Below are 72,089 nucleotides of genomic sequence, written 5' to 3' on the forward strand. Positions count from 1 at the left end.
ATGATGATAAAGGCAGGGGGTGAACAGGGGACGCAGCAGCGGCGGTCTTTTGGAGAGCAGAAGCAGCGTTGTTGTGAGGAAGATGGTGGTGTACGCAGACGTCGGAGTGAAGTTTGCACGGTGAAGATGGGTAGTAGCGACGCTGCTGTTCCATGATGACGAAGGTGATACGATGGGGATGTTTGCGCGAGAAGATGGCAGGCGGCGTTGTGTTGAAGCATGAACGAGAGAGACGATGATGACGAGGCTGCTGTTGACGGCGGGTGGCAGCGATGAAGGACGTACAGAAGCGGTGTCCCTGTTATGATGAGAGGAACGGACTGTGATGATGAAAAACAGCGGGGTGATGCGATGGAGAAAATGGCAAGCGCCCGAATTGAAGAGTGCTAGCGGCAGTCGTTTGTGATGATTGTCGATGATGATGATGCTAAAGGCAAGGGATGAACAGGGGTATGCAGCGGCGGCGTTCTTGTTGGACATGAGAGAAACGAGTTCGGCGATGATTTTGTGAGGAAGATGGCGGTGTGAAGCTGGGACAAAGGTTGTTGATGATGGTGAAGGTGGCCGCTGTTTTGGAGACGAGGGAGAAAAGAAAAAAAAAACGACGCAAGAGAAAAGAGAGGAACAGAAACGAAAAAGGAGGCGGCGGCCCTGTAGAGAAAAAAAAAGGATTAACCCTTATTGATTATTATTATTAACGTAATTAATATAAAAAAAACTAAAATAAATTTCTAACTCTTTTTAAAACAGAAAATAATATTTATAGAAATTTATTTTCTGAAAATTTTAAACTTCTAAGGAAGAAAAATTGATTTTTTTGTACAAAAAAAAGAGTTTTCATAGGGCGTGGGCACGCCTTGTAAAAAATTATTTTCTGAATTTTTTTTTCAAAAGTAAGCATAAAAAAACTAATAATAATAAATACAAAAACGCTGGGTTGCCTCCCAAAAGCGCAATTTTTTAGCATCGTTATGCTCGACGTTACCAATCTCCTCAAGTTGTGGAATAATCAGGATATGTTAACTCGATCTCCATGTACGACACACTCTCATCTGCAAGAAACACCTTCAGTCGATGTCCATTCATTTTGAAAATTTTCTATGTATCCAAACTCTTAATTTCTACTGCACCATAAGGGAACACGTGAGTAACAACAAATGGACTAATCCATTGAGAACGAAGCTTACCTGACATGAATTTCAACCGAGAATTAAAGAGCAGTATTTTTTGGCCAACATTAAATTGCTTTCTCAAGATGGAGTTATCATGAAACAACTTCTTTTTCTCTTTATAAATCATTGAGTTCTCATAAGCCTCCAAACGTAGTTCCTCTAACTCTTGCAGGTGCAGCTTCCTAGTCTTTCCTGCCTCATCCAAATCCATGTTACAGCGTCTCACCACCCAATATGCTTTATGCTCAATCTCAACTGGCAGATGACACGTGTGACGACCCGGTTCTTAATCTCTCAAATCACAAAATTAATCCAAAATCATGAATTAAATCTAACTTTAAGCTATAAAGAAAAGGAAAAGAAAATAAAAAAAAAATTTAAATGAGCTGCGCTCGCGCGGCTAAAAAGTGTCGCGCGAGCGCACCCTGTTTTACTCAAAACAGAGGTGCAGCTCGGGGCTGCGCGCGAGCTGCTCTTTTCTACAGCTCGGGCACGGTCCTGGGCAGAAAAATATTCAGAAATTCTCAACATTTTCTCATCTTAGAAAACATCCTCAATCATCTGTACCAAATCTAAGAAATCTCATACAAATTCCAAAACATGAATAAGTATGTGGATTTTGCGGGCCAACTCAAGATTAGTCGTTCTTGAGTTTCAAAGTCCCTACTTCGCGATGTCGTCATTATACCTTCGTTTATCTCGGTTCTGAACTCTTCAAATCTGAAAGATACAACCAAAATACATATATCAAACTTTATTTCAATCTATCATTTTAGAAACGAGTCAAAACCATCAAGAATTCATCAATCAATCGCATTTCAAACCTCCACTCTTTCTTCGTTCGTTCAAGTCGACGTCTTGTGTCGTTTAGCCTTCAAACTCGACTGAAACGGAAGAATAAAATTCCATAACATTCACATCATCAAGATAAGTATTTCAGCTTAGCTATCGAATAACAAAACAGTCCAAAAACTCGATTAAACGGCGTAGCGATTGAAAATCGGTAACCGACGCAATCCCGAAACCATTTCTTTTATTCAAACCATATGTACGTGCTCTCAATCAAGAAAACCAGCTGATATATCATTCAAAACTTCATCTCAATAGCTATAAAAATCGATTAACATGCTGAAATCAAGATTGGATACAAATAACACAAACTCATCAATCCGGTTTCGATATAGAATCACATAAACGTCGATAAACATAATCGAAAACTCAACATCTGATATATATCAACTTTCGAGCTTCAAACCATACTGAAAGATATGTACACTTAAACTAAATCGAAGCCCTCGTCGTAAGGATTTCAGAACAATTTACGGAATCGAAATCGGACAACCGGTTCAAAAGTTATAAGGATTTGAAGATTGCAAATCCAAAAGAAACGAAAGGATCTCAGTTTTTCTGTTCTTCTTTTTCTGAATAGAGCCTAAAGTTACACGTGCACATGTTGAATCATATATTTCAAATCTGATAACTTTCAATCAAAATTGCACTTTAGTCCCTCAACTCTTCAATAATTGCAATTCGGTCCTCGGGCCTTATTTTAATTCAATTTCAATCCTAAATAATTTAAGAATATTAGAATTTAAATCGAAACTCTAAATATTCCCAAATTAAATATACTCGGATTAAAATTTAATAAATTCGGATTAATATTAATTAATCCGGGGCCTTACATTTCTCCCCCACTAAGACATGAGTTCGTCCTCGAATTCATAAACAGTATAGATATACAGTCCGCATGCTCATAAGAATAAAGAATAACTGAAAACTGAATCAGAACTCACATCAGTGGAATAGATAAGGAAATCGTTGCTTCATATCTTCTTCGACTTCCCAAGTTGCTTCTTCAACTCCGTGTCTACTCCATTGAATCTTCACCAATGGAATTGTCTTCATTCGGAGTTGCTTCGTCTTCCTATCAAGAATCTGAATAGGTCGTTCGAAATAGCAAAGAGTATCATCCAACTCAGCTTCATCAGATCGAATCACATGAGACGCATCAGATATATACTTCCTCAACATCGATACATGAAAGACATCATGTATCCCAGATAAAGACATAGGAAGAGCGAGTCGATAAGCTAGATTGCCTATCTTCTCGAGAATCTCATACGGCCCAATATACCTCGGAGATAATTTTTATCGTTTGCCAAATCGAACTGTGCCCCTGAATGGTGAAATTTTCAGAAACACCCTATCTCCCTGATCAAAAGATAACGGCCGTCGTCGTACATTTGCATATCTCGTATGTCTGTGTTGTGCTGTTCTCATTCTTTGCTGTATCAGTTTCACCTTCTCAGTCATCTGTCTGATCATATCTGGCCCTAACTCAGGTATCTCAGAAACATCATCCCAATACAAAGGCGATCGACACTTCTTTCCATATAATGCTTCGAATGGTGTCATCTCTATACTCGTCTGATAACTGTTGTTATAAGAAAATTCCACGAGTGGTATAGAATCTTGCCATGTAACACCAAAATCAAGTACTACAGCTCTAAGCATATCCTCAAGCGTCTGAATAGTTCGTTCGGATTGACCGTCAGTTTGAGGATGATAAGCAGTACTCAAATGTAAACGCGTACCTAGAGCTTCCTGTAGGCTATGCCAAAAGTGTGAAGTGAACCTCGGATCTCGGTCAGATACAATCGACTTCGGCACACCGTGTAGTCTTACCACTTCTCGAATATAGAGATCCGCCATTTGATCATGACGATAAGTCATTCGGTAAGGAATAAAGCATGCAGATTTCGTCAATCTGTCGATGATCACCCAAACAGCATCGCATCCTCGAGATGATCGTGGTAACTTCGTTACAAAGTTCATAAAAATGTGGTCCCATTTCCATTCAGGAATCGATAAACTCTGTAATAAGCCACCTGGTTTCTTTCTTTCAGCTTTCACCTGTTGGCAATTCAAACATTTAGATACAAATTCAGTCACATCAGACTTCATTTGTTTCCACCAGTACTGACTCTTCAAATCGTTGCACATCTTTCTGCCTCCAGGGTGAACACTGAAGCGACTACAATGGGCTTCTTTCAAAATATTCTGTCTCAAGTCTGCAATATCGGAAACAACTATTCGGTCATTCACATATAAGATATCATCGTCACTAACCTTGTACTCAGACTGATGTCCTGATCGAATCATTTCAATCGACTTCTGCACATTCTGATCGGCTTTTTGTGCTTCTTTGATACGAATCAATAACTCTGGCTCAGCACTGATTGCATACACTATCATCGGTCTTCTATCTGTCTCAAATACATACGCAGAAACACAACAATTCTCAATCAAATTAGATACACCTATAGTAGATAAAGATAGAGCACATACTTTTCTACTCAGGGCATCTGCTGCTGCATTAGATCTTCCCGGATAGTATTTGATTTCACAATCGAAATCCTTCAACAAATCAAGCCATCGTCGTTGTCTCATATTCAACTCAGATTGTGAGAACAGATACTTCAGACTTTTGTGATCAAAAAAGATTTCAAACTTCTCGCCATATAAATAATGTCTCCAGATTTTCAAGGCAAAGACGATTGCAGCCAATTCAAGATCATGAATCGGATACCTGACTTCATGTGGTTTCAGTTGTCGAGAAGCATAAGCGACAACATGTCATTTCTGCATTAAAATACATCCCAAACCCTGGTGAGAAGCATCACAATAAACAACAAAATCACCAGTACCTGTAGGGATTATTAAAATTGGCGCTGTAGTCAATCTCTTTTTGAGTTCGATAAAACTTCTTTCACACGCCTCAGACCATACAAATGGTGCATTCTTCTGTGTAAGCTGTGTAATAGGCTTCGCTATAGATGAAAAATCTCGAATGAATCGACGATAATAACCTGCCAAGCCCATAAAACTTCGAATTTCTGGCACAGATGTCGGTCTCTGCCAACTGATCACAGCTTCAACCTTACTCGGATCCACTGAAATACCATCTCCTGAAATTACATGACCAAGAAAAACAACTCGCTGCAACCAAAACTCACATTTGGATAACTTGGCATACAATTTCTCTTCTCTTAATATTCTCAATACAGTTCGGAGATGATCAGCATGTTCACACAGATTCTTAGAGTATATCAAAATATCATCGATAAAGATAATCACAAAGTCATCTAAATATCTTTGAAATACTCTATTCATCAATCCCATAAAAACTGCCGGTGCATTCGTTAGACCAAAAGGCATGACTATGAATTCATAATGGCCATATCTGGTTCTAAACGCAGTCTTAAGAATGTCTTCGTCTCTAACCCTCAGTTGATGATATCCGGATCGTAAGTCAATCTTCGAATATACTGATGATCCCTGCAATTGATCAAATAAATAATCGATACGAGGTAAAGGATAGCGATTCTTTACCGTTGCTTTGTTCAATTGCCGGTAGTCAATACACAATCTCATCGATCCGTCTTTCTTTCGAACAAATAATACCGGAGCACCCCATGGGGATACACTCGGTCTGATATATCATTTGGCCAACAAATCTTCAAGTTGGTCCTTCAGTTCTTTCAATTCAATTGGTGCCATTCGGTACGGTGCTTTCGATATCGGTTGTGTACCTGGCATCAATTCAATACCGAAATCTACCTCTCTGTACGGTGGCAATCCTGGAATCTCGTCAGGGAATACATCTGCAAACTCACTCACCACCGGTATATCAGTCAATTTCGGACTAGTCTTCAGTATATCGACTGCATAAATAAGGAATCCTTCTGCCCCTTTCTGTAACAAGTCAGTCATAGAAAGAACAGATATCAAAGGAATTTTGGCTCGTGATACCTTACCATAGAATTTCCATTCATCAGTCATATCAGGTCTGAACTTTACAATCTTCTGAAAACAATCCACTGTAGCTCTGTACTTGGTTAGCATATCGATACCGATTATGCAATCAAAATCAGATAACCCAAAAACGATACAGTCAAGCTCAACTTCATTACCTTCGTACTGTAGTACACAGTTTCTAACAGATTTCACTGATACTATACCTTTTTCCAATGGTGAAGATATAGACACTACAGTAGCTAATGACTCAACAGGCAATGAATACATCGTAACAAATTGTTCAGATATGCGACGCACCAGTATCAAATAAGACATAGGCAGGATAACCAGAAAGAAAACTGTTACCTGCAATCACATCGTCCGGTGCTGCTTGTGCTTGCTCTTCTATCAATGCAAACACTCGTGCTTGTTGCCTGGGAGGTTGATTCACTGTCTGACCTCCTCCTCTACTCGGTGCTACAGGCTGTGGTTGAAAAGATTGAACAGAAGATGTAGGTTGACCTACCGGTCTCGATGATCCTGTACCCTGTGCACCTTTAGAACCTCGTTGTGGACACACCCTCGCAAAGTGTCCCATCTTATTGCAAATGTGGCAGCTTCCAAATACACCTCGGCATTGTTCATTGGTATGGCGTCCACCACACTTGGTGCAATACACATTAGGCTTCTGTCCGGCCCTAGACTGTCGGGAACTACCTGAACTCGAAGAGCTACTACCACCAGATCTCTTGAACTGTTTACTCTTGCCCTTAAAAAAATTCTTCTTTCCACTACTGCTACCTCCAACTTCAAATCGACGTGGCGGTGGAATCTGTGACTGTTCTTGAGACTGTCTCACTGGCTGTGGCACAAACTGTGCTCCTCGTTGTTTCAATATCCCTGCTTTTGCACCCTTTGCTCGATTCAGAGCATCAGCAAAGGTATTCGGTCTTTCCGAATTCACAAGTGTAAATACATCAGGATTCAAGCCATTGATGAATTGATCGGCTTGAGCTTCATCATTAACAACGATATGTGGAGTAAACTTCAACAAGCTAGTAAACTTGGCAACATATTCCTCGATATTTTACAGTCCCTGTTGCAAACTCGCAAACTCTGCTCCTTTGTCCTTGCGATAAGACACAGGAAAGAAACGCTGATAGAAAGCAGTTCGAAATACAGACCAGGTAATAACAGTACCTTGGTTCTCCAATGCTTTCTTCGTCGCTATCCACCAACTCTTGGCAAGGCCATGCAGTTGATGAATAACCAGTCTCACACGATGATCATATGAATAGTCAATAGACTCATATAACTGCTCAATATCTTCCAGCCAATTCTCACATTCCACAGCATTCTCAGTTCCTTGCAACTTCGGGGGTTGGAATGACTGGAATCGTTTCAGAAGTTTCTCCATCGGATTAGCATCACTAAACTCATCAGTAGAAGTACTACCCTGTCCATGTTCAGTTGCTGTCACTGGGACCTGTGCAGCATTTGTCTGTTCAGGCTCATTCACAGCCAATGTCTGTCTAACCCTCGGTGCTGGTCGGGGAGGCATATCTGATAATCAAACAGATTAGTGTACAGTTCAATCTCAGATAAAACCATTCTGTTTCAACTCACAATGCCTTCTCAAATGATCGAATCTGATTCAGTCGTAATCATACATGCTTCCAATCATATCAGATAACAGATAACATGCAATTCTTAAAGCTATAAATCAAGTCAAATAATAAACATGCTTCAAGAATAACTAAATCAGAATAAAAGACTCGATCTAACCCTGCTCATCTATTCTCAGTCCGAGAAACTTATGCTCTGATACCACCTGTTGTGACGACCCGGTTCTTAATCTCTCAAATCACAAAATTAATCAAAAATCATGAATTAAATCTAACTTTAAGCTATAAAGAAAAGGAAAAGAAAATAAAAAAAAATTTAAAATAAGCTGCGCTCGCGCGGCTAAAAAGTGCCGCGCGAGCGCACCCTGTTTTACTCAAAACAGAGGTGCAGCTCGGGGCTGCGCGCGAGCTGCTCTTTTCTACAGCTCTGGCACGGTCCTGGGCAGAAAAATATTCAGAAATTCTCAGCCTTTTTTCAGCTTAGAAAACATCCTCAATCATCTGTACCAAGTCTAAGAAATCTCATACAAATTCCAAAACATGAATAAGTATGTGGTTTTTGCGGGCCAACTCAAGATTAGTCGTTCTTGAGTTTCAAAGTCCCTACTTCACGATGTCGTCATTATACCTTTGTTTATCTCGGTTCTGAACTCTTCAAATCTGAAAGATACAACCAAAATACATATATCAAACTTCATTTCAATCTATCATTTCAGAAACGAGTCAAAACCATTAAGAATTCATCAATCAATTGCATTTCAAACCTCCACTCTTTCTTCGTTCGTTCAAGTCGACGTCTTGTGTTGTTTAGCATTCAAACTCGACTGAAACGGAAGAATAAAATTCCATAACATTCACACCATCAAGATAAGTGTTTCAGCTTAGCTATCGAATAACAAAACAGTCCAAAAACTCGATTAAACGGCGTAGCGATTGAAAATCGGTAACCGACGTAATCCAGAAACCATTTCTTTTATTCAAACCATATGTACGTGATCTCAATCAAGAAAACCAGCTGATATATCATTCAAAACTTCATCTCAATAGCTATAAAAATCGATTAACATGCTGGAATCAAGATTGGATACAAATAACACAAACTCATCAATCCGGTTTTGATATAGAATCGCATAAACGTCGATAAACATAATCGAAAACTCAACATCTGATATCTACCAACTTTCGAGCTTCAAACCATACTGAAAGATATGAACACTTACACTAAATCGAAGCCCTCGTCGTAAGGATTCCAGAACAATTTACGGAATCGAAATCGGACAACCGGTTCAAAAGTTATAAGGATTTGAAGATTGCAAATCCAAAAGAAACGAAAGGATCTCAGTTTTTCTGTTCTTCTTTTTCTGAATAGAGCCTAAAGTTACACGTGCACATGCTGAATCATATATTTCAAATCTGATAACTTTCAATCAAAATTGCACTTTAGTCCCTCAACTCTTCAATAATTTCAATTCGGTCCTCGGCCCTTATTTTAATTCAATTTCAATCCTAAATAATTTAAGAATATTAGAATTTAAATCGAAACTCTAAATATTCCCAAATTAAATATACTCGGATTAAAATTTAATAAATTTGGATTAATATTAATTAATCCGGGGCCTTACAACACGCCTTCCCAAACACTAATCTGTAAGGGGACATCCCAATAGGAGTTTTGTATGTTGTTCGGTAGGCCCAAAGTGCATCATCTAGATGAATACTACAATCTTTCCTCCCTGGATTTACCGTTTTCGCAAGAATAGACTTGATCTCCCTATTGGAAACTTCTGCATGACCATTTGTTTGCGGATGGTAAGCGGTGGCTACCCTGTGATGCACTCCATATTTTTTCAGTAAAGCCTCAACAGTTCTATTGCAAAAATGAGTCCCTTGGTCGCTGATTAGCGCTCTAGGGATTCCAAATCTGCTAAAAATGTTAGACTTGAGGAAACCTACAACAACCTGCAAATCGTTAGTCCTGGTGGGTTTTGCTTCCACCCACTTCGATACATAATCAACCGCCAAAAGGATATAAACATAACAACATGATGAAGGAAACGGACCCATGAAATCTATACCTCAGATATCAAAAATTTCACAAACAAGAATGGGAGTTTGGGGCATTTGATTTCTATGAGATAAAGAACCCGTTCTTTGGCACTTTTCACAGTTTTTACAAAATAGATAAGCATCTTTAAATAGAGTTTCCCAGTACAAACCACTATCCAATATTTTTCTAGCAGTTATTTTCGGTCCAAAATGACCACCACATGCATAATTATGACAGAAAATTAAAACTGACTTATACTCATTTTCAGGCACACATCTCCTAATGACTTGATCAGCACAAAATTTCCATAAATCAGGTTCCTCCCACGCATAATACTTTGCCTCACATCGAATCTTATTCTTACGGGATTTACTAAGCGAAGAGGGAAAAATTCCACTAACCAAATAGTTTACTATATCCGCATACCAAGGAACCATACATTTAACTTGGAATAACTGTTCATCAGGAAAGAATTCAGAAATAGGCATGGATTCCTCTTCTTTCACCAATCTGCTCAGGTGATCGGCCACTGGATTTTCGGTTCCCTTTCGATCCTTGATTTTAAAGTCAAACTCTTGGAGCAGAAGTATCCACCGTATCAACCTCGGTTTCGACTCCTTTTTTGTCAATAGATCCGAATACACCAACACTTTATAACCAAGTAAATATGATCTGAATTTATTTAAAGCAAAAACAATTGCTAAAAGCTCCTTTTCAGTAGTTGTGTAGTTGCATTGTGCAGGGTCCAACGTCTTTGATTCATAATATATGACATGACTCTTCTTATCAATCTGTTGGCCTAAAAAAGCTCCCACAGCATAGTTACTAGCATCACACATGATTTCGAATGGCAAGGTCCAGTCAGGAGGCTTGATTATTGGTGCCATAGTCAGCATGTTCTTGAGTTTGTCAAAAGCCTCCTTGCATTTCTCTCCAAACTCGAAGGGCACATCCTTTTGCAATAACTTGTACATTGGAAAAAGCGATCTTTGAAAAATCCTTAATAAACCTGCGATAAAAACCTGCATGCCCAAGAAAAACTCGAATTTCCTTAACGTTAGTGGGGAATCGCAAGTGTGTGATCAAATCAATCTTTGCTTTATCAACCTCTATACCTCTTGAATAAACAACATGTCCCAACACAATACCTTCATTCACCATAAAATGACACTTTTCATAATTCAGAACCAAGTTGGTTTCCATACATCTTTTCAAAATCTTGGCTAAGTGATCCAGGCAAACCTCAAATGAGTTTCCATATACAGTGAAATTGTCCATGAATACTTCAATGCAATTCTCAATATATTCAGAAAATATACTTAGCATGCACCTTTGGAACGTACCTGGGGCATTACAAAGTCTGAATGGCATGCATCTATGGGCGAATGTTCCAAAAGGGCATGTGAAAGTTGTTTTCTCCTGATCTTCCTGAGCAATGACTATCTGGTAGTAACCTGAAAATCCATCAAGAAAACAAAATTAAGTTTTTCTCGCTAGCCTTTCCAATGTCTGATCAATAAAAGGTAAGGGAAAGTGATCTTTTATGGTGGCTAAATTCAGCCTTCGAAAATCAATAACCATTCTTCAACCATTATGCACCCGTGTTGGTACCAACTCATCATTTTGATTTCTTACCACAGTAATGCCTGTTTTTTTTGGTACAACATGGATCGGGCTCACCAATTTGCTATCCGAGATAGGATAGATTATTCCTTCATCTAAGAGCTTGATGATTTCTTTCATTACCACTTCCTTCATTACTGGATTCAGTTTTCTTTGGAACTCTCTTACCGGTTTGGCATCATACTCCAAAAGAATCCTATGCATGCAAATCAACGGACTTATGCCTTTGATATAGCTAAAGTCCACCCGATTGCAGTTTTGTGCTCCTTGAGTACTGTGACCAACCTCTCTTCCTGGTCCTCCGTCAATTTCTTTGAGATGATCACTGGTAAAGTCTCTTCATCACCCATATATATATATTTCAAATGATCTGGCAAACTCTTCAACTCTATTTTGGGTGCCTGCAAAACGGAAGGTAGTAATTTTTTATGAAAGAATGGAATTTCAATCTTTGAATTTGTTACCCTCGTTTGATCAATTTCGTGTTCTGAAATTTCATAAGCTTCAGCGAATTCTTCTTCAAATCCAATTGTGCATACATCTGAAAATTTTCATTCTCACGTTCTTCCTCAAAAACTTCCTGCACAATTGAATCAACAACATCAATAGAGCATATAGAATGATTTTCACTTGGGTACTTCATAGCATCAAAAATATTAAATTTTACAATCTCTCCGTCAAATTCGACGGAGAGGGTACCATCATCGACATCAATCTTTGTCCTAGTTGTCTTCATGAATGGCCTTACCAACAGAATTGGAGGTGAATTCGACATGGAATCCTCTTCCATTCGCAAGATATAGAAATCTGCGGGAAATATAAATTCCTTAACCTGCACCAAGACATCTTCAACAACCCCTTCCGGGTAAGCATTAGAACGATCAGCTAGTTGAATCACCACTCTAGTTTCTTTCAAAGGACCCAGATTTAGAGCACAATAAATCGAATATGACATGACATTTATGGATGCACCTAAATCTAACATGGCACGCTCAATCTTCAAATTCCCAATAACACAAGGCATAGTAAACATACCTGGATCCTTGCACTTATTTGGTAAGGTGGAAATTAACATACCCTTGATTGATGCAATTAAGCAAATTCCAAGGTATGCTAAATTTTTGAAGGATTTGTGCACTAACAAGAGGAGGCTGAGAGGTGATGAGAAAGTGAGTGTGGGAGAAAATGTATTTGGTAATGATTTTTTTATCACAGCCGATACATTTTCTCCCACACTCACTTTCTCATCACCTCTCAGCCTCATCTTGTTAGTGCACAAATCCTTCAAAAATTTAGCATACCTTGGAATTTGCTTAATTGCATCAATCAAGGGTATGTTAATTTCCACCTTCCTAAACATCTCCAACACTTCATTCTCATAGTCAGTCTTCTTAGATTTTTCCAACCTAGAGGGAAAAGGAGGAACAACCACATTAGATATATCAGATGAAGGGGATGTGGGTTTTACCTTTGTTTGCTACTCGGATGTGTTTTCAACCTCCTTATCCATGTCCTTTCCTTCACTAGTCTTCATAGGGGAGGTAGACTCAATTTCTATCTTCTTTCCACTTCTCAACACCATTGCACTTGCATTTTCTCTTGGATTTACTACCGTTTGTGATGGTAGTTTTCCATAATTTTGAGCCTCTAAATTGGTTACCGCCGTAGCTAATTGGGTTATCTGATTTCCTAGGTTCTGAATGCTGACCCTCGTTTCCTCTTTGAATTTTTGAGTGTTAGTTGCAAGGGCCTTAACAATTTCATCTAGAGACATATCTGAGTCAGAGGATTGTGCAGGTGCTGGTTGTTTGTTGTAATTCTGTTGTGGAAATCCTTGTTGCCCTACTTGGTTCTTGTAGCTGAAATTCGGGTGATCTCTCCATCCCGGATTGTAGGTATTGGAATATGGGTCATATCGACGTTGTGGTTGTCCAGGAAAACCACCAATTGCATTGGCTTGCTGCGTTGGATCTTCTTGTAATGTTGGACACATATCCGTCGGATGTCCAACAACCGAACATATCCCACAAGATTTGACCTGTTGTGCTTGTCCTACAACCAATTTTTCCAAAAGAGATGTTAAAGAATCTAATTTTTTATCAATGGGACTAACACTTACCTCTTTAACCTGTCGTGGAGCATTGTCTTCTCTTGTTCCGAACTGTTGAGCATTAGCTGCCATGTTGGCGATCAGATCACTTGCTTCTTGAGGTGTTTTATTCACTAATGCTCCTCCACTTGCAGCATCAATCATGTTCCTATAAAAAACTGAGAGTCCCTCATAAAAATACTGAACCAAAAGTAGTTCAGAAATTTGATGTTGCGGGCAACTCGCACACAGTTTCTTGAATCTTTCCCAGTACTCATACAAAGTCTCTCCTTGTAATTGTCGGATCCCACAAATCTTCTTCCTAATGTTTGCTGCTCTCGAAGCTGGGAATAACTTTTTTCAGAAATTGCTGCTTCATTCCATTCCAAGTTGTTATTGTTCCAGATGGCAAATAGTAGAGCCAATCCTTAGCCTTGTCAGCCAGAGAGAATGGAAAAGCTCGCAGTTAAATTTGTTCCTCTGTAATCCCTTGAGGTTTCATGGCACTGCAAACAATATGAAACTCCTTTAAATGCTTATGCGGGTCTTCACCTACAAGACCACGAAAAGTTGGCAATAAATGAATCAAACCAGACTTTAATTCAAAATTGGCTTCAGTAGTAGGAAATTGAATGCATAATGGTTGTTCAGTAACATTAGGATTAGCCAACTCCCTGAGGGTTCTCTGTGTTGGTTCTGCCATTGTTTCTTCTTTCTCACTTTCTTCAGTTTCAAACTCGAGGTCAGATTCCCTTTCAGATTCGCTCGAGTTCAATTCTGCGTTCAAACTAGGAGATGGAATTGATGCTTGGTTACGTCGCAGCCTCGCCTCTTTTCTCAATCTCTTAGTTGTCTTCTCGATTTCTGGAACATATTCTAATTCACCTGTACGAGAAGAATGAGGAATAAAAAAAATAATAATTAAATAACAAGAACTCGAAAGAAATAATTATAAACACCGTTCCCCGGCAACGACGCCAAAATTTGATGGGTTTGTCGTCAGCCAACAAACTTAAAATTCCTACTCCCTAACAAAACGAGTATAGTAATGAGCAGGGTCGAATCCACATGAAACAAAAATTTATCTCTTTCGAGGAATAACAAATAAAAAGGAGGGATTTTTGGTTTTCAGTAATAAAATAAAAAATTAAGACTATTGCAAAAATTAACTAATAAATGGGATGAACAAATAATTAAATGAGAAATTCAATATTTTATCAAACTCTGATTCAAGGAATTTCCGTATTTCAATTATATCACTGATCATCGGCTAAAAAATAATTTATTCATGCAATTCTAGCAATTAACCTTAAAATCATAGGGATAACCACTAAGATTTTTGTGTTCTCATATTTTAATTGACCAAACCCAGCATCCAGTCAAAACTTATCAATAACCAACTGGGCACGATAGCGTTCCATGTTGATTAAAAATAGCTTTTCGATTTGTGAAAACAGTTAATCCTAAAATCTAACAATCGAGATAGTTGCAATTGTTAAACCTAGTTTCGTTAATTTATTTAGATCAAACATGTCATGATAGCACAACACACCTAATCAATCGCTACTCAAGTACCAATCATTCATGACAATTACGGATAACTGAATTCCTGGATAGCAATAGAAAATCATAAATCGATTTATTTGTCAGATTAATCGACTCACAACTTTCATGAAATAAATCATAATCATAAATTAACAAATACTAGAAAAAAGCAAGAACTTCAATTCAAACTCAAAACCTCACAGTGATAAATTGAAATACAAGAAATATCCCTTGAATCATAAATAAAAAACTTAGCCAAGCATAGCTGGCTTCATAATTCTCTAGAAATATAAAAGATTAAACCTAGAAATTATGAAGAGAAAAAGAAGAAAATATTCATTGTCTTGGCCGTGCAGAGCTTGTAGAACGCAGGAACAGAACTCTGGAATTTTCCCAATCCCTAAACTAACGTGTAAAACTAACAAAAAATAAAATAAATAAAATCCCAAAAATTCAGAAAGAGATAAAGTCTAACTAAAAAGATAATGTAGAGATATTATTTTTTAAATAGAAATCTCCAACTATCTTTATTTATCTAGAAAAAAATATTTTCTTCAAAAGTCTTCCATAAATTAAATACCATATTTAAAATTCCTAAAATATGGTATTTTCTTCTCAAATTCTGAAATCTTCAATTTTCCACCCGACAGTAAAAGTGTAGTAACACAGCGCGCCCACGCCTTGCTCCAGATCCTTTTCTAGTTTGCTCAATTCCTCAAAATTTTTCTTGGCAACTCCAAATGTGATAAAATTAAACTCTTTTAGCCCAAATTTTGTCCAAGATCATCAAAATTTCTCCAACTACAAAACACAACAAAAAATGCATCAATTAACATATGCAAAATACAAAAACCCGAGGAATATGATATTGAAAATATAAATATTATGAGCCTATCAGTCATTCTTCACATTTACAATAATAATTTTTTAAAATAATTTATCCTCGTCGCCACTCTCTCTTCTTATAAAAATTCAATTTCATATATTTAGTTGAATTTTCTGACTTTATTCAAGCCGTGATGATTCATCCCTCATTCCCTTGACTCAACTCATCGTTCCAAAATGAACTTTTTAGAATTCAAAATTAATTGGTAGAACGGAATAATGTGACCAACTGGTCCCACTTCCAACATTGAAGTCGTCCCTAATAAGGCACTTTTTCTATTAGTTATTAATTATGACTAAGTACTAAGAAGGGTTTTAACGAATAATCTTACGAACTCAACAGTTATTAAATGATGTTTAACTAACTTTATTAAAAAAAACTTATAATATTCTAATTGTTCTAAACGTTAATAAGTTCTTAGATCTTATTTTAAAAATAAATTGTTAAAATATTTGTATAAACTTATTTTAAAAAATTTAAAGATATTAATGTGTTAGTATTATAAGATCGTTTTATTGTTAAAATTATCAAAACAATATAATACTATAAAAGTAATATAAATAGTAATATACATAAAAAAATAAGTTTAAATTTATCATAAATGTTTACCATATATTAAAAAATACAACTATTTTTATTTTTTACATAGAAAAAATTTGATAAATTATGTCAATATGAGCAGAGGCGTGTCGAAAATTTAATAAAATATATGAAAATAATATGGAGAAATAAAATAGCATAAGATTTTTTCTAAAAAAAATAAAGGTGACATAATTTTTAAAAACAACTTATAAGCTCTCAAATAATTTATTTCGACAGCTTATAAATTGTTTTCAAGAGCTTATAAGCTTTGTCAAACACCATAATCTGAAATATTAGAGACTTTGTTATTTCAAATCAACATTTCAAACAAATTCTCAAATCAAATCTCTCATTTCAAATTAAATATTCATCCAAGCACAACTAAAGTTGAATTGTTCAAGATTAGGGAAATTTGCTTTTTTGCTCCTGTATGTTTATTATTTTGCGATTTTAGTCCTTTATATTTTCATATTTCAGTTTTAGTCCGTTAATTTTATTTTTTGGCAATTTAAGTTCTTTTTTCCGACGTGGCGCAGACGTGGCACCAATTCAGTGCTGATGTGGAGATGATGTGTACAGTTTCACGTAAACATTTTCGAATAAAAAAGGACCGATATTATCAAAAATCGGAGCATGCAGGACTAAAACTAAAATATGAAAACATAGAGGACCAAAAGCGCAAAGTGACAAACATACAAGATCAAATTTGCAGTTTTTCCTTCAAAATTAATTTAACTTTCGATCGGATCGCTATTGAAAAATCGCAAAACATGCTTAAACTAATCGATTTGGAATAACCAAAATAATTCTAGTGATAGAGCTAACCAAACCAAAATATTTACTTTATCAACCTTTATACATATATAATTTCGTGAATCCTGTTTTCGAATTAAGCAAGTTAGATATTCTCATTTCTAAAGGGGCAAAAAACGACATTTTAATTTTGCAAAAAATAAATAAATTAATTAATAAATAAATATTCACCTGATCCCCCTTCGATAGAATAAATAATTAGTTGAGAGGGTAATTTGTGTAAATATTGTTATGAAAAACAGAAAAAGAAAAAAAGAACGTTTAATCTGTAGTAATTATAAAAAAAGAAAAACATTTCGAACCCGTCTGGCTCGAAAAGTGGAAAACGTACATGTTATTATTATTTTTAATTTTATAATAAATTAAGATGAAAATTTTATAATAATAATAATAATAATAATAATAATAATAATAATAAAAGCTTTGTACGAAAATGGCCAAATGGGAACCACTCGTTTGCGTCTCTGCTTTTTGGCGGCGGCCCATGCTGGCCCCGAATGGTCGGTTTTATTACGTTTTGTTTGTCTGCCTATTAAATTGTTTGTAGGGGCCCTAAATATATATTTATTTAATTATTATAGTGGACAAATAAAATATTAAATTGAGTGTCAAGTGAATTTTAATACGACGCAAGTGATGAATACGATGTCGTATTCACTTGGATTTCGAATCAAAATTCAATATAATCCTCAAAACAAAATGTTTTTTTAATTATAAAAAAATCAAAAAAATAAAATGTTTTTTCGAGTTAATAATGGATATGTTTTTTATCACCAATCAAATATTAATGATTATTTTTTTTCGGAAAACCCTCATTAATTATTATTATTTTTCAAAAAGAAACACTCGAACGAATTTCTAGCCTAGCTAACTCTATCCCAAGTTCACAACGGATACTTACAATTAAACGGTGTCCGATCATACAAAACAAACTTGATTTTACTATACGAAATCTTTTCCTTTATTTTTGAAATAAAAAGATCCAATGGAAATTTATATATACAGGACCACATGACGTGACAACAATTGGTCACACACCCATAATTACTTTCTTTCTTATAATTTCTTGTAGTGATTTTATGATAAACACGATATCTCTCTCGGTGCTTATTAATTTTCTGAGTTAAAATCGATTTAGGAGCTTATATAAAATTATATAGAGTAGAAGATAAACTTAAATTGCCGACAATAGACTCGATTATGAACGAAAGATGCATAGATTGTCTCAACTTTAGATTTTTGAGGCGCACATGTTCATCTCTTTTTGACATTAAATTCTTTCGTCGAATCCCGATCTTACTGAGTTTGAAGCGCACGGACCATAGGAATAATATAACCGGGATCGAACAGCCCCATGTTACCGATGTGGGGTGCACGTCGTTTAGTCGTGTTGGGCTGCGGCTTGTTTGATTAGCAACATGTGCAATTGCTGTGGGATCGGAGCATGTAGCGTGGAAATGTATATATATAGTTTCATTTCACTTTGGATCCTTTAATTTTGTTCGTTTTCTACTTTTAGGTGGGCATTTTTGTAGATCACGGATCTGCTTTTTCATAGAATAATCTTTATTTATTTATTTATTTATCTTTTGCCGAGCTATAATTTTTTTTTTTTTTTTTTTGCCATTTGAAAGATTTTGGAAAAAAATGAGGTTCATGTGATTCTCATACCTCACCCATGAAATCGATACATTTGTATGATCTGAATTAAAGATACTAAAATAGTCATATTTTTCTGATCAAAGAATTGGGTGCGCTATACATGTTTCATGTGATATTCGAAAATAGCTAAAAACTTCAATAAGTAAGATAGACACAAAATCTAGATAAATACAATACTAAGAACTAATTATGTCTCTCTCAAAAAAAAAAAGAACTAATTATGTCTTCCAAGAAAACTTCATCACGCTAGACACGTTGGCATTTGTGATATCACATTAATATTTTTAGTGTTATATGAGCACTTTCATAAAAAATTATCTAATCCAGAACGCAAAACCAAAACCCTAAATTCAAGTACTTACATGACCAAAACACAAAAATAAACATGTTATAAAGGCCACTTTCACTTATGGTTTTTGTGTGAAAGAAAAGAAAGGGTGTGAGCACAAGTTACACCTGAAGTATTAATCTTCATATGATGCTCTTAGATCATCAACACATACATGCCATCTTTCATAAAAATATAAAACATACACATAATCTAATAATATTGAAATAGAGAAGAAAATACTATCAATTTAGCATAAACTGCCGTCTTCTTCAATTTCATGTTTATTATTTACATAAATAAATAGGTGTATTTGAGACTGCTGACTCGCTAGAAGTGAGTAAAATAACAAAAAACGAAAGCATAAAAATGTGCACACGATATACCATTTCGTGTAGATAGTTTCTAGCTAGCGATATCTATATTCTATACATTCAATCGCTAGAAATTTTATTTAAAATTTCCCATTTGAAAAAATTATAATTAACTATCTCTAAATTATACACGGGCGTTACTAGAAAATGGCCGCTGCAGGAAAAGTTTTCACCTCCAAAATGCCAAGTGTTGCTATATAATAGTCTTATATATAACAATCGTTTATTTTGATAAAATAAACTATATTTGAAAATGACATGATTTCTCTTCATCATGAATGACGCGCGGCCAAATTACTGAATTAGTATACATATTATGAAGTCATGATCTCTGATTAGAGACTAACCATCTTTCTGTCAATTATGAAAATTTATTTCATGAAAAATAAATGTAAGTTTTTAGGAGATATTCAACTTTTAGTAATTTAAATTAAATATAAAAATTGTCCATTACTAAAAATTAATTTAAATTAAATAAAAAAGTGTCCATTTAAAAAATATATATGTCTCTTGTGAGACGATCTCGCAACGGGTCGACTTGACCTAGATTTATAATAAAAATTAATATTTTTAACATAAAAAATAATATTTTTCATTGAATTAAATAAAATAAGAGATCGTATAAAAAAATTGATTTTTGAAACGACCGTTTCATTAGAGTTTATGTGATTAAGGGAGTGTTTGCAATCACTAAAAAAAAGTGATTGTTAGCTTTTTGCTTAAAAAAATCATTTTTGTGTGTTTTTTAAACCTAGATTATGTGTTAGCTTATGCTTAACTTAATTGAAATCCAAAAGCTAGTCATGTGATGATTATGAATCTCCAAAAGTGATTCTAATAAGAAGGTCATTGTTAAAATCATTATAATCACTTATTTATCAAACATACCCAACTTTGATTTTTAGATTCTCACATTTGTTTCCAAACACTACCAACTTTTGATTTTTCTTAATTTTTTTATAATTTATAAATTAATCACTTCTACAAAAGTACAATCTATTCCAAACACTTTCAGATTATTTTTAGATGCATTATATCATATAAAACTCGGTGGTGTCCATAAATGTGTTGGGCCGAGCCCACCTCCAAACCGGTCCGTTTGCCCCAGGATTACGGAAGCTTTCGAGATATTTTGATTTAAAATGAAATATATACAAATTTTATTTATGATTAATAATGAGTTTAATACATTATTAGATCATATCTAGAATGCTTAATAATTAAAATCACACAAAAATGAAATATTTCTTTTCTCCTAGTTCTCAAAATCTTCGAGTTCTTCGTGATATATTTTTGTCGGACTTAATAATAATATTATTTTTTAAAGATAGAACTCGCAGTTACTAACTTTCGGTAAATGTTGCACACTTATTATTAGAGTCGTCAATTTGGGTTAAGCCCGCCGGGTCGGCCCGGCCCGCCACACAATTTAAGTGGGTTGGTTTGAAATTTTTTCAACCCAACAAAAGGTAGGCCTAGATGGGCCAACACGCCTAGGCCCACGACCCACGCGGGTTGGCCCGCCACGGGCCTGGGTTGGCCCGCGGGCCCGAAGAATTAATAATTTATTTTTATTTTTATTGTGATATATGTATTTTTTAATTAAAGTTGTGAATTTTTTTTGTATTAATTACTTTATATAAAATTCACACACATAAAATCAATAATTAAAATTTTTATTAATATGTTTCTATTAATATTTATTTATGAAATGATATTTATAATTAATTATAATATTATTTATTTATTTTTATTTGTCGTGAGTCAATCCGCGGGCCGGCCCGCTTAACCCGCAACCCACCTTGGGTTGGGGATTTCCAGCCCGCCAGGATGGTGGGTTGACCCGCCATAGACCCGCTAAAAGGTGGGTTTTTGATGGTTCGACCCGCCCTGCCATGGGTTGACCCATTTGACAACTCTAATTTTATTTACTTGTAGTGTCGAAAATGATAAGATAAGGAAACAAATGGAACCACACGGCCCAAAAATTGATGGATCGTATTTCTGGTGTGGTAATTGCAATAAGCCCAAGCCCACTTACGAAAGAAATGTCTTTAAAGCATGTCACCGATATAAGATTTTACACTTTCCCCTAAACGGTTTAATGTAAAAAAACATAAAAAAGAAAAAAAGAGAGATTAATTTGTGTAAAGGTATATTATCCGTCGACAAATGTCGAAAGCGATTATCGAGTAATGAATAATTTGTTTATCGTTAATTATTACATGCTGAAATTAATCCTCCAAATTGGGTTTATTTTCTTAAAAATGCGTGAGTAACATAACATCATCAAAAGGAGGAAGATGTTCAATTTCTGGAATATCAAAGTAACCATCAAGGTTTTATTGGGCCATTGAGCCAAATTGTAATTATTACATGTGATTTGTTAAAATCGTCAATCTTAGTGACGTTAATCTCAACAGAATACATTAATTAAGGAAGAATTTTAACGGGAATTAAGATTTGATTAAGAATATCTAATCAAAATGGGTTATTTATGTAATGCTTCTTACGTTACAAATTTAAATAAAATGCTTTATTACTTTCAACTATACCTAACATTAATGATACTTTTCCCCCCAAGGTAAGGCTTTTTTTATATTAAACATAAAACTAGAAACGTGATATTAACCAATTATACCAATTAGCGCAATATAAAAAATTTGTTACGACACTTAATAAAATACTTATTGAAATTAAAGTCTAAAGTTTGGTCAAGATTATGTCTCATTTGTAATTAAATAATAAGGTGACTTTTGTGCTTGTGGCACCGATTAGGCACGTAACTCTACAATTGCACATTTCCGAAAATGCAGTCAACGGTATTGAAATAGACAAATCAAAGCTCTCACGACTGTGTTGTAATTAGAATACAAAATAACCCATCACGACTATTAATTAATTATTAATATTAGTATAACTTGTTTTTTCATATTTTTAAATAGAAAAACGCATGCATATTTTTAGTAATCTATTCGAGTACAAATAATTGAAATTTGAACTCGGTCATATCGAATGCATAGAACTGAACGTTTGCAGTTTTCTTAAAAGCTATATGTGGTGGTAATTGTGCAAGTCAAATCATGTAATTGCACAATAGTCGAAGCATCATTGTTTGAATATTTTACTCAGCAGAGACGATTATTGCATCCAATAGAGTACGAGTCAAATTTTGATCATGTTGCTCACGCGAGTAGCTTGCTTGACTCAAAATAAAGACTTTTTGGGATATTGTACCGAAATTTTTTTTCGATATATAGACATTTTTTTGGTACATCGAATTTTTTTTGGTATCTATATGGTATCAGTATGGATTTTTTTCATACCAAAATTTTAAAATTTTTATATCAATATTTTGATACGATATATCGAAAACCTACCCCTGCTTACACCCCGTTTGACTCAAAAGAATCCTTCCAATATCACATTTGTTTCAGAGATGTTTGGTTGATGCATGTTATTAGTTTGTTATTGAATAAAGGGATGCATACCAAAAATGTTTATTTAATGCAAAAAAATCGAAATCAGGCGTGGGATTGATCACTAATTAAGTAGACAAATCTCGAAGCTTGTGCATGATCCAAGTTTTGGTTAGGTTAGGTGGTCCAATGTTTGAACACAAACAATTTCATTTAATTTGCTAAACTATTATAACAAAGCAAGTTCTAAATAAATGAAAGGGAAAATTGATCAAGAAATTTTGAATTCTAACTTCTCATTTCACACATAATTTTGAATTCTAACTTCTCATTTCGTAACATGACTAGTCGTCTATTGCTACTACTACTATTTTTATTAACTTAATTAAGAGAAAATAAGTTAACTAAAAAGAGAAAACAATTAAAATAACAATCTCAGTTTTTTTTATTATTAAAAAAACTGTATTTTTGGTCATGTTGTTTTTGTTTTACAATTTTGGTATTTTATATTATTAATATTATATACATTTGAGGATATATACAACACATGGAGAAACCCAAAATATGTAAATTTCAAGAAAGTTCTTAATTTGATTGTTGAAAGCGAACATGTCGTTGGACATAAATGCATGTAATAATCAAAAGGGGTATTAATTTTCTTGAAGGTGGACTTAATGCATAAATATGATCAATCAGTGTATTCCACATGAATCTTTTTTGAGGATTAGACGCAACAAATTTGAGACGACGAAGTCATTCACAAAATCTATAAAATATAATCTTGACAGTGTTGTTAATAAGGACAGATGATTGCATGGCCACTTTTACATGGAGACACAACAAACTCGAGATGTTGATTGAAGATTATAATTTCATCAATATTTGAATAACTAAATCGAATCTAGCTAATTTGATTATGATTACACATCGATACCATTTATTGTTTGATATGAAAATTGCATTAATTATATGTTTGGCACAGATCAGTTTGATACATGCATGTGAAATAATACATAGCTTCTCAAGAGTTTCTTATAACATGATAAAATTTCAATTTCGATCATCTATATTTGTTTTTTCTATGATTTTGATCATATATGTTATTGCGTTTCAGTCTTAGTCTACAACCATTGTTTTATATGTTTATATTTTCTTTTATATAGTGATTTACAATTCTTTTTCTGACATAGACTAACATGACACTGTTTTTTATAATGTAAAATCAGCGGTACTCTTGAAAAAAAGCTTAAAATTTCTAAAAGTTGAAAGATACAATATTGAAAGTGAAATTTAACTCATTAAATAAATAAACAAAATAACAACGAAGTAAACAACACAACCAAAATCACGATATCCCTTTATTTCGAGCATGATTGCGGATTCACATTGTTCCCGATAGAAAGTTGGTCCTCAAGCCCAAGCCATGTATTTTATCAATTATATTCAGGTTTTCTATATATTATTATTTTCTGATTTTTCTTGATTAAAAAAATAGCAATTTATAGAAAAGTTAAAAAAAAACATATTAGCACATATTTTGAAAAAAAGCATATTATATAAATATAAAATATAGATTAAATTTAAACATTTTATGTCCTTTTAGGTATTGAAGTCTGAATATACACAGCTTCACATGCATTCAGCTCACAGGGTGCTTTCTTTTACAAAATTCTTCCTCATTTTTTTTTATAGAATTCCTCTAAATCAAAAATTATGTCATGATATCTCCTTTTTTAAAAATCAGAGACGTTTATTTTTCTCAAATTGATGTTAGTCGATCATAAAATACGAGTAATATATTAAATGATTTGATGATATTGACGGAAATGAGAGTTTTTTTCTCGATATAACATAGAACATGCCCGAGTAGTCGGATTCTTATGATATTCAGATTCGTTTACAAATATCTCAGACAAATAATACTATGATAAATATTACAAGTTAATGGAAGAGAATGTTCTTGGAATGATTAATTGGTAGAATCTTGCGAAGGCCAAACACTTGACGGCTGACATTCAGCCTCTATCCTTGACCACTTTCTAATACACAAAACTATACACTAAATACTCATAATTCAATATTATATATATCTCACTTAAATTATTTCTTCTTGACAATCATATCATATGTATATCATATAAATGTGTCTATATATATATATATATATATATATATAGATATCATATCATAAAAAAAGATTACTTTGAAGTCTTCAAAATTTGACCCTCTCACTAAATTTACATAGTAATTAATGTGATTTATGGTGTGTGTGAAGCCGACCATGGTGGCTACACCACAAATACTTGTTGTTGGTTGACTTGTGGGTCAAAAACTAATCAAAAACCCACTCGTTTTTTTTTTTGTAAATATAAATATTATTCGGATTAATTAAATTATCTTATACTTCAAATGCATTGTATTTGTACCCGAAAGTTCAGCTACACGAGACCATATCATCAAAAATTACCATCTCAGCACGTGCCGCTTGTGTGCACGTGGGAATTGCAGCTCGTGTGATTTCTTGTTCGCCGACAACAAATCACGACTCATATTATATATATTAATTTAATTTGAAATTTTATCGATTTGTTTGTTATTTCATCATTATTCCTACGGTATAATAAGCATTTTTAAGAAGTAATTAAGTAAATATTTATAATTAGTAATAGTTGGGTTCAATTTATTATTGGGACTCCTGCCCATTTCATGTATGTTACAAAATATAATACAATCATTCAAAGTGGTCAAATATATAGAAGGTTCTTAAATTTTTCGGCAAGTGCCCACGAAAAATGTACACAAATAATTTTTCTATAATATAACATTCAATAAAAAATAAACGTTAATTTATTTTTAATTACGTCAGAAAATTTAAAACTCACTCTCTCTATCTCCTATTGTGTTACTCCATAGAGTGGTGGCTTTTGTCTACAGTGGCATAGGCGAGTTGATAAGCCCTGAGGTGACGTGGGAAGAAACTCTTCAGCGTTGCGGGTTCGATCTTTTGTGGAGCATATTCCTTGCTGAAATATTGTGGGGGTATGCTCCGGGGATTGGGTCATGTGCTCCCTTCTTCAGGTCTCTGCCGCTCGTGCACATCCCTCGATTTACCCTTCGCATGAGTCAATGGGTCTCTAACTCATGTGGAATGGAGTCCCCTTCGGGGTCAACCCTTTAAAAAAAAAAACATAGAGTGGTGGCTTTTACACGTAGGCCTTTTGTAAACGTGAGACATGGTAGATGCCACGCTAGATAAAGATATGTATTATGGGACATAAAGTTTGAATCTTCTGGAAAAATCATATATATATAATATTATAAACTTTATTGTGACGAAATTTTCTGTATTTATGTTCATTTATTAGATTAAATCACTTATCCCGTTGTAATTATTTAGCAATATATATGAGATATCTATATTTTTTACTTGAATTTTACAGAAATATTCTCTTTATAACATTATCTTAAAGATATCATGATTTTTTTTTTATAACGCATTTACAATTTATTAATATCCTCCTCGATTGAATCCCAAACTAAGATGCCCTAATAATAATAATAATTATAATTCCTTTGCTTGTGGCATGTCTCCTTCTAGAAAGCATGCAATTAAGATAATTAGGTTTCCTCCACAAATAAGATGGGACTAGGTTTAGTTTTTACTAGCACTCATCAATGTGTAATCTAAGCTACTGAGTGCAAAATCTATTCCAAATCATTCCACTTTCTTACTTTTTTTCATATAATTTTTTAGGGGATATGAGAGTGTTATACTTAATGATCTTCAATTTGAGATCCCGTATCAAATTATAGACTTTTTTTTTTATATCAGATAAACTACAAGATATTTTTTCTCACTTTATATATATATATTAGAAAACATACATTTATGCATGTAGGAATCAATATTTCTCTCTCTCTCTCTCTAAAAAAAACTATTTTTTGCTCAATAAAAATGTATGATATTTTAACAAAAAAATAAATTTTATTTTACAAAATTACATAATGACCTACTAAAATTTTAACTCTCTACATAAATTTTTTTAAAGAAGAAAAATCATGAATTGAGACATGGATGGGGATGCCTATCAGGTAACCATACTCTATTGTCTTTTGCTTTTAAAATTTGTGGTCCCAAAAATGTGATTGGTTCCCTTAAAAAACAATTATAAAAATTAAGGCTGTCACGAATTGGTAGGAGATTTTATAAATGATATATATTATAGTTTGAGGATACAATTATTTCCCCCACTTTTGTTGAGTAGAAAATAAAAGGAAAAGAAAATAGTTATAATTGATTTATTGTCATTTAATAACCTTTCCACCTGAACTCCACTAGAGGACACACGAAGTTCACACTTTTCCTAACCAAAAATATTATACTTTCTCTTTGGACATCATTTTTATTGTTTTTTTCCTTCTTGGATTCTTCCAATTTGATTGTTTTTTAAACTTAAATTGTTGACAACATCATTAACACCACATTAACCAGTTTATTTAATAAATATTAAAGTTCACGGAGATTAACTCTCTCGCTTCCTTTAAAAGATACAAAACGTGAGAACATGAATGATAATACGAAAACTCATATGAGACAAACTCATTGATCTTTTATTAAATTCGATCCATGAAAATGTATTATTTTTACGTCAAAATTATTATCTTTTATTATAAATAAGAGACGAATCAATCCGTCTCATGGATATAAATTAATTCATGAGATCGTCTTATCAACAATATATATTTCGAAAAATAATTTGAATAAAATAATCCCAACATATACAATGATTTTAGAACCAATATATAAGTAAAATGTAGTGTGCTATCCGGGAAAAAAATTAATGTAGTATATATGTACTACCCCCGTTCTCAAAAGCAAAATGGAGACAAACATCCATTTCCTTTGCAAACAATTAACTATTTGTTTGCACACAATCTACGACATTATGTTTATGTTTCCTTTTCACGACACATTGTTTAATAAGAGACTAATTTAAGGTGCCTAAAGTAGATATCCATTGCGCGACTTTTATCAAACTTTTATTGGTGAATTACATGTATTTGCAATCTACTTTTTTCAATTTAAAAAAAAAAAAACAAATTGCACATATTTTCACATCTGAATAAATAAAAAGACCCCAGGGATGAAGGACACGTAGGTTATTTAACCACCATGCAAAATGAATTTTTTAAGGGAACTTAGTATTATCTTTTTTGAAAAGATGAACATACTTATGAATGTAGTTATGATTTTTTTCCCCCCAAGAAATGCTTGTCCAATATAAACATACTTTACAAGAGAGGGAACATATTTATCCAAAGTTTGAAGATTTTGATCAACTTTTATTATCTACTTTCATCAGCTACATCTTTTTCGTCGCGTGACGAATGCTCGATTTCATGATAACCATGGCTAGGGTTGCAATCAAACGCAAGTTCACTGCTTCGCTCGAACACTCAATAATTAAACAGTAAATCTCAAACCTTTTGAACTCGATCAGCTCATCAGTTAGGTTGGACGGAGTCGAGCTCGAATTCGACTAGCATTGAAAGACTGCATAAAAGAATATATAGTAGTAGTTTAGGTTGGCCAACATGGTTACGGCCAAACCATAACGAAACGAGCAGGTTGATTTGGCTGAGCCTCTCATTTGTAAACATCAATGTGACCCAACTGTCTCCATGATATGAATAATAATATGGTAAAATGTTGCTGACAATTGGGTCCAATGTTGTTCTTTCGAGGACAGAATAATATCTCTGATATAATCCCAACCCCATCAGTGAATCCAACTCAACCCACTGTCCCAACTTCACAAGATATATTTCTACATGGAGAAACCAAGAAAAAAAGGGATTTGAGAGTAGGGTATATTCTATCTTTGTTAAGTTTATGCCTTTTTTTAAGATAATTCAGGGAGTGGATTACAGCTCGGGGTTTCGAACTCAAAACATCGTCCTTTTGTTAGAATGCTGGTGTCACATGCCAAAGCTCGTGGCTAATTTATGGCGTTGAATAATCAAGAAATAGGTAGAAAAGATGATAAAATCAAGAATCTAAAAACATGTGAGTTGTGGGGGCAGCAATTGAATTGGTCCGTGTGCTGAGGTTTTTTTTTTTTTTTTTTTTTTGGTAATCTGGTTGAATTAATATTTGGTTTGTATGTAAAATATGGAAGCAAGACATTTTTGAAATATTTCAAACCAATATCAACCCAAATTATTTTGTTAAAAAATCAACTAGAACAATGGAGCTCGAATTTGAACTCTAATTCAAGCTCCTTAAGGTTAGAGAAACTTGAAGCTGGAATTAAAATATAAATAGAGATAGTAGTATTCAATTTATGGACAACAGTACGTTAAGCAAGCCTATAGCAGAGTTGTCTGTTTGCAGCCATAGAACAAACAAAAGAATTATATGCTTATGGTCCATTATGTTGCCTTAAACCTTGCCAACATTAATGCAAAGAGCAGAGTTTTCTCAGTTGTCTTTACCTTCAATTTTCCTAGGCCATGGCATTAAGCCAGAGGTCCCAACTCAACAAACAGCAACAGCAAATCTCTAGTCCAAGAAAACAAAACGGGCATTTCATCGAACTTCACGCGTCGTATCGACCGATGGTGAGACAATTCAGCTATAACAAATACAAGGAAGAGCCGTCAGTCCCTCTCACAAAATCTCAAGTTCAAGATTTGCAATATTTTCCTAAAGAAACGAAATATACAATACCAAGTCAATAAGCCACCACTTGAGCCAATATGTACAAGTGGATTACAAACAAGAAAAATTTAACACATTCCATAAATAGCAAAGGTCATCCTTAACATGGTAAATGAGGAATGGGATTGTAGATGGTTTTTTCTTTGATTGGGAAAAGGTGAAAATGTGGTGGGAACTGTGTGAAAAAAGTAAAGAAGATCTCTATGAAATCTTCCTTTTCTGTGACTTTTTATATTCAACTTGGCATGAGTAATTGTGTTTCTATTTTGTACACAAAAGAGCCCAAAAAGAACTAAAAAGAAACTAGAGAACCATCCATCCGAGTAGGCAGTCTACATACGGATTCTTCATACTGAAGATAGGTTGACCCTGCAACACAAAATTTCTCTTTAAATTCCCTCAACTCTTCACCCTTGGTTCTTCTACATCCCGACCCCTGCCTTTCAAAGTTCAAAAACACAAAAATTGGAAGCTTTTCTTTCTTTCTTTCTTTTTTTAGACATCTAGAAGCAAAGAAACATGAAACCAAGTAGCAGTAATATTTCTTTCAATAGAAATTCCATGCCTTTGATAGTATGCTGCATGGCTATCAGACTAAGCCTCTGTTTTTCTAGCCTCGAATCATCGCTAAGGGGACTACATATTCAGGGGAGTTTCAGTTTCGATGGAAATGAATTTGCAGCAAAAGATTTCGGAAACCAAATTCATTTCCTTCCTTCTGCGGTTCTACACCCAAAAAAAGTGTCCGATATCGCCACAATTATACAGCATGTCTGGCAAATGGGTTCAGGTTCTGGGCTTACTATTGCGGCGAGAGGACATGGACATTCACTTCAAGGTCAAGCACAAGCACCACAAGGAATTGTAATCAACATGGAATCACTAAGTGGGAAAGAAATGGCTGTTCATAAGGGAATATTCCCTTATGTCGATGTCTCGGCTGGCGAGCTGTGGATTAATATCTTGCATGAGTGCTTGAAACATGGATTAGCACCAAAATCTTGGACAGATTACCTGCATCTAACGGTAGGTGGTACGTTGTCAAATGCGGGAATCAGTGGACAGGCATTTCGACATGGGCCTCAAATCAGTAATGTTCACCAGCTTGAGGTTGTCACAGGTTTGTGTAACAAAAAATATATTATGGCATGACAGTAGATTGCTACATATAACACGAGTAGAAGTGCAGAGAGAATATTAGGTTGACAAAATCTCTGCTATATAATATGACCACTGAGACAGAAAATGGAACATATATATCTTCAAGTTTCTTATCAAATACCGTCTTTCTTCCATCAATTCTCAAACAATAATTAATTAAATGCAGGAAAAGGAGAAGTAGTAATTTGTTCGGAAGAGCAGAATGCTGACCTCTTTCATGGAGTTCTGGGTGGCCTAGGCCAGTTTGGCATAATAACTAGAGCAAGAATCGCTCTCGAGCCAGCACCAAAGATGGTAAAAATGCTGCATCCCTTGTCAACAATTATTTTCAATGTTTTCAATGGTCGAACGTTTCACAAGATTGTAATTCAACTTGCCACAGGTGAAATGGATTAGAGTTCTATATTCAGATTTCTCCACTTTTGCCAGAGACCAGGAGTATTTAATATCTGCAGAAAACACCTTTGATTACATAGAAGGTCTTGTGATCATAAACAAGACAGGTCTAGTTAATTACTGGAGATCATCATTCAATCCCCAAGACCCAACTCTAGCCAGTCAGTTCATATCTGATGGAAAGACATTATTTTGTCTGGAATTGACCAAAAATTTTAATCCACACGAGGCTGATACAATAGACATGGTGAGATTCATGAAAAACCATTAGTTTATCATTATTTCCGTTTTGAAATAAATATTAAGATTTCTGAGAGAGAGGAATCAGTCAAACGTATCTAATATCCAAAACATTTTTGGTCTTATGCAGGAGGTTGATTCCTTGTTGTCTCAATTAAACCACATCCCTTCAACGCTCTTTATTACAGAAGTTCCATATGTAGAATTCTTGGACAGGGTCCACACAGCCGAACTGAAACTACGGTCTAAGGGAATATGGGATCTTCCACACCCATGGCTCAATCTAATTATTCCAAAAAGCCAAATAAACATCTTTGCTGATGTTGTCTTCGGCAACATTTTAACGGACACAAATAACGGACCAGTCCTCGTCTACCCAGTCAATAAATCAATGTAAAGATCTCACTCAAAAACTCACAGACAACCAACGTATAAAGCTCTTTCATGTAGTTTTGCCAATAAATCAATGATAATTTATTTTCAGGTGGGACAATAGAACTTCATTTGTACTTCCAGAGGAAGACATTTTCTACCTGGTGGCATTTCTTCCACATGCAGTTCCCTCATCCACAGAACATGACGGCTTACAATATATCCTAGGTCTAAACAAAAAGATTTTAGATTTCTGTGAGGCAGCCAACTTAGGAGTAAAGCAATATCTGCCTCATTACACGACACAGGAAGAGTGGAGAGCGCATTTTGGTCTACGGTGGGATATCTTTGTACAAAGGAAGTTAGCCTACGACCCTCTAGCAATACTTGCCCCAGGGCAGAGAATTTTTCAGAAGGACGTATCCATTTTATGACAGTCAACCTTGGTCATTTAGAAAAAAACTGCCTACAGGATGTGCAAACAGCTCAAAGGTTACAATCAATTCTCCGCAATCTAACGTGCAGACCAAGGGGTTCACCAAATTTTAGAAAAAGGTCTAGTTTATTATATTGATAGGATAATGGAAGTTCAATATTTTTTCCCCAGTTCTTGGGAATGTATAAAGGTCGCCGCTGGTTAAATTCTATTGAATTTAAAGAATTATAATCAATTATTACATAAAAATGGTATGCTGTCATATTCAATGTCAAAAGCACTGGATTGATTCTAAAACTTTAGCGCCATCATATTACTGGAAGGCAATTCTTTAAGCATCAATTTCAATGACATGATTGAAGCATTACTAGACAAATGTGAACCTGCTCAATGTTCAAATTTTTTGAATCTCATTGAAGTTTACTGAACCCAATGGCTAGGACTAACTTTCACATAAAACGGCAAAAGCTAAAGCCACCCCTCTGCTCAACGCCCTTCCTGAACCTTGAAACAACCTAATTTTAACTTCATCTAGATACATATGAAGCTGGAAAATATAAATTATACACTATAGACAACAATTTTCAATTGTTTCAGGGAAAAACTAAAAGTACAATGCAACTCTGCATCTAGCATAGGGTAAACCTCAAACGATATCTCAACTCTACCATATCTTTCCTTTCTTCTACAATATCACAATCGCTTTTAGACATAGAACTAATTGCAACTGCTACATCTACCGGAGCACTGTATGCTCAATGACCCAAATAAAAATGTTTAAATACTGACTTAATCACCCCTATAATTTAATATGTTCTCCCGGGATTTTTCAGACGATCAGAATTGAAAAAACAAACTCAGCGTCTACTTTACACTTCCATCATCCTGTTGGCAACAGGTTATTGGGGAATCAATATAAAGTTCAATGGGATAAAACAAATGAATAGCCGATTTACATAATTTTAAGGGCCACATATGAGATATTGAGCAGTCAGAAATTTCTGCCATTCATTAAACAATGGAAATGGCATGATAGACTGACCTGTTGAGCCACTACTCAAGTAGCTCAATACCCATTCTATTTATCCACAGTACCTTTAAAATTATGAAACAAACATTTCCATCATCAAGATCCATTGTTCAATTTAATCTGCGCATAACACATATTTTTAGATCAACTCAACGCTTCAAGCGTTTTTAAGAAATGCTCAAGGCATACACACACACACACACGCACATGAAGCGCCGCTTAAGTTTTGAGTACAGCAAGATTTTTTCATGAGAACATTTGTCTCGCAGAACTTCTAAATTGAACACTCGAGAAATCATTTGATGATGGAGAGCACATAATCTACAGCCACTCACATCATATTATATGATGTCATACATATAGTGGAACATAAAAAGTGAAAAAGGCATAGATTCTTCATACCATTTTTGGATGGTGGAATGTACAGACTTCAGAATTGAAGGTACATCACCAACATTTCTTTTTACCTTGATTGGAGGATTGTCACTTTCATGTAGAATATCACTGTCCGTTGCTTTTGTGGTGCCAGAATCAAACATTGTTGGTGAAATGGACTCCAATGGAAAATTCAGAATCTCAAAACCATGATACTCAACTCGTTTTATAATTGCCAACTTAAAAAGAGACGTAAGCAATTGATTGCACTATATCATGCAGCGGCTGGATAATTTGAGGAACAGACCCTATGCATCCTTTTATTAAAATTACACTTGAAAGGCACAAAGGCTCTTACAAGTCGAGATCTCTACGTGGCATAATTTTCTTCAGTTACATTGAACCTAAAATATTGCCTTAGTGTACCTCATTTCAATATTACTGAAAAGAATATTACTCATCCACTTTTCCTCATAACTAAAGTCCCAACAGTTCGTGAGTAGAGGTTCCACGAAATGCTTCTTGCACACTATTTACAGAGTACCAGCGACAAGAATAGCAAAAGATCAAATGAGTAATGGTCGTCTTTATGTTCTCACAGCAGATTTATGTCAGGTCCGGAAGCTCTTGTCACAGTTTCATCTTAAAATTACTAAAAAGGCTTAGAATCATACCACGATTTCTCGCCAAATCAAATTCTTTCTATTGCAGATAAGGAGAATTTTGCCTCAAGCTAAAAGTTCATCTAGCACTTCAGTTTTCAATTCTTGTCAATTAGTTAAAGGAAGCCTGCATGCACTTTACACAAACAAGAAAAGAACGCAACAAATCCCTGCATAAATTTTTATGCATCTAGAAAGCTAAAGATATATAGCAAAAGACCTAAACTGAATCTAGAATTAACAGCACGCCAGAAAATTGGATTATCACGGCACTGATTTCACCGAATACCTGTAGACAGTTTGGTATTTAACAATTTGTATCTTGTGGCTAAGGAAGGAAGTTCCGGTGGCAAAAGATAGTAAAGGTTAATTTTGTTTCCTGACTGCAGTTTCGCTATAGCTGATTGGTGGAATGGATTTCATTCAGATGTGTAGCGGTCCATTTCATAACTTCCAACTGGAAATTACAAACTTGTTATGAGTAAGAAACATGCCAAGCATGAGAACCACAAAAAAAGCTCCAGAAGTCCTCACCAAAAGTAGAGTTAGGACATAATGTATGTCCAAGTCCTCAATGTCCAAAAACAAGTATCAAGTTCTAGGGTTCCACGTACTAGGACAACAAACAACTATTATCCTCCTTGAGCATCAAATTCAGAACCAATTCAACCAAGGTCAGAATCCTAACCACAGATCCAACTCAGAATCCAAGGACAACTTTCAAGGAGCAACCACAAAACAAGCTCCAGAAGACGTGATTCAGGAACAGCCAATTGCCTTTGTTGAGTAGTTATGTGAACCAACGTGCAGGATGTGAGAGATAGTTTGGTTTCTTATCTAAAGCTAACAGGACGCAAAATTTTTTATTCCCAGCTCCTTAACCTACATCTTCCTCCATTACAATTAATAATTAACTGTAGAAACACCTATAATTTGAGAAGAAGGAAAACTTTCTATGAGGATATGACCAGAGAAGCATATTTTGCTTCAGAGGAAATAACCAGTAAAAATATTTTGATGGTGTCCTGGAGATCGAGAATTCAGAACATGAAAAAGTAGTTATTCCAAGGCAGTTATCAAACAGAAGCCAATAACAACAAAGATCGAGTTTTGAACCCCCTTCACAGTCGATCAAGTAGGATCTTCACCTTCCTGCAGCAAAGTATCCAGTTATTTTTGGTCTTTCGAGAACCACAGCTAAGAGATGTCCGAAAGACATTGCAATTCGCTGTTTACTCCCACACACAGGAAATAATGAACATAGGAAATAACGAAGTGTCTCAAAAGCATACTCCTGGAACATAAAGAAGCCAAGATATGGATACCACCATACCTTTGGAAGGATAGAGGTCAAGGGAGAAGGAGATGTATAAATTTACTCAAAAACACTCAGCGGCAAAACCAGAGTAGAAATAACAGAATTTTATTCAGATAGTTTGACATGAAATGAGAACAATGAACCATCAGAGAATGTGCAAACTAAAAGAAATAAAAAAAAAACATAACTTCAAATTCCAGTTCTCACAAATTAGGAAATTAAAGCTCTACATCGGTCACAATTCAAGCTATTTGTCTAAACTTTGAGTCAGTTTATGCACTCTCTGAAGAGGTCTCATTTCAAAACTGAGATCGGAGTGGTTAAGTAACTTAAAATGCACCAGGTTGTTATTAGTTGAGAGTTCTTTGGATATTACAGGCTATTGTGACACAGATTGAGTTATTTGTCTAGTGACTAGAAGATCTTTAACTCACTATTGCATTAAATTGCTTAACTCGCTGGTAAGTGGTATCCTGGAGAACAAAGAAACAGAGTAGAGTTTCTGCTGAAGCCGAATAATGAGCAATGGCCGCAACAACTTGTGAGATCATCTGGATAAGAGGCATACTAAAGGACATGTGAGTTGAGTTCAAAGACGCTGCTGCACTCTTGTATTGCGAGTTGCGACAACGAAGCTGCTATACAAATTGCTGCAAACCCAATGTTATCTAATCAGACAAAGGATCAAGATTTGTTCTTTACTTTCTCTTCAGTATAATACAAGTACTCCAAACTTTACAACCGTAATTCACCTTGATGTGAATGAGATGGAGAAAAAGATTCAGAGACATTGCAATAAAGTTTCTTTCTCCACATTGATGATAATAAAAGCACAATAAGAAGCACAATCCGAACAAATTAAAGAAGAAACAGTGATTCATCTACATGTGCGTAGAAAAAAAACAAGGAGATAGTAATGGCCCAAAATAATAATAATTTTTGCTTGTTAAATATTAAAATGGTGTATGATTCAATTGCACGCTACAAATCAGCAAACGGCCAGGGAAACTAGAACGCATGGCTATATTGAAAGTACATGCATTGTGCAGTCGAATTTCGAAGAGGGAATTGTGCGAGCGAGCAGGAACCCTATGAAAATGGAGGGGAATCTGAATCGCTGTTCCATTAGAGCGACGGGAGTGATAGAAGCAACGCAACAGGGGAAGTTATAACTTTAGGCAATGGAACCACACGTGTGCCGGTGATACAAGTCGGGGTCGGTTTAGAGTTTGAGATAGCTTTTTAAAAGCATTTTTTAGATTTTTCGTTAATAAAAAATTAAAATTAAATTTTGTTAATAAAAAATGGAGAATTGATCTTTATAAGCTATTTTAAACACTAACTTAGACTACTGTTTTAGTTTGGGATTAGCATAAATTTTTTGTGAGATGAAGATCACTTATTTATTTCCAATCATAAAAAAATAATACTATTTTTCGTTCTCGTGTAGAAATTGGATTTTTTTTTTCATGAAAAGTATATAGATTTTATATGTTTTTAATTTAAATCAAGATTATATTTCTACTCATAAAAAAGGATATATAATGACTAATTTTCATCTGTAAATATATTATACTTTATTCTGCTATTACTGTTTTTTCATAATATTGTTATCTTTAAGAGTGAAAATTTAATACTGTTAAAAAAAAAAAGGAGAGAGAGAGAGAGAAAATTTAATAATAAAATAATAATTTAAACATGAAATTAGAGAAGTTTTGCTCTTGGATATTCTGGAAAAGTATCTAGGAAAATATATATTAGGAGTTTGTAAGGAAAATATATATTAGGAGTTTGTAAGGAAAATATAATATATGTTTATATTTTGTTGTAACATATACATATTGATTTTACTATATGTATCATGTAGTACAAGGAATTTATTAGGCTTTCTTCTTCTTTTTTTTGACGGTCTCTTTATTAAGCTAGTGATATTGAAACGTTTTAAAATTATTTTAACAATGTGTGAGGTATTTAAAATTTTTAAATATGGTTAATTTTGTAATTAAAACTTGATACAATAATATGACATTTTTAGAAACGACAAAAATTGAATTTAAATATTGATTTAATAGAAGACAAAATGATGATATACTTTACAATAACATATGTAAATTTAATTGTATTTTCGAAGAACATAAATATATTGATAATCAAGTATAACATCTAAAATCAATCACATCGTCTTCTATCCAAACATCATCCCAATATTGTTGTAGTAATCCAACTCGAGTAGCCTTACGATGCTAAGCTCTTTTCAAACGAATAAAATAATGAGATTGCGTTCGGATTGAAATATTTGAATTCGAGTTTGAAAAAAAAAAATTGAAATGACACATTGATATGAATTTGAAATTATACATAAAAAAATATATAATAACTGACTCAAAAAAATATAATAATAATTAAATGTGGATTTCAAATCATTGGCAAATGGATTTAACCAAACAAATAGATGGACTTGTTGTCATGATTCGAAAGTTTCAAATCCATCGATCCAAACGCAATCCGAAAGAAATTTTAACACAATCCGAAAGAACTTTAAAGTGACAGAAAGCAAGAATCCCTCACCAGTTCCCTTTCCTTGTCTGTGTAGATTTGCACTCAACTTGGATCATCTACTCAAAATTTAACTCACATATCTTTTGAAAAGAAAAAAAAATTACTTTCTTCTTCAAGCTCGATCCGGTCCAGATGGCAACGGTTCATAGCCATCATGATGATGCACGGCTATTCCGGTACTCTTAGGCATTGAAACAGGGATGCATTTGAGAACAATGGCAACAAGCAAACTTCCTGCTCCTAACCCAATGCTCACAATCCATAATTCTCGCCCCAACGGTATGGTATCGGCGAAAGTACCCAAGAATTCAACTATTATAACTTGGAACGTCACTGTGGATGCCAAAATAAGCATGAACATCCCGCTGCTGAGCATGCCCCTGAGTACGTTTATCTTCTCCATGTCGCGGCTGTTGATTTCATTGAATATCTAGATTTGTTTTGGGAAAACAGTATCAAATTAGCACAAACATTAGATGTCTAAACAATTTAAAATGAAAAATGTATAGTTGTGGTTGATGGGGAGATTCTTTAATCTTATCGCCATGGACTCGGTCCCCATTCCAAGCAAGTAGTTCAGAAACTGTCAGCAAAGTTATGTTAAGCGTGAAACTTGCATTTATTCATAGTCGAGGCCTCGAGGGAGGCAATATTTTTCTACTTGTCGTGCTGTTGTGTCCGAGTCAGATTCTTGGTTAATGGTATAAAAGTCTCATATTGTAGAGGCTATACCTGGCAAAAAACAAAGGTGTTGAAGATCAGAGTGTTAAGAGTTGCATCTGAATCTTGATCATTGAGTTTGAAGATCCTTTTCCCATTAAACAAGAGAACCCCGAGCACAACCAACTGATAAAAACTCTGACCAATTATATTTCTCCACATAACTTTTGTTATCAAATTCACGTTCCTTCCCACAGGTGATCTTGTCATCAATCCGTCATGTGGGGGTTCTGTGGCAAGTGCTAATGCACCAAGTGTATCCATTATCATGTTTACCCAAAGCAACTGCACAGCAGTAAGTGGTGCAGAACCTGCAGTAATGTAAGGTCTCTGTCGATATTTAGATACCGTATAAGATTGCGAGATAAAATAAGGCCATTCCAAGAATGATTCTTGAACGAATTATACCTGTGATACATGCTGAAGTAAAATTTGTCATGAGAGCCACGACGTTTACTGTGAGTTGGAACTGGATAAATTTTTGGATGTTGATGTATACCGCCCGGCCCCATTTTGCTACATTCAAAATGGTTGTGAAATTGTCGTCCATTATCACCACGTCAGCACTTTCTTTAGCAACCTGAGGATGTTAAAAAGCTCTCGTTATTGAGGATACAGAGCAAAGACAAAATTTGTTAGGGAAAAGTTGAGAAGTGCTTCCTAGAAGCTCTCCTAAACACTACCGTAATCTTGATCTTATTGGTGCAAATGGGTCAAGATTTTCATGGTTTCAGGTTCATATTCACATAAAAATTATCGAGCTTGAGCTTCAGAATGATATCATTTTCTTTAGAAACCGGAAGATGATGCAGAAGTTTCCTTTATATCGTGAAATTAAAAAAACGATCCCTCAACTTGACTTGCATTCCAGAGTATGTAAAGGATCCGAGCTTTTACAAATGTTGAGGGTTCAAATTTACATTTAATTATCGAGTTTGTGGTTGAGTATGATAAACAGACTATAGAATTTTCACCGCTTGTTGAGTTCCTAAAGAATTACAAACCTCAGTTCCTGCTATACCCATGGCCAGTCCAATATCTGCCTCATGAAGTGCAGGAGCATCATTAGTTCCATCACCAGTCACAGCAACAACCTCTTTAAATTCTTTCCTCAAAAGGGTCACGAGTTTGTGTTTATCCAAAGGTAAAGACCGTGCCATAACCTGCAAAATTGATTTTTTCCAAAGGATTACCAATAATCCTGCATTGTCACACTGAATTAGTACTAGAGACTAATGTCAAACCTGTAGTTTTGGTATTATCTCCTGCATTTCCTGCATACTTTTCTCCCGAAAATCTGGGCCTTCTATTGCTATGCCATCATCTGTCAATATACCACATTCTCTAGCTATGGCCTTGGCTGTATAGATGTTATCTCCAGTCACCATTCGCACGATAATCCCAGCATTCAAACAGGTTTTTACCGCTTCTTTTACACCAGGACGCACTGGATCCTTAATCCCAAGTACTGCTAAAAGTGTGTAGTTATCATCGGGGATTGATTCGTCGGATGATTTTTCCATATCCTTAAAAGCTATGCAAAGTGTTCTAAGAGCTTCACTGGCAAAACAATTAATAACATTTGTGATGTCCTCTTTCTGTTCATGAGATAAAGGCACTGATTCCCCCTTCATTCCTACAATCCTGTCACACATTTCAAGAACGATTTCCGATGCGCCTTTAAGAAACACCTGATTCCCACCACCAGAATTCCCCACCAGAACTGACATTTTCTTCTTGACAGAGTTAAAGGGTTCTATTTTCAAGATTTTAAATTCTTGTTTTCGCGCATCAAAGTTCTTTTCAAACAGCAAGCCAAACTCGAGCAATGCCGTCTCTGTTGGTGAACCTAGTATCTCTTTTTTCCCATCTTTACCATACACAACCTCAGCTCCTGTATTTAGAAATAAAGCATTTACAAATGTTTTCATGATATCCTCAGATGCAAGAGACTTGAGAGCATTTCCATCTACTCCTTTAACTTCTCCACAGATCCAAATTCTCGAAACCACCATATGATTTGTAGTCAATGTTCCTGTTTTATCAGTACAAATACAAGTAGCAGAACCCATCGTCTCACAAGCTGATAGATGCCTAACCAATGCCTTATCATTCATAAGTTTCTTCATTGCAAAAGCAAGACTCAAAGTCACTGCTAAAGGAAGCCCTTCTGGTACGGCAACCACAAGAATGGTAACAGCAATAGCAAAGAAATTCAGAATGTTCACCACATCGGCTATCGACCATTTCATGAAGTGACCATGCATCACCTTTTCAACTAAAAACCGAGCTGTCAGAACAAGAAAAGTTAAAACCGAAAAGGCTAAACCGATCTTCCCAATAACGGTTGCAACCCCATTCAACTTCACTTGCAATGGCGTCTCATCTTCTCCACCTTCACTCAAAGTCACCATCAACCTCCCCCATTCAGTTCTCATACCGACAGATGTAACGAGCATTTTGCCCGATCCGTCCTGCACTTTTGTCCCAGATAACAAAAAAGGCCGATTCATGTCAATATTGACCGGCTCACTCTCACCCGATAAGCTCGATTCATCGACAGATAAGCTGTATCCTGATATGAAAATCCCATCAGCGGGAACCTGATTTCCTATGGACAGATTAACAATATCTCCAGCAACTAAATCATAAATGGAAACCTTCTTCCGACTCCCATTTCTAGTTACATGAACAATTATATTCCTTTTTTCCTTATCCAAATCCCTAAACTGCAAAGACTGTTTGTAATCACTAACGGCAGTAACAATGACAACCAAGAAAATACACGTGCTGATTCCAATCCCATCATACAAACCCTTGGGAAATCCTTCGGTTGCGATACCAACGCCAACCGATATGACAGCACAAACCATCAAAATGATCAGAGTCAAATCCTGCAATGCATCCCACACAAACATCCAAAACGATCTCGCAGGTTTTTCAAGAAACTTATTCACGCCATATATATTCTGCCTGTTCGAAATTTCACTCACCGATATCCCATTTTCAAGTGAGACTGAGAGTTTTCTCGATAACCCCTCGAGTCCTCCATGGGATTCCAATATGTTGATATCGTGTTTACGGGCGATCGAAGCAAGATCATCAGGATCAATTTCGAAACCAGCCTGCCTCACTTCCTCCGGGATATTGCGCCGTTCCGGTCGGTTCACAGCTGCGCTACAAAAGAAGTGGAAACTATAAAGGAAACAGAGGTAAAACCCATCAGAATTTAGCAAGCAAAAAATGCTTAAATCTTACCATCAATGAAATGCAGGGCGGCTTTTTGAACATATAAAGCAATTCGAATCTTTTCCTGGGAAAAAAGAAGAGAATTTGTATGATTTTCAACCTGTACAAAGCATCATGCATTTTCCTACTCTAATTCAGCAAATGCAGAGTATGTTGAGCAAGATCTTGATGTAATCAGTAATGCTTGGTGCATGAGTGTGGAATTGGTGATGAAATTGAGTGAATCATGAGTACCGTTTTCATTTTTTTCATTAATTTGATCCAAAAGTATATGAAGAAATGCCAAATTGAAGATAAGGAGCCTGAAAATCATTCTTCTTCTGAATCCAAGAAAGATTTTTCTTTGAATTAATTTTTCTCGAACTTGGTCAAATATATTTAATTGATTTTTATATTTCACTGGCTCTATCGTGGTTGAGACTCGAGTGGTTGGATTATTTATAGCACACATTAAGCCATAAACAAATTTGACAATTCAATAATCTATAATATATTGTTATTTTCGTACTTTTTTTTTCATTTGGACAAGTTATTATGAAATTTTTTTATAAAAATATATATTTTTAAAAAAATTATAAAATATTTTAACAGTTTTTTGAATAATAAAGATATATTCATATAACTATTCTACAAAAACATTTTTAGAGTTGAAAAGTTGTTTGAATAATCATTTTATAAAACATTTTAATTCTCATTTAACTCACTTTTTTTTATAAAATATAAAAAAAACATCTTTCAATTTTTCTTTAAAAATATATATATTTGGAAAATATTATTTTAAAATATATATTTTTAAAAACGTTTTACAAAAATAGTATACATAACATGTTTTAATTTTTTCACTTATAGAATATAAGAAATATTTTTAAAATATTTATTCAAAACGGACCTAAATTTTATAAGTTTGTAATAATTTATGTAATTTTTTATCATAAATAATATTTATTAGCATTTGTGTGGACAAAATATAAAAAGCAAGTTGGTGTGGTTTCCAAACGACCAACTCATATATTGTAGTAGGACCATTTTGTATAAGATCACAAGGACAACTAAATAATTGCTCAAAATTAAAGAAGCCGTTGAAAGAAAACAACTTGATTTATTTTCGAATATAAGATTCATAATATGAATGTATCAGTTGGTTTCATCGTTATAAACAAATATATATTGAACGAATTTGAGATTTCTAATTATTTGGTTTGCGATAACATAATTCTCTTGTTTAATTGTTTTATTCAATAGTTTGTTTGTTTAGAAAAATATGGAAAAATATATTACATAAAATCAAATTTATATATTCATTACTATTATTAAATGTAAACCCTTTAATGGTATGTAGGTGAATTTTTTTAAAAAAAAAAAATCTATAAATATCCCTTTAATTTTTCTCACATCACTCCTTTCTATATTACATTTCTCTTTAATTATTTAAAGAAACATTGAAAGATAATACGAATTTTTTAATATTTAATTTAATATAGTTACAAATATTTATAAATTTATGTTATTTGTTTATTAGAATAAATTAATTATGATTTAAAATTATAACAAAAACTTTTTATTTTACATACGAATATTATGCGACATGTGCGTTGATAAATAGTTTAGTTGCTCAATTAGAAATATAACCCTCCTCCACTAGCTAGTTTCTTAGATTTTTTACAATAATGGCTTTTTAATTTTGTAGACTGACCTCCATTTAGAATTATAATTTTTTTTCAAAATTATTGTGTTATCGTTTGATTTGAGTGATGAGATGAATAATATATAGATAAGTAATATATTGTAATAAAAATTAAATAAAAAATGATAGTTAATATAGTATTTGATTTGATTGATAGATTATAGTTTATTTGATTTGATTGATTAAATTTTATATAAAATAATAAATTACTATTTTATTATTTTAAAAATAAATAAAATATTAATAATATTATTTATAAGGGGTAATATAGTAATTTAAATTCAATGATTTGATTGATGTAAGATAAATTATTAATGATTTGATTGATATAAAATTAATAATTAATAGATGAATACATAATATGACGAGAAGAACGTGAGATTGTATGAGATAAGTTATACATAGAATAATAATACATTCAACCAAACGGTATGGAGTACTACTCAATCCCAAAATTACAATACCTCACAAAAAAATTCATTTTTATCATCATTCGTCACCTTCACCGATTGTTCATATAACTCTCTTTCTTTTTAAAAAAATATTCAATATTTTACATTTTCCTTGTTATTCTAAAAAATTTTGAGCAACCGAAAACATAAAAAGAAAATATTTGAGCAAATAATAACAACTTAATGATGTTTTCAAAAAGATTATGATGAATGGGGACAGAGGGAGAAGATATTCTTATTTCTTCTTTGTGTACCTTCATGGAGATAGTATTTCATTAAAAAGGTTAAGAATACAATAAGACTGAATAAATTGAAGAGACAAGGTTATATTTCTAGTGAAATGGAGGTTATTTATATATCCCTAGTTAGTACTTAGTAGTAGTTTATATATCATATAAAGACAATTTTGAAAAAAAAATGTTGATTTTTCTAGCGGCTCAACTATTATAATATATACATATATATATATATGTATTTATTTTCAAAAAATATATATATATATGTATTTATGAAAGTGATCAAAGAAACTTTATATATGTATTGTACACAGCTAACCTGCATCATCAAAGGATGGGCTGAAGGACGAAAATCTCTCGGACATGAATCTAAAATATTTGCACCTTTGTTTTATTGGTATTAATATATAGATGTTTGTATATATAATATGTGTGTGTGTGTGCGCATGGAAAGTTACTTGGCAAAAGGTCGTGTTAGTATTTGTGTGAATAACAGAAATGCGTGACAAAGAAGAGAAGATTTTAATTTTCGCAAATTCCAAGAAATTGCCCCGAAACAAGTCACGGGTATAAAAGTTGGACTTCAGATTACGTAAACACATGTACATTCGAGAATCCCTGAAAATATATCCTATACAAGTTTTGACTTTATAATACGTTAATATAAACTTTTTACATTAAATTACATTGGCGTCAATATTACCAATCGGTTAAACTTAAACATGCAAACGTGAAACAAGTGGGTCAGATCGAGTCGAGCTAGAACCAATGGCAGACCCAGAATTTAAAAACTACTCTGGCTAAAATTTTAGTCTCTATAATTATTTAACCTTTTGAATCAAACAATCCGGACTACTATCAAATTAATTCAAAAATTTTCGAAATTAATATATATAAAATTTTAAAATTTTTTCGGGCCCCCGGGTACAACTACACTTGGGTCCGCCCTTGACTAGAACTTAAAAAGGGTTATTTCACAAGGCTACTTGTGTGTGGGTTGGTCATGTCCTCGCCCAGGCCCGTCAGTGAACCGGTCGTGGTTAGACTCAAAGTCTCAAACTAATCGTTGATGAGATATAGTCATTGTACTTGACACTTAGCACACGGCAACATCTAATGACCCTTTAAATTCATAACCATCTGAATATAGATTATTCTATGTTATATTTGAAGTACTTTTCCTTTTATTATGTAGTCAAATTACAACTATTTAATCATTAACACACGTGTCAATTTTCATAAAAATATAAGAGTCTCACATGATCTAATGATATTGAAATAGGGGGTATAAACACTCCCGGTGTAACATAGACTAACCCTCTGAATATGAATACACATATTTAATGCTCAACAACTATGAGGAAGAATTGATATAAAATACATACATATAAGACCGGATCAATTTTATTTTTTTTTTTAAAAAGACCAATTCCCTTACACCTAAATCTTCCAGTATAATTAGCCGTGTTCTAAAATGCGACATTTAAGACTGCTTAGGCACTAAGCACTGTCCCGATTTCTAGACAATTAATGTTCAGAGTGTTATTACATTAATTGGTCATCTAGACCGCATAATCATCACCTAGGCTGCTCGAAATTCGCCTAGATTAATATATAATATATTTATTTCTAAAAATTTATTTTAAAAAAAACATTATTTTGCATATTTGCCATCAATTTTAGATATTTAGAATAAAAAGAAAAAAAAAACCATCTAAGCGGTGGATAATTAGGGGCGAGGACTTTCGAATCGAGACATTCTCACATTCATGAGAATAACATATCACTGGGTCAAATGGCCAACGGCGAGATTGAATGTTTTTGCTAAGACCAAAGATTGCGGTTTGGAAACAGTATAGCGAATGTAATTTAATTTGACATAAACCAATATAGAATGTCAATATATAGGTAATAGGTGCATCAAAAACTCAAAAGAATTTAAAAAAAAAATAATCATGTTCACAGAAAACAAAAAGAACCTGGATTTTTTTACGTTTGCGCTTCGCCTCCGCACGCTTGGCAAGATCAGCTACCATTCGGAATCGGCGGCGGGGATTCTTGACGAGCCAAACGGCGGATCTCCATCTCTTCAATGCTTCTTCCGATGGCCTTTTAGCATCGACCTCGAAATTATTCTTTAAATACTCCTCCATCATCTAACGATTAATAGAATCACGATCAAATATGGCTTCTCAAAGTTGCCATGCTTATTTCGAGATCAATTGTAATTGTGTCTTATAATCGATAAATTTCAATATTTTTGGTGCACAAAACATTGAGTGAGGATGGTGCATGTTTGAGAAGTGGATATGAGTTTATGGATTTGTACAAAATGAAGGAAAGAGTCGTTGAATCGTCCATCAAAATAGGCGGCCGGGAAGAAAGAGTAAAGAGATTTGCTGATACACATTAGTCCTACACTTTGCTTACAAGTGTTGTTGATTTTATGGACAATGATTCTTAGTTATATTTATTATTGTTTTATACATGTTCTTATTTTAGTGGATTTTTTTTTTGGTTATGTGAAACCGTAGATGTTATTGTTCGGTGTGCAGTGTGCTTTTTTTTTTGGACTAACACAATAGTCTGCAAATCAGGTCACGTTTTATATTTTCATAAATTTGCATGTTACAATAACCAATTTCATAAAGTTAACATACATTTTCTATGCATTCACCAGAATATTTTTAACACACATCTAAACTTAAATTATTGCTATTTTTATTTTCCCCAATATTGAATATACTCCTTTTTTAAGGGGGAAAAACATGAACATCAAAACCCAAACAAAACAAAAAAAGCTTTGCCGTATGATAAATTTTATGTGGGCTCCGGCGCGTCAACTTGCGACCTGGGCTATCGAGCCCGTGAATGAGAATATGAGATCACTAGGCCCAGCCCTAATGGGTGAATAATGACAAGTACTTTATCTTGTGATGGAACCCGTAATTCTAATAAAGTTGGAGGGCCAAAGAGCAGTTGTAGTAAAGTAATGTCACCCACCAAGGCACTATCCCCCAGATATTCTTTGGGTCCTTTGGTTCCCACATGTGCACGGGTAAATCTTTCCCCATTTGATTCTCAAAACACTTTATAATATATATATATATATATATATATATATATATATAAAAGATAGTAAATTTCATAAAATTTAACAACTTATTCTTTCACAAATATGAAGAAACACAAAACCTCCATCAAAGTGAAGTCATGTGTTCTATTAGGTCGAGTTGAGCATGCGCGCGAGCATCGGAGGAGAACAAGTTAGCTTGGTCGACTCGGAGTATCACATTTGTATGTGCATCGACGAAAAATGTTAGAAACAAAACAAATCGTATGGCACAACCAATATCAATATAAATCCAATTAAAATAACTATTAGTCAGCTTCAAGTAACTTTATAATTGAGGTTGACCGATTGATTTGCAACATGATCTTCATCTCAAGTTTAATTATATTGAATTTTTTCCCCCAAATAGACAATAGTTTGAGAGGATTATTTAAATAATTATAATAAAGAAAAATAGTGAACAGGGACGGGTCACATGGGCATTTGGTGGAATGGACCCAATCAACAGTGGACATAATATAGAGAACATATGCAAAGTCATCTCCCATGTGATGATGTGCTTCTTGTGACCCTCACCCTCTTTCAAAGGGGATTTATATTTTTCATATAATTTATGATTTTTAATATACGTACATACATATGTGTATATATACATATACATATATATCTTTTGCCGATAATTTTCAACGGGGGTACGAACGGTCCGGATCTCTTTGTAGATCAAATGATTTGATCTGCAATGATGATCCAAGCCATTCGATCTGACTTCAAGACAATGCCCTGAAGCCAGCATCGACAGATTCCATCTGCAACTAAGTGACAAAACTCCTGGACAATATAAAAATATTAAAAGCCATAATCATACTTGGAAAAGGACACAAATCATAGCCATTTTTTTAAGCAAAAAAGTCGAAGGACAATTTTCCTAATTTCTTCCTTCGTAATAATGACACTAAACGTACCCTACCCCCAATGTTTCCTAAGTTTGGTCTATACATAACCGAATAAATTTATCCTACATTTTTAACAAAAATGTAGATTAATATATCTATGTTCTACCTGGATTATTTAATTTTATTTTTTTTCTTATTTATACCATGAGTTTCTTTCGTAAAAAAAACAAAAAATAATGTGAAGTCTCATATTTTTATCAAAATTAATGTAAATATTGATGATCCAAAAACTTATATTTGACTACATACGTCATACCGCGTACATCAAAAGAAGAAAAATACTCCAACTTAAGCATAAAATAATTACAAAATATATACAAAAAAATAGTAAAATTCTAAAAAAATGTTGCCCCAAATGTAACATCACACTAGATTTTCATGATATTCTACACGACTCGACTCGAACTGCGTGAAAATTTAACTTTCAAAAATTACATGCAAAATTTTGAACCATTTTTTCTAATAAATACACCCCTAACCAAACAGAGGACCCATCACATTTCAAGTAAACGAGACCAAATATCTGAAACTCTGTTCGAAGATTCGACGTGCGAGTATTCAAGAGTTTCTGGTTAAGGTAATAACAGAAAGCAAGAAGAAAACACAAGGGGATAAATCTATATAATTTTCATGTAATAATATTATGTAATTATACTGATCAGCCGCGTAAAATATCCGCATCAGCTATACATGGACTTCAATTATATATAAGAGAATGGAAACCTCAAATTTTCTTGAATTATACAGCGGGAGATGGAAGCCATCAATGGCGACAGACAAAAGAAGAGAAAAATTACAGCTCCTGATAAAAAGTGTTATTCCTTTGAAGTTTTGAGTAAGATGAAGACTATCTTTTTATACCTGTGGTCCGACTTGAGAAAAAAGATGGCTGTCCCACTTTCTTTTACTGCCTTTTAATATATATGCATATTTTGTTTTGTAACAAGTAGTATAGTATTTATTAGTTAGGCGACGGTGACGGGGATGGTGATGGGGATGGTGAAGGTGGTGGTTATGGCGACGGCGGAGGTGGTGGAGGTGGTGCTTTACAGGTAAGAATCTTTATCCTGTAAAAAAAGAAGCCGGGGATATGGTTTCTTGAATTAGGTGAAGGAATAAATAAGTTTGATAAAGACTTGAATAATTGTTGGCATCTTACCTTTGAATAAGGTGGTTGGAGGGCAACAAGATATTTAAGCCTACATTCCAATGGTCTCATGACCAGAAGCAAACCTACATTAAGGTCATGTATGATTTTTCTAGTACTAATCAATGCTTTGCAATTATAGTTTAAGAAAATTATTAGAGTAATGTAAGAGAGAGTATAATGTTACCTAGGAACTTGGAAGTAACAGGATTTGAACGGAGCAACGTCGAGTGAAGTGGAGGGAAGAAAGGTTGGGCCGGCGATCATATTATCGTTCTTCAAAGCTGGTGTAGCTTTGAATCCATTCTCGTCGGCAGTCTGCGTCCCGCCGGTAGAGAAAGCCATTGTACAGTCACCAGCAGCGATCGATGAAGCGAAGGGGCTATCGGGGAGGTTGTGATCAGAGCTGTATTTTTTTAGTTTTAATTAACTTTAATCCATGGATGCATCATGCATGATATACTGGAATGGAACATCAGATCTACATCATTGGACTAGAGTGTGTCGATACCTTTCTTGTAAATCACATTCTTTAGAAGGGCTTTCCTTTCCGTTGTCGCTTTCGCTTTTGACAAAAGAATCTATGTTCACCGCGCTTTCGGTAGGATTAATGGCCTCATTGGCAGAAACATTTACCGGATTCGGAATTGTCCCATTCGGGATATTTCCTGCAATAACATAGTTCCACATGTTCAATCTCCATACATTGATTACCCAATCTTGGGAGAGAATGAGAGATCTAGTAAAATGGGAACACCTTCTAATTTGGCTTCCGGACTGCTACGATCAGAAAAAACCATGCTTTGATTGTAAAAAGTTGGCGAGTACGCGGACGGTGAAAAAAGGGCACCGGTGGAGAGGGTACGGTTGTGGCTATTCCTCTTGACATCAAGAAGCTGTAGGCTCATAAGTCTCCTATTCTGTAGTTCAATGGCTTGTTGCAAGTCAGCTTGTTCCTCCAATTTTCTCCTCCACAATATATCCTGTGTATTGTACAACATTCTCGCACCTAATGTGCGGCCAAAGATTATATTAATGTTCGAATGAGAAATTGCCATCTTGGGAAACCCAAAAAGTGAAAGTAAAACATATAAACATAGCGTTGAACCAACCATTAAGATCACGAGCTTTCGGAAAGATTAATTCATAAAATTATACCAAAGAGCCATGGCATTGCAAGTTCAAAAGCCTATGTGCAATCACGTTCACTCACACCGCGAAAGTACGCACATGCATGTAATTAATTCTTGGCTTATATTACCGAATGAAGGGGTCCAGCATAAAACAATTGTTTTGACCATCAATAATTAGTTCGATTCTTACCAAGGTGAAGATCGAAATGATCTCTAGATTCAAGACCGGTAGGGCTACCACAAGAATTGAATTCGCCTCTTTCCATTTGTTGTCTCCTGCAAAATTAGCAAGAATTCAAGAATCTTGCACCCTATACTAAACCAGAAACAAGTTAGGAATAAAAAGCTTAACAAATCCACCTATGCTTATCTGGGATTTTGCCCTTCTCTTTGTATGGCTTCACGAGAACTCGAGCATCGCACACGAAATGAGGATTACCCTTTGCAAGTATAAGCTTCACAGTTTCTGGATAATCAAATGTGACGAAGCCAAACATCCTCTTCTGCTGATACGGAATTCTCACATCTTGGACCGGCCCGAAGATACTTCAAGATCAAAGAAAAATGCATATAAATCAAGTCCCAAAAGTTCAAATAGCTTAGAAATGGAAGAAATCAACTTCATTTAGTTCAATTAAATATAATGCACCTAAAGTAAGTGGAAACATCTTCTTCTTTGAAAGTGCTGTCAGCTGGAAATGTCAGGTAAATTTGCCTTGAACCGGGATTCACTATTCCAAGATCGCCTCTTTCAAGCCTATTTCTGCTAGATTTATACATGCCTTCGCCCATCATTAATGCTCTGAAAAATAAAACGTAAAAAAGAAAGAATATATCAAGTAATCAAGAAAACAACCCGAAGATCAACAAGATCTGGAAGGCAAAACATTATTATTTTCTGCTACAAACCTTGCACCGTCGGCAGAAAATTGCTGCTGCAAGAGAAAATTCATGCATTTGCTTGTGGGCTGTGAAGAATAAGCAGCCTGCCGCTGCTGTTGAGTTGACTTCGACCGGAGCAAATCTTGGCACTGCTGCTCCATCATCTCAAACTTACTAGGTGAACCCACAGCCACAGCTCCGCCTTCCCCCGCCATAGAACCGCCACCGTCGCCGCCGTGGAGGAAGGGGCAGCTGGTACCATTCTTGCAGTACCCTCTAGCGTAATACAAACAAGGCTTCCACCCATACCCACCTCCCCCCAGATCATCGGGCCCCATGCAGATGTCATTCACAGAGCAACTCCTACGGTGGACCGCGGCGGCGCCAGCCCAGCTGCCGGCGTACGAAGGGAAGCAAACGGGGTCGCTTCCATCGTTCAGAAAAGACAACTGATCTTGGAGCTGAAGCTCGTCGATCAAATCCACCTCCCCACTCGTGTAAAAGGGAGTCGCAGCAGAGTTCATAGTAGATGGTGAGCTGCCATTAATGTAACCACCGGGACTGATTAAATCATCCGAGCTCTGAAAATCCGAGAAGCTGGAACTTATACTAAGTGGAGAAGGAAGATTAAATCCACCAAGAACTCTAGACGAAGCAGAAGAACAAGAATTCTGCCTCGAAAGAGATGACAAAGGGTTGCTATAAGTTGAAGGAGACAAAGGAGTTGAAGGGGAGTTGGATGACACTAAACCAAGTTCCTTTCTTGCTTTAAGAATCACAGAGTGTAGCAAAGATTCAGGCCCAAAAGCTAAGCGGATCAGTTCTTTCTCCCCATGATCTTGAATCAGCAAGACCCCCATGATTTTAGAAGCATTTTCAGGGTCCAAACTTTGGATCCTCTGAAAGACAATCTTTGTTGCTTCATATGGTTCCATGTTTCTTTTTAGGGTTGGTAGCAGATTTCACTCCAACCCTTCCCAAATTCTCTACCTTTATGTGAGTAAAGATTGCAAAAAAGCAAATGGGTGAAAAAAAAAAAAGGAAAAATCTTTCTTTTCTTGCTTCCACGCTCACACCCACCAGCTGTAAATTAGAGTACCATCAGTAGTCCACTACCTGCAGAAAATCATAAAAAGAAGAAAAGGCAAGTGTTAAATAAAGGAGTATTTCCCTTGAGGAAAAAAGGTAAAAGAAAAGGAAAAAAAATCATTCAAAGTTGCCTCTGCGCAAAAAAAAAAAAAACAGTAGTTGAATTTCTCAATGAAGAAATAAAATTAATTACACTGGCATCATCAAACACAGGCTGATGATGGCCGACGAAGATAAAAAGATCTCAAGCTTCAAGAAAATGATTACTTAAAAAAACCTCACAATCAAAACACAAAGATCAGCTTGCTCTGAAAACCAAGTATTTCATCTTTCTTCCTCATACTAGTACTATTTCTGCTTAATTTCTCCTCTCTTTTGCTCCTGCAGGTTTTTCAAATGTTTATCATTCAATGGGAAGTAAGTAACAAAAGCCAAACCACCGCCTTCTCTCCTGTGTCTTCAGGATTCAGCAGCAGTTTGACAGCAACAACAGCATCATGCACAGCACAGAACAATTAATTCAGTATTTGGAAAAAAAAGAACCCACCATGGATTCACCCTCGTGTTAAATGGGCAGTTGATAATTTCATTTCATTAAAAAAAAATGAAAAGAAAACAGTGACATCAATTCAAAAGCTGTAAAATTTATATTATCAAGAATTTACTGCACTTCTATCGTAATAAACATACATACATAGATGTGAACTATAATATAATTTCACCATCCTCTTTTTTTTTTTTTCTTTTGTTTTGGAAAAATATATATATTTAATTAATGAGGCGCTTGGAGAGTCGTAGGGTCGTCCTGTTGAGTGGGTTCAGATCTGTGTACAAAATAGTGCACGTTCTCTCTCTGACACACAAACACACACTATCTTCCATTTTTTCTCTTCTTTTTGAGCTGCTTCGGGCGGTGAACCCTTACATGCACACCCCTGCGCGTCACCACCACGCGTCAATGGTGCTTGTCTGGGTGGGCCATGGCCGTAGGCGGGTCCGGGTTTTGTGTACCAAATTAGTCGGGGATTCGGGTTTCCGTTAAAAGCCAATTAACACGTCTGATTTTATTACTAATACGTACTTATGCAAGCTGAATCGCCATTGCGTTTAGAGATTGCTTACACTTCTTAAATTTTGGTAGAGATTGATTGTATGAGGTCGAGTAAATTCAAGTCGTGTTTTGCCAAGTTCTACGTGAAGACTGTTGTGCTGGTTTGAATTCGAGGTAAACTGTATATCATTATTGTATGAATCAAGTTATATATTAATTGGTATATTAAAAATTAGATGTGTGGTGTTTTTTTTAAATAAAAATTCATTAATCACTCGATAATAAATCATGGTTTATGGAAGGACCCAAAAATAAATTAAGGACGTGACTCTTTAAAATCTAAAATTGTCCCATAATATAAATCATGAGAAGCAAGAAGATGCGCAACATGGTTCGCAGTACGTCTACAAGCTTGGATTGTCCAATTCGACGCACGTAAACAAGAATTGCGAACAAAAGATATAACAGAGGTGTCTGGTGCCATAGGGGAAGGATTTGAAATGAAATTGATCACGTTGATAGCATCTGATTCGATGATCATATCATTCAAAAGATGAGAGAGAGCTACAACCACACCTTTCCGGACAGCCATCAATTCTGCAGCAAAAGGCGAAAAGATCCCTGCAATACTGTTAGCCCGAGCAGGAATCACAACACCATGATCATCACGAGCTACCACGCCAATGCCAATACTCTAAGATTCTTGCGACACAGTTGCGTCCCCATTAATCTTGATAAGACCGGAAGGATGTTTGCACCAAGTAAAATCGAGAGAATGGGATAATTGATGTGGAATCAATTTTTTCTAGCAAATTAAATATTAATTTCAAAGAAAACTGGCGTTAGAAGCGATATCAACAGCTGTTAAGAAACGATTCTCAAATTTCTGCGATCAAGCCAAATGCTCCAGGAAACCTTCGCAACAACTCCAAGATAAGATATCTCCCCATGTGAGATAACCCATCTCCAAAGATCCATAATACTTCTGCCTTTGAACCGAGATAACAATGGCCATATCGAAGTGAAAGTCCAAATATCTCGTGCCCGTTTACAATATCATAACACATGAAAGTTATGCTCCGGGTACGAGTGACATCGAGGACATGCGATATCCATATGTATCCCACGAGAAACTAGATGTAATCTAGTTGGCAGAATCTCATGAAAAGTTCTCCAGTTAAAAATCTTGATCTTGTTTCGGATATTTAATCGCCAAAGCATACGGAATAAGAGAGCTAGGGATGGCAATGGGTCAGGTCTAAACCCGATCCCGCATTGAACCCAGCCCTACGGGGAGGGTTTAGACCCGTCCAAGCGGGTCCAAATACGGGTCTGGGGTGGGTTCCGAGTTTGGCCAAACCCGCCCCGCCAAAAAATATATATATTAAATATAAATATAAATTATATATGTATATATATTAACAATATATAATTATATTATTTATATTACATAATCAATACTTTATCCTTAATTTGAGTTTATAATATTTTTGAATTTAAATAATTTTAATATATATTATGATATTTTTAATATGAAAATATATTATTATGATTTTTTCTTGGTTATTAATTATTATTTAAATTAAAATGATATATTTTAACTTGTAAAACATTTTTTATATTAAATATTATTAATATAAATTTTAAAAATAAATTTAATAATGATTTGTTAATTTTTTAAATTAATTAAAATTTTATTTAATATAATTTAAATTATATTTAATTTGGCGGGTCCATCAGGTCTAACCCGGATTGGACCCACAGGGTTCACGGGGCGGGGCGGGTCCACGGGAAGGCGGGGCGTGTAAGGACCCGATATTAATATATTAATTAATCTATGTGTTAAAAATATGTAGGTTTATAGATGATATTAAAATGAATATGTTATTAATGGAGCATACAGGAGTTGAAATAACTCGAACCGGGTCAAGTTTAAACCTCGAATAAATAAAATAAGACACACATTAAAGCAATACATATCTAATTAAATAGATATGGATATATATAGTCAGACTGTTTCTCTCTCCTCACGCGTTCATCGTCATCCCCGTCTGTATCGTTTTCTTTTTCTTTCAAAATCTTTCCGTCGCTTGTAAGGGTCGTATCTTATTCGTTTTTGGCCGGATTTCAAAAGTAAATATAGTTCTGGAATCCTCTCGACGAGAGCTATCTTTCGGTACCTATATTTCATATTTTTATTGAGATTTCCGGAAACCCGTCGCACCAGCCGCCGTCGCCGATCGCCGCCGGAGTTTAGAGGGTTGTTGTTTCGGTTGATTAGACCTCTAATTCGAATATTTGAGGTAGATTTTGAGATTATTGTTTCGAATTTTGGGAATTTTGATTCAATCGACTTCCGATAATTAATATTTGATTTATTATTGGTTGTAGGTATTATATCGGACTCGATTGGAGGTATTGGCTATTTTTTCAGAAATTATTCTAGCATTATTTCGAAATTTCAGATTATTGTAGTTGGGGATTTTTGACTTTTAAGATTATTGCAATAACTATTTAAATGTTTCACTATGTTAGAATTGTCTTATAGTAATTTAGGATTTAGTAACTAATTATGGACAATTTCAGATTATTTATATTTAGGTAATTCGACTTTTAGAGTCGTATATTCGATATTTGGTCATTAATAGGATGTTTTAATAGTAAATATGAATTTTAGGATTTATGAGCAATTTTTCTGGAATTACAGATTCTGAAAATTTGGGATTGGAATATCCGAGAAATATTTGGGATAACTTCTATGGTAAATTAAGAATTGGCTGAGGTACGTATGAGCTGTTTATATTACGACGCCTATAATGACATGTTATGATATTAAGTATTTTGTAATGAGTGATAATGTGCTTTATATGCTTATGTGGATTATATGATTGCATTCACTCATTTACAATTTTTCATAGCACGTTGAGCTTTGACTCCTTTGATTGTTATTGATATTGATCTCTTGAGATGTATTGAGTCATCGATGGAGCGAATGACATTATTTAGTGCACTTCTGAGTTAGCACGAGACCGAGCGGGTAACAGCCGTGCTCTCGATGCTACGTACGACACTCCTGATGACAGCATGAGGCTGGATGGGTCGCTCCTGTCACCCTCCGATGCTACGTGTATGGATTAGCAGTGATGATTTGAGGTCTGCTGCGTTTCTGGCATGGGTGGCCACTGAGTTTATTGTGATACGATTATTTGGACTCCTTTTGGTATCCTTTATTTTATTGATACCTGTCACGCATTACATTGCATTTCATTGCATTGTACTTGATTTTATTCATGTCAGTTATATTTGTCGTAATTTTTATAGTTCGTCGTACTGGGGTCCGACCCCTGTTTTCTTTTTATGCTGTGGTTGTTTGTGATTCCATAGCAGGTTATCCAGGGGGATTTGACGCATCTGGTAGAGCGTCATCTAGTGGTACCCAGTGAGGCGAGCGTGGAGTCGAGTTCCCAGATATATGTATATATCAGTTTAGCGAGTTTTATATTTGCCGGGGTGATGCCCTGTGTATCTGTATAAATAGTTTTGGACCTTGTTTTGAATTGTTATTTGTGTGATCGAGCCTTGCCGGCTCTGCATGTGTTTAGTCCTGGCCAGTGCGGCTATAGGTTTGTAAATTGGAGTTGTGACTCTATTTTTGAGTATATATTGCTGGTTGTATTGTACAGATTTTGGGATGTCCTATTTACGAATAGGTCGTGCCGAAATTTCTGTAGGTCGCTGTTTACATTAATTAATCCTGGTTGTTTGATCATTAAATATTAAATCAGGACACGGGCCCTTTCATTTGGTATCAGAGCGTATACTGGGATATGCTCGAATTAGAGTCTAGGACACTCGAGTTTAGACACTAACAAAATGGTTGCGTATGTGTGTGACTACTTGTTCTTACGTGACTTACTTGTTGTGTTTATTTTTGAACGTATCTGTTAGAACCAGTAGTTCTTGGCTTTAGAATTAGTTTATGAATTCTATTAGAACTCTGAGTTCCTATCATAGTTTTCTGTTTGTTAAGATATTTTTGTCTGTATTTAAATCCTTGTGTCTTGTAGAATGGCACCAGGAGGAAGAGGTAGAAAAGGGAAGGAAGTTGTAGAAGAGTCTGCAGCGAAAAATGTTAGAAATCTTGATGATATTGTCAGGGAAAGACGTGGTCGACCAGCTGTCCATCCTCCGAAAGATGTGGATTTAGAGGTGGAACAACAACCACGGGTAACTCCTGACAAAGGAAAAGCGATTCAGGCTGAGGCTGATCCAGTAGCCCAATTGACTGAGAAAATGGGAGGAATACGATTAATAATTTCTCAATTTCAGGAGTTGCGTTCACAAAAGTTCTTTGGCAATGAAGGAAGTGAGAAAGCTGCTAGTTCATTGAAAAGTCTCAACAATATGTTTAATGGATTAGAATATCCTGATAACATTCGACTGAAGTTAGTTCCTTTTCAGCTGAAAGACCGAGCGCAACTTTGGTGGGAAACGACAGCAGAAACATTTTCTGATTCTGGTGAAAAGATCACATGGGAAGTATTTTGTAAGCAGTTTGCACAAGAATATTGATGAAACTTAAAATTTGTAATTATTTATATGTTAAAAAGTGTGTTTTAAAATTTAAGTTTAATTAAAATTATGAAGTTGTATTATTTTAGTGTTATGTGTTTATATTTAAATGTTTTACTAAAATATTGTATTTTACGGTTTGCGCAGGTTTGGTAAAAATAAAATTACTCAAGCTACAGTGGTCATAATGGAGTAATCTCAAAACCTGTAGAATCAAAAAAGAGGCATCTTCAACTTTGTAGAAGACAAGAAATTCCAAAAACTTCATTAAGATGATCAAAATAATAAAACATCAAAATGGAGATGGATTTACTTTTACTATGACCAGCTTGGAGTAAAAATATCATAAGTATTTCATATTTTATCCAAAATGGGTGAATGAGTTGTCCAAACACATCTACACAAAATATCCTACGTGTTTTATGTTGAAAAGAAAGGCTGAATCGGTGGTCTAAGGTATCAAACATGCCAATTAAAGTTGGGTCATGGTATTGACATTCAAGGAGACAAGCACCCACCAACTTTACTATTTCACATTTAATGAGCCTTGGACTCTTGCTCTCATTTGGCCTATAAATAGATGTGTTGTATAAGCTTTGTAGTGTGCAAGAGTGTAGAGAATTCTTCATTTATAAAATAAATATTGTGTGTGTGAGAATAAAAGTTTGAGTGTGCAAGTTTCTCAAGTTCAAGTATGAAATTTCTTTTATCTTTATTCTTGAGTTTCATGTTCATGGAAAGCTAAATCTTTTTATGTCAAGGTGAAAAGGTTTCATTGTTGGTCAAGTAAGATTGTCTATATTTTGTATATTCTTTTCTTTTCTATTTTTATTTTTACTAATTGATCTTTATTTGTAGGTATAATTTTGGATGATTTGTTGTTATCTATTTACATCAAATGCTTGGTACCTTGAATGTGGTTACCTTGATTTGTTGTCAAATATGATACAATAATTACTACAATAATTATATACTATAAATATATGTATCTATTTATAATAAAGTCATATATATTATTTAGACGATAGCGTGACACTGTCGGTTGTTCTAAATAATATATTGTGATTTGAACTAACATTTACTTTATCGCATCTAACTTTTACTTTATCGCAACTAACATTTACTTTCTCGCATCTAACTTTTACTTTTCCGCAACTAACATTTACTTTATCGCATCTAACATAAAGTCATATATTTTATTTAGACGATAGCGTGGCTCTGCCGGTTGTTCTAAATAAAATATTGTGATTTGATCTAACATTTACTTTTATGTAAATTTATATTTATGCATTTATATATATATTATGGGTACCATGTATTAAATATCGGTGGATATTAATATAGTGGGAACTATTATATGATATACTTGTTTAAATATTTAATTGTTCTTTTTATGTTTATATTTATTCATCTATATATATATTATGGGTACCATGTATTAAATATCGGTTAATCTGATATTAATATAGTGGAAACTATATTATATGATATACTTGTTTAAATATTTCATTGTTCTTTTATGTTTATTTTTATTTTAGTTTCTTTTATTTATTTTTATTTAGCAATCTTAATTAAACCAACAATGAACCTTTGAAACCTTGACAATTTTATAATTTGTGTATTTGAAGTTTTATAATAATATTTTCATCTATAATATATTATTGCTAAAATTAAACTTACAACATCCTCTCCGTGGATCGATCTCGTACTCACGAGTATATTACTTGCAGACAACCTACACTTGGGTGAATTACAATTTAAGTTGTAGCAAGTTTTTGGCGCCGTTGCCGGGGAGGTATAAATTAAGTTTAATTTTGTTATTATGTAAATAGTATGTTGTTTTTAATTGTATGATTGTTTGGAGTCGTAAACAAAGTGGTAGACTTGTTCGAGTAACTGAAAATATTTTAAACATGGACGATAATTCTAATAATCAAGATGATAATAATAATAATAATCATCATCAAGAACATGAACAACCAAGAACACTTAGGCACCATATGAATCCAATAAGAACTAGTACACCATCTTGTTTAGTTTTTCCTCCTGATGCATCTAATTTCAATTTTAAGCCACAAGTCATTCAACTTTTACCAAATTTTCATGGCTTAGATTCTGAAAATCCATATTTGCATTTAAGAGAATTTGAGGAGGTTTGCAACACTTATAATGATCAAAATTGTAGCATGGATACTGTTCGATTAAAGCTTTTCCCTTTTTCCTTAAAAGATAAAGCTAAAACATGGTTGCAAAATTTGAGATCAAGTTCAATAAGATCATGGGAAGAAATGCAACAACAATTTCTAAAAAAGTTTTTTCCTTCCCATAGAACAAACTCTTTTAAAAGACAAATTACAACTTTTTCTCAAAAACAAGGGGAAACATTTTATCAATGTTGGGATAGATATAAAGAGTTACTTAATACATGCCCACATCATGGTTTTGAAATATGGAGAATAATTTCTCACTTTTATGAAGGTTTAATACCTAAAGATAGGCAAATGATAGAATTCATGTGTAATGGAACTTTTGAAGATAAAAACCCAAATGAAGCTATGGAATATTTGGAGTCATTAGCAGAAAATGCTCAAAATTGGGATAATATAGGCTCAATTGAACCACCAAGTAAAACCAATAATTCAACAAATGGGGGTGGTATTTATCATCTTAAAGATGATGTAGATATTCAAGCTAAACTTGCATCTTTAGCAAGAAAAATCGAGTCATTAGAAATGAAAAAGAGTGATCAATTAAAAAGTGTTCAAGAAATTGTTTGTCATATATGTGACACACATGATCATCTTACAAAAAATTGTCCTACTTTGCCTTCATTTAAAGAATGTCCCCATGAACAAGCCAATTATGTTAACAATTTTAAAAAACCAACATTAGATCCTTTTTCACAAACATACAATCCTGGTTGGAGAAATCATCCCAATTTTAGTTGGAGGAACGATAATAATGCACAACCTTCACAACAACCTTTTCAAAATAACCAAAGTCATCAAGGTTATGCTCCTTATATCCCACCTCCAAGAAAACATTTTGAAGATGAAATTCATGCATACATTCAAAAGCAAGAGTCTATTAATATTCAAAACATTCAATCTATGAATGATTTGAAAGAAACTCTTGCAAAATTTGCATCTGCACTTAATATTCATGAAAAAGGAAAATTTTCATCTCAACCACAACCTAATCCTAAAAATCAAAATCAAGAAAAATTTGATCAAGTAAAATCTGTTATTACTCTTAGAAGTGGTAAAATAGTTAATGATCCATATAGTGATGAAAACAAAGATCAATTAAACTCAAAGAGTAAGGATTCAAATCCTGATACTTTTGAGAAAGATGATGCTTTGAGTCCTAAAAATAAGAAAATTGATGATAAAATAAATAAACATGTTCCTTTTCCTCATGCATTAGTAAATAATAAAAAACAAAAAAATGATTCTGATATTTATGAAGTTTTTAAACAAGTAAAAATAAATATTCCATTATTAGATTCTATTAAACAAGTGCCTTCTTATGCAAAGTTTTTAAAAGATTTATGTACTGTGAAAAGACAATTGCATGTAAAGAAGAAAGCATTCTTAACGGAGCAAGTAAGCTCTATTATTCAAAATAATTCTACCTTGAAATATAAAGATCCCGGTTGTCCAACAATTTCATGTATTATTGGAAAAAATAAAATTAAAAAAGCTTTGTTAGATTTGGGAGCAAGTGTGAATTTAATTCCTTATTCAGTTTATGAAAAGCTTAAGTTGGGAGATTTAAAACCTACATCTGTCACTCTTTTACTAGTCGATAGGTCAATCAAAATACCTAGAGGTATCGTAGAAGATGTGTTAGTTCAAGTCGATAAATTCATATATCCTGTGGATTTTATTGTCTTGGATACACAACCAATAGAAGTACATAACGAAATTCCAGTAATATTGGGACGTCCATTTCTAGCAACTTCAAATGCTTTAATTAATTGTCGAAATGGAATAATGAAATTGTCTTTTGGAAATATGACTTTAGAACTTAATGTGTTCAATTTATGTAAACAACCAAGTATTAATGAAGATGAAGATGATAATGCAATAGAAACAATTGTGGAAGAAAATATACACCAAGAAAACTTAAATCAACAATCTGAAGTTTGTTTAGTGGAAAGTTTTGATTCAAAAAATGTTTTTAAATCAAAGTTATTTGAAGAAATTAATGAACTTGAAGAAGTAAAAGAAAATGATCATCCAAAACTTGAATTAAAACCCTTGCCAATAGAACTAAAATATGCTTTTCTTGGTGAAAATCAAACATATCCTATTGTAATATCTTCTACCCTCTTACCAAAACAAGAAGAAGATGTAATAACACTACTTAAAAAACACAAAAATGCAATTGGATGGACTTTGCAAGATATAAAAGGTATAAATCCTTTAATCTGCACACATAGAATTCACTTGGAAGAAAATGCTAAAACATATCAACAACCACAAAGAAGATTAAATCCACACATGAAAGAAGTTGTTAAAAATGAAGTTTTAAAACTATTAGATGCCGGAATTATTTATCCAATCTCGGATAGTAAATGGGTAAGTCCAACACAAGTAGTACCAAAAAAATCAGGCATCACTGTTATAAAAAATGAAAAGGGAGAATTATTACAAGCTAGGATTCCATCTAGTTGGCGTATGTGCATTGATTATAGAAAATTAAATGATGCAACTAGAAAAGATCACTTTCCGTTACCATTTTTAGATCAAATTTTAGAGAAAGTGGCAGGTAATCCTTATTATTGTTTTCTTGATGGGTATTCGTGGTATTATCAAATACCAATATCATTAGAAGATCAAGAAAAAACTACTTTCACTTGTCCGTTCGGAACTTTTGCTTTTAAAAGAATGCCATTTGGTTTATGTAATGCCCCGGCTACTTTTCAAAGATGCATGCTAAGTATTTTTAGTGACATGATTGAAGAATTTGTGGAAGTTTTTATGGATGATATAACTGTTTTTGGAAACTCATTTGAAAACTGTCTTAAAAATTTGGAAGAAGTTTTAAAAAGATGTGAAGAAAAAAATCTTGTTTTAAATTGGGAAAAATGTCACTACATGGTTAAATCCGGAATTGTGTTAGGGCATGTCATATCTGAAAAAGGAATTGAAGTTGATAAAGCTAAGGTTGATGTTATTGCTAATCTACCATCACCAAACACGATCAAAGAAATTCGATCATTTTTGGGTCATGCGGGATTTTATAGAAGATTTATAAAAAATTTTAGCATAATATCGAAACCAATTTCAAATATTTTAACAAAAGATGCACAATTTGAATGGACTCAAGAGTGTGAAACTGCTTTTAAAAAAATAATTAATCTTTTAACTACATCACCTATTTTACAACCTCCTGATTGGTCTTTACCATTTGAATTAATGTGTGATGCAAGTGATTATGCTGTAGGAGCCGTGTTAGGACAAAGAAAAGAAGGTAAACCTTATGTGATCTATTATGCAAGTAGAACCTTAAATAGTGCTCAAATCAATTATTCAACAACTGAAAAAGAATTACTTTCAGTAGTGTTTGCATTAGATAAATTTCGATCCTATTTAATTGGTTCTACTACTATTGTTTACACTGATCATTCTGCCATAAAATATTTATCAAATAAACAAGATGCTAAGCCGAGATTAATAAGATGGATTTTGTTGTTACAAGAATTTGATCTTGTAATAAAAGATAAAAAAGGAAAAGAAAATGTAGTAGCCGATCATTTATCAAGAATAATTTCTGAATCATCTCAAAATGAAATACCAATAAATGAAAATTTTCCGGATGATCAACTATTTTATGCTACTACTATGCCTTGGTTTGCTAATATTGTAAATTTTCTTGTGACAAATAAAATGCCTTCTCATTGGAGTTCACAAGATAAAAATAAATTCTTGAAAGAGGTCAAAAAATTTTATTGGGATGATCCTTATTTGTTTAAGTATTGTCCTGATCAAATTTTTCGACGATGCATACCCGACAATGAGGTAAGTAGTGTCATTAAATTTTGTCATTCTGAGGCATGTGGAGGTCATTTTTCGTCAAAGAAAACAGCTGCAAAAATCTTTCAATGTGGATTTTATTGGCCTTCTTTATTCAAAGATACACATTCATTTTGCAAATCTTGTGAAAATTGTCAGAAAATGGGTTCAATTTCAAAACGAAACATGATGCCTTTAAATCCAATCATGATTATTGAAATATTTGACAGTTGGGGAATAGATTTTATGGGTCCATTTCCATTATCTTTTGGATTCACTTATATTTTAGTAGCTGTCGATTATGTTTCAAAATGGATTGAAGCAATTGCATGTAGAACTAATGATCATAAAGTTGTGATAAAATTTTTGAAAGAAAATATTTTTAGTCGATTTGGAATACCTAGAGCTATAATAAGTGATGGGGGAAGTCATTTTATAAATAAATCATTTTCTTCGTTGTTAAGAAAATATGGTATTACACATAAAGTCTCTACTCCATATCACCCTCAAACGAATGGTCAGGTTGAACTTGCAAATAAAGAAATAAAACAAATTTTGGAAAAAACAGTCAATCCAAATCGAAAAGATTGGTCTTTAAGATTAAGTGATGCATTATGGGCATATAGAACTGCATTTAAAACATCATTGGGGATGTCACCATATAGATTAGTTTTTGGAAAGCATTGTCATTTACCTGTTGAAATTGAACATAAAGCTTATTGGGCAATTAAAGCGTTTAATACTAATTTAGATGATGCATCTAAATCAAGAAAATTGCAATTAAATGAACTAGAAGAATTAAGAAATGATGCATATGAAAATACAAAGATTTATAAAGATAAAACAAAAGCATTTCATGATAAAAATATTATGAGAAAATCTTTTGAAATCGGAAAAAAAGTTTTACTTTATAATTCTCGCTTGCATTTGTTTCCAGGAAAACTTAGATCGCGATGGTCTGGACCATTTATTGTTAAATTTGTCTATCCTCATGGTGCTGTTGATGTTGAAAATCCTAAAAATAATAATGTATTTAAAGTTAATGGGCAAAGACTTAAACCGTTTATAGAAAATGAAGTTCTTAATGAAGAGTTTATGCCTTTATATGATCCAACTTAATTGTTACTTATATTTTTATTTTATTTTTGCAGAAATTAGGACACTTCCCGGTTAAGTGGCGGATAACGGTACTCCGTGGCTCTTACAGTCGGTTAAATTGGTTTCCCACAATAACTGATCAAAAAAAAAATAATATTTCTTTATTTTCAAAATGGAAGAAGCTATCAAAGAACATGGAAAATATATTTGTTCTTCTGTTTCTAAAAAAGTTCGAAGAATGATTTATGAATGCAGACGTGAAAGATTGAGAATGCTTATGCAAAAAGGAATTCCGGAGGATATTCGTCTTATAATTGAAGCCAAGGTTCGAATAGGTGGCGAAGTTCCAAAATTCTTATATGTTCGAAATATGTCCGGACTAGGAAAAAGCACCTATGCGAAGAAAAGGAGGGCAAAAGGGTTAGATGTTTGTCATAATTGTGCCAGATGGACTTGTAATAGACAATGCAGATCTTTGGGATATGTTTCCACAAATAGAGAAGATAAAATTGATTTCATTAAGAATGGGCTGAGTAATGAGTCATTGGATGATATCTCATTGACTCTTGAGACGCATTCTAGTGGAGATGTAAAAGGTCAACTTCTCCGTTTATGGAAACTATTCCAAGCGCAGCGTCATGGTGATGGTCTTGGGAATCTGACTAAAAAAGACCCTATTTGCCAATTTATAAGAAAATTGGATGCCGTGGAACAAAATTTTATTTCAGAAAATTCACGAAGGATGTTCATCAACCTGATTCAGCTATAACAAAGATCAATTGGTCTCAACCAACCAGTAAGAAAAGAAAACTGGATCATTGATTCAACATGTCATGAAATGGTTTGTGTTTGTTCCTCATCTTCAATAATTCCAGGTGATATCTCTTTCATCATGTACTCTTTATTTTTCTTTAAAAAAAAAAAATTAAAAACAATGTCATATTCAGGTTTGGGGGAGGGTTTATCTCTAAAAAAAAAAAAAAAAAAAAAAAATTTAAAATTTAAAAAAAATATATTTCTATAATAATATTATTTTTCTTTTTCAATGGCAGAGTAAGGAGTCAAAAACTCCTGACACGCATTAGTTTTTATTTATCATCTTATCACAATAGATTAGATTTTAATATTCCGTATATATTTAAATTGCAAACTACTAAGAAAATGAAGTCTTTTTGTATAGATGTTTATTTATTCTTCTTTTTACCAATTTAATAGAAAATATATAATTGATGGGATATAAGTTATAAATAATATATAATTGTGTGTTTTCAAATATATATTTTCTAAAACTTTTATGAGTATATAATTAAAGTGATATTGATTGAATAAATAATAACATGTATAATTGAGGGAATTAATTTGTAAAAGTATAATAGTTACTCACATAAATTTTGTGAGTGAGGGGTAAGAATTGAGAAAACAACTTATAAGCTTTTATTGATTATTAAGAAATGGTTGATTACTAGATTAAACCCATTTTAAAAAAAAAAAAAAAAAGAAAAAAAAAAAGAAAAATGAAAATTGGCTGCAAAGTTGTTTGAAGTTTGATTGTAAAGATGTAGAGTATTAATATCTCTACTATAATTATTAATGTAATAGATTTACCTCATAAAAAATAAAAAAATAAATAAACTTTGAAAAAAAAATGTTACATTTTCAAAGTTTATTGGAGGTATTTGATTATGTAAAAACAATTTTGCAGCTAAGCAAAAAACAAAAAAACAAAAAAACAAAAAAAAAAAAAAAATGGGTTTATTCTTTGTAAATCATCCTATCTTATTTTCAATATTAGGTTATTTGATTGTCTGCTTTACTAGCCATTTTCAAAGAGTGTATAATTTTCTTCCAACTCCACGAGTGAAAAACAGCTATATATGAAATACTTTAACCCGAGAGAATATGGAGTTGAGACTTTTACATTAATATTCCTGATGATATACATGTTATGAAAATGATTTCTATTATCCTTTTAATTATATTATTCTCAAAGTTTTTAGAAAATATTTATGTAAAAAAAAAAAAATTATATATATTTAATATTTTGATATTGTGTGAAATATATATGTATAGCCCATCCAATTACATATTAATATATTGGTTGATAATGAGATTTATAAATAAACATATGATCTCCTCACAAGTGTGTTTTTAAAATTTTAAAGTTTGCAAATTTGAATATATATATTAAGGAATAAAAATCTAACTCGTCATTTTATGATATTTTATGATATTTTATGATATTTTATTACTAAGGGACTAGTAATTAGCCGGTTTGGGGGTGTGATGAAACTTAAAATTTGTAATTATTTATATGTTAAAAAGTGTGTTTTAAAATTTAAGTTTAATTAAAATTATGAAGTTGTATTATTTTAGTGTTATGTGTTTATATTTAAATGTTTTACTAAAATATTGTATTTTACGGTTTGCGCAGGTTTGGTAAAAATAAAATTACTCAAGCTACAGTGGTCATAATGGAGTAATCTCAAAACCTGTAGAATCAAAAAAGAGGCATCTTCAACTTTGTAGAAGACAAGAAATTCCAAAAACTTCATTAAGATGATCAAAATAATAAAACATCAAAATGGAGATGGATTTACTTTTACTATGACCAGCTTGGAGTAAAAATATCATAAGTATTTCATATTTTATCCAAAATGGGTGAATGAGTTGTCCAAACACATCTACACAAAATCCTACGTGTTTTATGTTGAAAAGAAAGGCTGAATCGGTGGTCTAAGGTATCAAACATGCCAATTAAAGTTGGGTCATGGTATTGACATTCAAGGAGACAAGCACCCACCAACTTTACTATTTCACATTTAATGAGCCTTGGACTCTTGCTCTCATTTGGCCTATAAATAGATGTGTTGTATAAGCTTTGTAGTGTGCAAGAGTGTAGAGAATTCTTCATTTGTAAAATAAATATTGTGTGTGTGAGAATAAAAGTTTGAGTGTGCAAGTTTCTCAAGTTCAAGTATGAAATTTCTTTTATCTTTATTCTTGAGTTTCATGTTCATGGAAAGCTAAATCTTTTTATGTCAAGGTGAAAAGGTTTCATTGTTGGTCAAGTAAGATTGTCTATATTTTGTATATTCTTTTCTTTTCTATTTTTATTTTTACTAATTGATCTTTATTTGTAGGTATAATTTTGGATGATTTGTTGTTATCTATTTACATCAAATGCTTGGTACCTTGAATGTGGTTACCTTGATTTGTTGTCAAATATGATACAATAATTACTACAATAATTATATACTATAAATATATGTATCTATTTATAATAAAGTCATATATATTATTTAGACGATAGCGTGACACTGTCGGTTGTTCTAAATAATATATTGTGATTTGAACTAACATTTACTTTATCGCATCTAACTTTTACTTTATCGCAACTAACATTTACTTTCTCGCATCTAATTTTTACTTTTCCGCAACTAACATTTACTTTATCGCATCTAACATAAAGTCATATATTTTATTTAGACGATAGCGTGGCTCTGCCGGTTGTTCTAAATAAAATATTGTGATTTGATCTAACATTTACTTTTATGTAAATTTATATTTATGCATTTATATATATATTATGGGTACCATGTATTAAATATCGGTGGATATTAATATAGTGGGAACTATATTATATGATATACTTGTTTAAATATTTAATTGTTCTTTTTATGTTTATATTTATTCATCTATATATATATTATGGGTACCATGTATTAAATATCGGTTAATCTGATATTAATATAGTGGAAACTATATTATATGATATACTTGTTTAAATATTTCATTGTTCTTTTATGTTTATTTTTATTTTAGTTTCTTTTATTTATTTTTATTTAGCAATCTTAATTAAACCAACAATGAACCTTTGAAACCTTGACAATTTTATAATTTGTGTATTTGAAGTTTTATAATAATATTTTCATCTATAATATATTATTGCTAAAATTAAACTTACAACATCCTCTCCGTGGACCGATCTCGTACTCACGAGTATATTACTTGCAGACAACCTACACTTGGGTGAATTACAATTTAAGTTGTAGCAAGTTTTTGGCGCCGTTGCCGGGGAGGTATAATTATTATTTAAATTAAAATGATATATTTTAATATATTAATTAATCTATGTGTTAAAAATATGTAGGTTTATAGACGATATTAAAATAAATATGTTATTAATAGAGCACACAGGAGTTGAAATAACTCGAACCGGATCAAGTTTAAACCCCGAATAAATAAAATAAGACACACATTAAAGCAATACATATCTAATTAAATAGATATGGATATATATAGTCAGACTGTTTCTCTCTCCTCACGCGTTCATCGTCATCCCCGTCTGTATCGTTTTCTTTTTCTTTCAAAATCTTTCCGTCGCTTGTAAGGGTCGTATCTTATTCGTTTTTGGCCGGATTTCAAAAGTAAATATAGTTCTGGAATCCTCTCGACGAGAGCTATCTTTCGGTACCTATATTTCATATTTTTATTGAGATTTCCGGAAACCCGTCGCACCAGCCGCCGTCGCCGATCGCCGCCGGAGTTTAGAGGGTTGTTGTTTCGGTTGATTAGACCTCTAATTCGAATATTTGAGGTAGATTTTGAGATTATTGTTTCGAATTTTGGGAATTTTGATTCAATCGACTTCCGATAATTAATATTTGATTTATTATTGGTTGTAGGTATTATATCGGACTCGATTGGAGGTATTGGCTATTTTTTCAGAAATTATTCTAGCATTATTTCGAAATTTCAGATTATTGTAGTTGGGGATTTTTGACTTTTAAGATTATTGCAATAACTATTTAAATGTTTCACTATGTTAGAATTGTCTTATAGTAATTTAGGATTTAGTAACTAATTATGGACAATTTCAGATTATTTATATTTAGGTAATTCGACTTTTAGAGTCGTATATTCGATATTTGGTCATTAATAGGATGTTTGAATAGTAAATATGAATTTTAGGATTTATGAGCAATTTTTCTGGAATTACAGATTCTGAAAATTTGGGATTGGAATATCCGAGAAATATTTGGGATAACTTCTATGGTAAATTAAGAATTGGCTGAGGTACGTATGAGCTGTTTATATTACGACGCCTATAATGACATGTTATGATATTAAGTATTTTGTAATGAGTGATAATGTGCTTTATATGCTTATGTGGATTATATGATTGCATTCACTCATTTACAATTTTTCATAGCACGTTGAGCTTTGACTCCTTTGATTGTTATTGATATTGATCTCTTGAGATGTATTGAGTCATCGATGGAGCGAATGACATTATTTAGTGCACTTCTGAGTTAGCACGAGACCGAGCGGGTAACAGCCGTGCTCTCGATGCTACGTACGACACTCCTGATGACAGCATGAGGCTGGATGGGTCGCTCCTGTCACCCTCCGATGCTACGTGTATGGATTAGCAGTGATGATTTGAGGTCTGCTGCGTTTCTGGCATGGGTGGCCACTGAGTTTATTGTGATACGATTATTTGGACTCCTTTTGGTATCCTTTATTTTATTGATACCTGTCACGCATTACATTGCATTTCATTGCATTGTACTTGATTTTATTCATGTCAGTTATATTTGTCGTAATTTTTATAGTTCGTCGTACTGGGGTCCGACCCCTGTTTTCTTTTTATGCTGTGGTTGTTTGTGATTCCATAGCAGGTTATCCAGGGGGATTTGACGCATCTGGTAGAGCGTCATCTAGTGGTACCCAGTGAGGCGAGCGTGGAGTCGAGTTCCCAGATATATGTATATATATCAGTTTAGCGAGTTTTATATTTGCCGGGGTGATGCCCTGTGTATCTGTATAAATAGTTTTGGACCTTGTTTTGAATTGTTATTTGTGTGATCGAGCCTTGCCGGCTCTGCATGTGTTTAGTCCTGGCCAGTGCGGCTATAGGTTTGTAAATTGGAGTTGTGACTCTATTTTTGAGTATATATTGCTGGTTGTATTGTACAGATTTTTGGGATGTCCTATTTACGAATAGGTCGTGCCGAAATTTTTGTAGGTCGCTGTTTACATTAATTAATCCTGGTTGTTTGATCATTAAATATTAAATCAGGACACGGGCCCTTTCATTTGGTATCAGAGCGTATACTGGGATATGCTCGAATTAGAGTCTAGGACACTCGAGTTTAGACACTAACAAAATGGTTGCGTATGTGTGTGACTACTTGTTCTTACGTGACTTACTTGTTGTGTTTATTTTTGAACGTATCTGTTAGAACCAGTAGTTCTTGGCTTTAGAATTAGTTTATGAATTCTATTAGAACTCTGAGTTCCTATCATAGTTTTCTGTTTGTTAAGATATTTTTGTCTGTATTTAAATCCTTGTGTCTTGTAGAATGGCACCAGGAGGAAGAGGTAGAAAAGGGAAGGAAGTTGTAGAAGAGTCTGCAGCGAAAAATGTTAGAAATCTTGATGATATTGTCAGGGAAAGACGTGGTCGACCAGCTGTCCATCCTCCGAAAGATGTGG

General features: G+C 33.8%; 3 protein-coding genes, 1 long non-coding RNA gene, 1 other non-coding gene and 1 pseudogene across 16 annotated transcripts; 1 reads left to right on the forward strand and 5 right to left on the reverse strand.

The window, feature by feature from the left end:
* Positions 1 to 11,724: 11,724 nt before the first annotated feature.
* LOC140888621 (uncharacterized) lies at positions 11,725 to 21,393 on the reverse strand (annotated as a pseudogene).
* A 7,879-nt stretch (positions 21,394 to 29,272) lies between these two features.
* On the reverse strand, positions 29,273 to 36,858 carry LOC140887304 (uncharacterized). Of its 3 annotated transcripts, XR_012151788.1 has the most exons (4): positions 36,426 to 36,858; positions 33,721 to 36,323; positions 31,055 to 31,293; positions 29,273 to 29,597 (listed from the first exon to the last, which is right to left on the reverse strand). It is a non-coding gene; the product is annotated as an uncharacterized lncRNA (long non-coding RNA). The 3 variants fall into 3 exon arrangements; XR_012151789.1 differs by having other exon boundaries at positions 36,108 to 36,858; XR_012151787.1 differs by having other exon boundaries at positions 33,721 to 36,858.
* LOC140887303 (cytokinin dehydrogenase 9-like) lies at positions 29,617 to 33,321 on the forward strand. Its single transcript, XM_073294468.1, has 5 exons — positions 29,617 to 30,803; positions 31,011 to 31,138; positions 31,227 to 31,487; positions 31,611 to 31,873; positions 31,965 to 33,321. The coding sequence occupies exons 1-5, from the start codon at positions 30,203 to 30,205 to the stop codon at positions 32,284 to 32,286; spliced, it is 1,575 nt and encodes a 524-aa protein (XP_073150569.1). The 5' UTR covers positions 29,617 to 30,202; the 3' UTR covers positions 32,287 to 33,321.
* Positions 36,859 to 38,064: 1,206 nt separating the features above from the next.
* Positions 38,065 to 46,968, reverse strand: LOC140886828 (calcium-transporting ATPase 4, plasma membrane-type-like). Of its 4 annotated transcripts, none has more exons than XM_073293699.1 (7): positions 46,553 to 46,966; positions 42,211 to 42,265; positions 40,197 to 42,124; positions 39,957 to 40,115; positions 39,361 to 39,532; positions 38,965 to 39,263; positions 38,065 to 38,662 (listed from the first exon to the last, which is right to left on the reverse strand). In XM_073293699.1, the coding sequence occupies exons 1-7, from the start codon at positions 46,727 to 46,729 to the stop codon at positions 38,345 to 38,347; spliced, it is 3,108 nt and encodes a 1,035-aa protein (XP_073149800.1). In that variant the 5' UTR covers positions 46,730 to 46,966; the 3' UTR covers positions 38,065 to 38,344. The 4 variants fall into 4 exon arrangements, with proteins under 4 accessions (XP_073149800.1, XP_073149802.1, XP_073149801.1 ...); XM_073293701.1 differs by lacking the exon at positions 46,553 to 46,966 and adding an exon at positions 44,893 to 45,123; XM_073293700.1 differs by lacking the exon at positions 46,553 to 46,966 and adding an exon at positions 42,436 to 42,587.
* A 2,243-nt stretch (positions 46,969 to 49,211) lies between these two features.
* LOC140886727 (zinc finger CCCH domain-containing protein 53) lies at positions 49,212 to 53,707 on the reverse strand. 7 transcript variants are annotated; one of them, XM_073293475.1, is made up of 11 exons: positions 53,398 to 53,707; positions 53,133 to 53,231; positions 51,789 to 52,877; positions 51,529 to 51,681; positions 51,240 to 51,425; positions 51,070 to 51,155; positions 50,504 to 50,755; positions 50,258 to 50,414; positions 49,934 to 50,152; positions 49,759 to 49,832; positions 49,212 to 49,666 (listed from the first exon to the last, which is right to left on the reverse strand). In XM_073293475.1, the coding sequence occupies exons 3-10, from the start codon at positions 52,694 to 52,696 to the stop codon at positions 49,799 to 49,801; spliced, it is 1,995 nt and encodes a 664-aa protein (XP_073149576.1). In that variant the 5' UTR covers positions 52,697 to 52,877; positions 53,133 to 53,231; positions 53,398 to 53,707; the 3' UTR covers positions 49,212 to 49,666; positions 49,759 to 49,798. The 7 variants fall into 7 exon arrangements, with proteins under 7 accessions (XP_073149576.1, XP_073149577.1, XP_073149580.1 ...); XM_073293476.1 differs by having other exon boundaries at positions 53,128 to 53,231; XM_073293479.1 differs by having other exon boundaries at positions 53,118 to 53,231.
* Positions 53,708 to 60,805: 7,098 nt separating this feature from the next.
* LOC140894046 (small nucleolar RNA R71) lies at positions 60,806 to 60,916 on the reverse strand. The gene has a single exon (XR_012153599.1). It is a non-coding gene; the product is annotated as a small nucleolar RNA R71 (small nucleolar RNA).
* Positions 60,917 to 72,089: the final 11,173 nt, after the last annotated feature.

This window comes from Henckelia pumila, chromosome 3 (assembly GCF_033568475.1).
Source record: "Henckelia pumila isolate YLH828 chromosome 3, ASM3356847v2, whole genome shotgun sequence".
In the NCBI taxonomy this organism is placed as follows: Eukaryota; Viridiplantae; Streptophyta; class Magnoliopsida; order Lamiales; family Gesneriaceae; genus Henckelia; species Henckelia pumila.

What these genes read in the sequence shown, in the direction of transcription:
- LOC140886727 (XM_073293480.1), bottom strand. Translation starts at nt 52,696, where the DNA reads ATGGAACCATATGAAGCAACAAAGATTGTCTTTCAGAGGATCCAAAGT. An exon ending in TCCGGAAGCCAAATTAGAAG is followed by an intron (nt 50,415 to 50,503) that starts GTGTTCCCATTT and finishes ATGTTATTGCAG; the next exon opens with GAAATATCCCGAATGGGACA. An exon ending in TGTTACTTCCAAGTTCCTAG is followed by an intron (nt 49,833 to 49,933) that starts GTAACATTATAC and finishes ACCTTAATGTAG; the next exon opens with GTTTGCTTCTGGTCATGAGA.
- LOC140886828 (XM_073293699.1), bottom strand. Translation starts at nt 46,729, where the DNA reads ATGATGGAGGAGTATTTAAAGAATAATTTCGAGGTCGATGCTAAAAGG. An exon ending in CGCCCTGCATTTCATTGATG is followed by an intron (nt 42,125 to 42,210) that starts GTAAGATTTAAG and finishes TTTGTAGCGCAG; the next exon opens with CTGTGAACCGACCGGAACGG. An exon ending in ACACCTTTGTTTTTTGCCAG is followed by an intron (nt 38,663 to 38,964) that starts GTATAGCCTCTA and finishes AAACAAATCTAG; the next exon opens with ATATTCAATGAAATCAACAG.
- LOC140887303 (XM_073294468.1), top strand. Translation starts at nt 30,203, where the DNA reads ATGAAACCAAGTAGCAGTAATATTTCTTTCAATAGAAATTCCATGCCT. An exon ending in CCAGCTTGAGGTTGTCACAG is followed by an intron (nt 30,804 to 31,010) that starts GTTTGTGTAACA and finishes AATTAAATGCAG; the next exon opens with GAAAAGGAGAAGTAGTAATT. An exon ending in TACCCAGTCAATAAATCAAT is followed by an intron (nt 31,874 to 31,964) that starts GTAAAGATCTCA and finishes ATTTATTTTCAG; the next exon opens with GTGGGACAATAGAACTTCAT.